Here is a 71,134-nt window from a genome sequence, read left to right on the forward strand (position 1 = left end):
GTCACTTGGTTCATTGATGCTTGCTGGAAATGCACTTTCCATGAGTTCTTCTGACTCATGAAAGGGCTCTGATTTCCTGATGTGTGTTGTGCACATTAAACTTCACAAGCAGATCCTGCTTTGGGCAGCATCTGCTTTTCCCAGTCCCAGCCCTGCTGCAGCCCTGGTATTGTTTTACATGAATCTGAAGGCCATGTGTGTTTGTCCCCTCCACGGATAATGTCATTTCTGTTAAGAACCATCATGTGCTTTTTGTTTTGATCCTTTTCCCATGTGCTTGGGATGTACTTGGGGTCATCTTCACTGCAGGCTGAAGATCACTTACAAGGCATTGAATATTTATTTGCTGGATTTACAAGAAAGGTATTGACTGCAGTTACAATGATTAGTTATTAGTCTGTGTCACAAGATTTGATGATAAACTCTTTTCTTTTCTGGCTCTTATTGCTGTGAATTTCCTTTGTCCAGAGCAATACGATGTTCCGAGATAAATATAGGGCTTTTGTTTCTGTTTCACTTAGCAAGTCTGAAAATTTTATTTCCACATGTTCATAGACTGGCCTTTGATTTTCTTTTAGATTGCGTTTTTTGTTGGTTTTGGTTGTTTTGGTTTTTTTTTTTTCTCCTTGAGTTTCAGTCTGAAGGTTTCCCTTTACTCATGTTTCAAATACCCACATGGATTCAATACCTTGCATGGAACTGCCAATAGTGCTCTTTTCCCACAGATATTTACTCAAAAAATAAGGATTTGGTGAATACTCTTTTTCACTGTGTGTGAGGATGTGCAGACTGTGATGGGGAGGCACAGACTAAACCTACTGAGAATACTGAAGTGGGCTGGTTATGGGGAGATGCTTTTAGGGTAATGATGCTTCCCATACCCCACCCACACACATGATGTCTGTCAGTAAGGCTGCATGAAAAATATTCCCAGTGACAGGTCACACCAGAGATGTAACTGGTGTCAGCTGAGCTCTCTCAAGAGAAGTCAGAAATGCTGTGGTTTATCAGAAGTAGAGATACAAAATAAAAATCTTTATCTGAGTGTCTAATTGGAATTGCTGGGGTAATCACTGAACAAACTGCTGCATGGGCTGTGGAGGCAAACCCAGGGTGACACTTTCAATATGTCTTTCTGAAAATCTCCTTAGACCCCATCTGTTGCTATCAGTGCTTTTAAAAACCTTAAAAATCAAATTCTATAAAAACAGTTCTTACTGTTGTCTGAACTTTTCCATGCTCTTGAAAACCTTCCTGTGTATCATGGAGCCAAATGCTCTGTTGAAGTGCAAGTCTGTTCAGAATTCAGTTCAAAAGGGGCTGGGAGGAATTCCTGATATTGCAAACCAGGCAGTTCTGGAGGCCAATCACAGCCCCTCCATTGCTGCACGAGCCTGGGCAGAGCCCAGGGGTGGCAAATTGGTGACACAAAGCATTGGGTTAGCCACAGCCTGATGGGGAATCCAGTGAGATGTCCTGGAGGATTGCACTAGATAGGATGTTCTCCAAACATGGCAAGGAAAGAACAGCTAAAACAACAGAGAATTCAATGCATGCCTTAATTTAACCATGCCTTAGCAACCCTAGCTATGTATTTTCATGACAACTCCATCCATATTTTGAGAACAATCACTCCCAGCCATTAAACTATCAACTATGTACTCAGTGTAACAAAATAATTCATAAACTGATGGACTAAGTGCCAGGAAGGGATGTGATCAAGCAGTCTCATGATACTCCAGAGAAATACTGTCTTGTTCCAATGTGCATTTGAGTTTATTTTTTGTTAAAAATAGATGGAGATGAACATAAACTGAACACTGTGAATGTCTGAGATAACTTACAATGAAATGCTGGGGGGGGCTGAGATTGCAGCACCAAAGGAAAAACATTGTGAGATCTTACACTTAGATACTAAGGTACAACCTGTGGGCTCAGCATTATTCTAGGCTTTGCTCTCCATATTTCAGTGACTTTGGGCAAATGAGAGCTGACCTTAGGAGTTCTCCATCCCACTGCCCCCTCAGGAGCCCTCTGCAGGGGTTGGATACTCTCAGGTGCAGCACTCTGACAATGTTTCTTCCTCACAGGACCAGAATGAAGCAGCAATGCCTGGGGCTCCTTAAGGGAAGGGTTTGTCACTGGCTTCTGTGCCCAGAAAGCTTGGGACCACCCAGTGAGGGCACACAGGTCTCTGTGATCCTGTGGCTTGGGCATTTTCATGGTTAACAAGGATAAATATGACTTGATTTCTGAGGGATTTCCTAAATATTTCTTTGGTAGTCTTTACTCCAACTGAATCTCCTAAATTTTTCCAGGGCATTAATTTCTCCTTGTTGATAATTCCCTGGGAGTTTGGCTATGCAGAATGAGATCACTGTGTGCTTTGCACCCCAAAACAAAAGAGGTCTGGTGCAAACGGGGGCCACACTGGGGCACCCCAATGTCTCATCAGCCACAAGCCTGTGCCACGGTGGCCAGCCCAGCCCCACCTCCACGGCCAAGCATTCCTGCCTGTAATCCAGGGTGAGACTAACCACCAGATGTCTGACCTCCTCACCCTCCTGGCAACACTAAATGTCCTTTCCTGTAAAGTTCTGCAGGGTTTTATTTTCCTTTCTTTCCCCAGTCTCCAACTGCTGGTTATTATCATTATTAAGCATAAATGGCCTCTTTCACACTCTGCAAGGCGAGTGCTCCTGTGAATGAAGGCTAACTAGCGTGAAAGGGTTTGCATGGTGATCCTGCACAGGACTCAGAGAGCGCCTTGTAACTAAATTAATAAGAGAAAGGAACATTATGAACACATCCCCTTTCATAAGGGAGGGGATTTTCCCATAGGCTTGGATCAAGAATGTATCCCATACTTTTGCAAATGAAAAAAAAGTCCAAAGTGAAGCCTTTTCCTTGGAATAAGGAAGTTATCTGAAGGGCAGCTAGGAAGAAGGTTTCAAAAACGGATTAGTGGGAAAGTATTAAGATAATACTCCAGCTCCCAGCCCAAATGAACAGTTGTTTTTCAGTGGTAAGTGCTATTGCCTAAAAAAAATATGGCAAAAGGCATCCATCTACAGAACCTGGCAAGGAAAAAAAAAAGTATCTCTTTGCCATGAAACAGATGAGTATTGTCCTTGCACTGCACATTTAATTTATCATCCATCACATCTATGCACCAAGGGCAATCTGAATGCAAATGTTGCTTTTATTTGCATGAAGGGCTGAAAATAGCTGGATGCAGGTTACAGTTACGGGCATGTAGATATCAAACCTCCCCTACCCTCATCCTGTTACAATTAATGGGCTGTGTTCCTACCCTATGCCCTCAAATATCACAAACTAAGCAGAGTCAAGCAGGATCATTACAAGGAAAGAAGAGCTCTGAAGATTCCTCCTGCATTGGCAGCACAGGTCACTCTGAGCTGGCGTTGTCCTGATTCCCAGCACTGCCCTGTGACAGGCTGCTGCACAGGAAAAACAGAAAATACACAACCTGAGACTGGAATTCAGCAGTCTTACATATTATAGATTGAGATTTTTGTCTGTTCCCTTAATTATGATTTGGTGCACAGCTCCTGCATCATGGTATTACCTTGGTAAGGCCAGGCTGATCCATTTCTACACCAAAATGCTGCAGAGTTCATCCCTGAAAGAGCTGATTAGCTCCTCTCTAGAGGGAGCCCCCTCTAGGATTACACACAACCATCCCTTCCCCCCTGAACACAGGGGTGAGCTGTGACCCTCACAGGTGAAGAGGAAGGAGCACATATTTTTCCAAGAGGAATTGAGAATATAAGGGGAAATGCATTCCATGGAACTATCAAATACAGCATTCCATGGTCACAGGTAGGTTCAAACCAACCTCACAGGTCTGTAAGATGCACAAAATTGAGGCCCAGAAAGCCCCCAGCCTGAGCTGCTGCACACTGCAGAGTGCAGGGATTTCCCAGGGCTGCCAAAAGTCCCAGTTCCTGGGTGTGCCTCATCCACCGTTTCAAAACCATTTTGCAGAGGTATCAGGACACATCTAAGAAAAGAAAAGTGGACATCATGGTAATTTAGCAAGATTCCCTCCCTTTCACTTTCCTTTGTTAGAGTAGAATGAGATTGGATGGACTGTTGTTTACAGTCCCTTACATTGGACTTTTTCACTGCCAGTGCCACAAATGATGTCATTTGTTTAGCGGGAGACTGACTATTAGAAATGCCAAATGTAATTAGGATCTTTCCTTTCAGCTGGGTCTCACAAACACTGATAGTGAGAAATGGCTCCTACCTTTTGAACTTCCAGACTAGTGGTAGGATCCTTGCCCTGACAGGGCTCTTGGCAAAGGTTTCAACCTCGGGTGAGAAAAGATTTCACACGGGATTTGCAATTCTCCTCTGAATTTGGAAAGTTCATAAGCTTTCAGCTGGGAGTGACATCACTGGAAATAACTCCTCTCCTGGGTGAAGAAAAAAAGCCCTCATTAACCCCTGGAGATTGCAGAGCTGAGGCTCTGCCTGCTTCAGGTCCTCTAAGTCTGGGAGAATGGGGCTGAGCCTGGCCAGATGCTGCCAGCTGGTTTGGAGCCAGCGTACTGGGATCCTACTCCACCCATGACACTTAGAGAGAAACAAAGGGTGCAAAGGGTGTGTTAGGGACAGGAAGAGGCGTGATGCTTGTGACTGTACTCCAGCTATTCTCTACTGTCAGAAGCCCCCTGAGGGAGGAGGTGGGAGGAGGCCAGGGGAGGAAGGCCAGGAGCAGATGGCATTAATTTAGCACGGCCCAAGGCTGCTGCACAATATGCAGAAGCTTGGTCCTTGTTTAGAAACAGCCTAAAAACCTGCAGCCCTGTCCTTGCAGGCTGGCCATTTATCCATCATAGTAGGAGAGGAAACTGGGCATCTGAGCCAGTCCTGAAATTCACCCAGCAAAGCTCCAGCTGACATCAGTTATCATGCTGTGAGCATGCAGTGAAGCTCCAGGGGCCCATCCAGTGCTTGCTGACATCAATGGAAACCTTTCAATGGACTTCAGCAGATTGTGGATCAGGCCCCTGGTTTGTAATTGTAGGGGTACATGGTTCCTTCTCACCAGAGATGGCAAAAGTGTGTACAAGACATCTCTTCACTGGCTCTGGCTGTCCAAGCACCACTCTTGCCCTGATGAGAGGAGTGTGTGACCAGAGTGACACCGCACAGACACTTCTACACTTATGGCACCTGCTTCATTGTGATTTAGTTTCAGCACACTCAGTATGAAGAATGCCACTCGCTGTGGCAGCTGGCACTGCTGAGCTCTGGGTGTCCAGCCCTGCCCTCTCCACTCCCCTTCTTCAGCAAGAGTTTGCTTCTCAACCTGATGTTGACTTAACTGTAAAATTTACAACCAAGAAAACTTTAAAGGTCCATTTCTATATTAGGTCCTATCTGTTCTGGTCACCCAGCAGAGAGCCCAGCCTGTGACTGGGCAGCTTTGTATTGATGTGAAGAAGTTTAACCCAAAAAGTTTTTGCTGCCTATGATCCTTCAGTGCCAGCTCCATGCTCTCCTCAGACTTTTTCCTTCATTTTGCAGAGTCTTCCCACCACCTCTTCCAGGGATTTTTGTGCAGGTTATTTAAGGATAGGGGTACTTGAGTGAAATATGGTGATGAAGCACCTGTGCTTTGACTATACACTATCTTCTGCTCCTGGTTTTAATGTTCTGTACATTCCTGTGTGATTACTTTTTCTGCATTCCCTCTCTTTTATTGAGCTTGCAAATGCAAATCAGTTCTGGGTTTTTTATTAATTTACTTCTAACTGATAAAACATCTGTGAGGCAGGAGGGAGCCTGGAGTCTGGTCTGTGTCCTTTAAGCAGGCACTGCATGCAGCCAGTAATTTTTCCTGCTCTTTACAGTTCCATCCATAACAAATGGATCAGAAAAGAAAAACTGATTTTATTTTGAAAAAATGGGAAAATTGAAAAAATTGAATTTTTCTCAAAATTCTCAGAAAACTGTAAAAAAGAAAAGGGATTTGTTATCAACATTGTGGAACGAAAAAAAAACCAAGTTACTCTTACCTTCATGCTGCTAAATTTACAAAATAGCTTCTGCAAACCCCAGGCACTATATGGACTTCTTAAAAGAGCAGCCTGGTTACATGGTGAAGAACTTCCCCAGAATTTCTCCTTATTTTATGTAAATCTGCCATTATATTTTAGGGACCTCGTTATTGCTTCCTTTGTGTTTTGAGGCTAAAGTTCCCTTCACCTCTTCCATTATAGCAAATCAATGGCAATGCAGCATGAGGATAGATCCAAAATGTTTTACTGCTTTTCTAAAGCTTTCTGGTATTATTTTGGTGCTTCCCTTTAGTTTGGACATCTGTGCCACTGAATCCACATAGCCATTTATTTTAATCTGTTCTGAACCTTTTTCTACTGTGTCAATAGGATAATATCATGTTACCATGCTTAGGTTATATTAGATAATATTGTGTTATTTATTCTTAGGTTATATTCCTAGCCAAAGGTGAAAAAGAATTTTCCCAGTTCAGGTCGTAAGAGGAATAGTGTTAATAAACTTTGTCTTTAGGACTTGTAAATCAGCACAGAACTAGAGAGATTTAGGAAGAGGGTTCTCAGTCTCCTGTTTCTGTGCAGGATGCATAAGTCCAGTTCACTGCCATCTTTTCCAAAGAGTAACGGACTGATTTAAAAACTGTGCCATGCCCCTCTTCCCCCTAGATTCTTGCTTTAGGAGCTGAAGATGAGATGGAAGCTTGTCATTGCATGTAGGTACCTTGGGGGCCACTGTCCCAGCCAGACTGCTGTGCACCAGCTGGGAAGCAGAGCTCTGGTTTCAGTGTGGGGGTTGATCAGACACCACTGATTTCTGGATGTCCATCACAATGTCCCTGTGACTTTGGGCAAGGCACAGCCAGCACAGTCTAATGCACAGTCTCTGCATGCCATGACCCTGCTTTTCACAGCTGCTGGCTACCAGCACCCTGGACCTGTGGCTGCTGAGTGAAATGAAGGAACTCGCACAGAGTTCTTAAACCTGGCCAGGTCTGGATTCGCTACCCACATCCCTGGACAAGCTCCATGCTCCTGATGCTCCTGATACCAACACCGGGGTAGCACCAACGTGAGCAGTCTCATCAGGGCAGCTCTGTCCCTCCCCTGGATGTCACAGGAACTGATGGGGCTGTGTGTGCAGCGAGCTCCTCTCCTTTGCCAGAGGTTAGCTCGAGATGCAGCCGTCGCTTTGTTCCAGGTAGAAAGCTGGTGTAGGACCCACTTCCTGGACACAGGGAGGAAGGAAAGGCTAAGGAAGGAAGATGAACAGCACTCTGAGTCATGATCTAAGTCTCAGCCTGCCTCTGGGAAGCATGTGTCATGCTTAATATGAGTGGGGCTTAGGGCTCAGTGACAACAGATGTTCCAGATTCAAGTATTGTGAAGATATTGCTCTTAGGTTTTCAACTTAGCATTCAATAATTTATATCTAGACTTTTTAAAGGTGAACAACTGGAGGAATATATAATGTTGTGGCTTCTTTAAACAATGTTAACAGTAAGCACAGGTCATGCATAAGGCAAGATAATGAAGGCTGTAGTGCTAATCATGTGTCCTCCTGGTTTGATGCACTGTCAGAGTTGGTTGCTTTGGCCAGCCCCTGAGAACTTCCAAAAGCAAATGCAAAAGGGAGCTGGGTAAGCCAGAAAGAAACTTCTCAGATGGAGAAGACTGCAACCTTTCTGTGACTTGACCTCAACTTGTCTATATACAAAACCCTTTCATTGTCGATGTACTTGTTTTAAAGTGATGAGGAAGAGTCAGAAATACTCTGTACCTTCAGGCTTGAACTGCACTGTGAAAAGCTTTGAGGGGAGGAAAATGCCCCTTCCTCTTCTCCCTGATGATCCATTCTTGAATGTGTCACAGTCCCTTCCAGGCAGGGCCACCTGCTAAGGTGAAATGAACTTCATAAATTTGATATCCTAAAAGGAGATTTGGGTATTTGACTCATCAGAGGTGTTCATTAATAAAAGGCTTGGTGCAGTTATTTAGCTGGATGTGATAATGAGATGAATTCTTACAACAGAGTAAATATGTCAAAGCTGACATTTTCTTGTGTTGGAAACAGAACTTTTGGACAAAAATTTGAAGATTTTTAGTAAAAAGGGTGCTCAGTGGAGTTTTGACACTTATTTGCCCATTGCTCTCTCCACCTATATTCTGACACATTCAGCCTTCAAAGGAAATAAAAGAGATAAAATTGTCACAGTTTGGGAATCAATCAATACCCAGGTGAAAGCAATGAAAATTTTTGAAAACAAGGGTAGCAAAACATTGAACAAAGGTAAAAATTCTTGGCTAACATTTGGCTCTCCAGCCTCAGATGCCTGCAAAAAGTCTGATAACTTTACACAGAGATGTTCTTGTTTATTTCTTCTCTCCAATCTTTCATGGTCATTTAAAAGTTAAAACAGATCCTCCTCCTCCTCTGGACAGTCTAGTACAGTGAAAGCAGCTTGTTACAAAACATGGCTAGGAATGTTTAAATAAAAATATGTAGAATAAAGGAAGGGACTATTCATGATGCATCACTCCTCTGACAGGCTGTGAAGTTATTTCACCCTTCAACACAAGTGCTAAAACATAATGGAATCCCTACTGAGTGTTTTCATGCTTACCAGAACATAAAAAAAATAGCACAACAAAATGCCCAGTGTGCCCCTAACCATTAGCTTGGATGAGTAAGGAGGCCAGGGGAAAACAGTGGCACTGTGGGAAATATTTGTGGCCAGGGAAGGAAACAATAAGTGAAAGTGATAAAAATGGATGATTCCTGCAGAACCACGCACCAGCCAGGCAGCTCTTTGTGCCCTGGGCAAGGGGCACAATCTGGAAGCACAACATCAATGTAGATTATGGGGTTTTCCTCTCTGCTACAATAAAGAATTTTAAAAAGCCAGATTCAGATTTAGAAAAGGCCTTCAGTCAGGAAAGGAGGCCATTTTTTTGGTTACAAAAAAAGCCATTCAGCTTATAAGCAAGACTATGTGTGAGCTACTTGTAATGCACCATTTTGATCTATTCTTTTTGGCTTTTAACTTAGCTGAGAACATGAAATGGGCACAGATGCAGCACTGCAGTGTGCAAAAGTGGGGCACTAAATGGTGCATTAACATAGAGCTGAACTCTGTTGTTGTTAATCAGGCTCTATTCAGAATGAAACAGTGAAGCTTTTGCCTGCATAAAAACATATATGACTTAGCCTTTAATATACAATAATTCATTTAAATTTACTGAATCCACTGAACTTTATGAACTCAGAGTGGTTGCTCAGGTACACATTAATGGTGAACCAGCTGTAAATTATGATTTGCTCCAAAGAAGTTATTAACTCTTACTGCTTTCTTTTTCTCTGATTTGCAGCACAGATTGTGAGTGCTTCTGAAGCCTTGCATGTCATTTGATGTTTAAATGCAAAGAACCTATGAAAAATTGTCCTGAGTTATTATCATTTACAACAAGGAAGTGAAGTTTTATGGAGGTTCCAAAGCCCTTCTGTACTCAGAAGATGGGATGGTTTAACTTTGTTCTCCCTTCACATTGATGTAGCTTCAAAACCACCCAACGGGAAGTGATGGTTATAGTGTTGTAAAACTGGTGGAAATAACAGGATTACTTTTGACTAACCACAGGGTTTTCCATGTCAGGAATTTGAACTGTCTGAAATCATTCTGTCCTCAGACTTTTCTACCTTTTAAAAGAAAGGACTAAACAATATCTTTAGGGCTTATACGCAGATTATACAAAGCCTGTGAAAGTAAGTGGAAAGGACAAAAGGGAGGCAATGGGGAGCAGTCAGCCAGAGGGACCTCTTCAAACCAAATCCAGTATTCCTTCAGCTTAGAAAAGGGTGTTTGTCAGTCAGATAAAGGGCAGGACGTGGGGAAGCCATCCTACTCAGCATTACGCTGTCTGTAAATTTTTGAGCCACCAGCAGCACCAATATGTTGTAATTTGAGAGAAAACCCCTAAGTGCTCATGCCAACTTCTCAAAGTCTCACTTCATTCTCATGCATATGAACTTTCTGCAGCAATGCTGGCCTGGAGGAGGGAAAGCCCACTCTACTTCCACCTCTCTGGGCTGGACCATCTCCCTGGGGTACATGAGGGATATGCTCAAGTGTTTGTGGCAGCACAAGTGCTGGTTGTACCCACAGCCACCTGCCAGCTCTTGTAGAGGTGAGCTGCTCTAACCTGGTTGTGAACCACTCAAAACTCTTGGTTCTGAAGGTAACAAGTTTCCTGTCTGACATTCTCTCAATACCTGCTCAGTATTGTTGCCCTTCAGCCAGAAATACATTTTCCTGTATGTGAAAATAATTGCAGTAATGTTCACAATATAAAAATGGAAGTGTGCTTCATGTGCTCAAGGTATTTTTTCATACTGAGACTTTGCTAATATTATTCATATAAGTAATTGTATGAAAACCAGAAATTCCAATTTTGTTGGGCTTGTTTTTGGTCTGGTTCCATAAACACTAACAGCATTAGAAAATACTGAAAGTCTTTTATTTCACATTAATTCAAGTAACTATGACAACACAACACAATTTATTTCCTTTAACATTGAATGGTGGTAAAATTGGCATTGTTTTAGGCCAGTTCACAATTTGCATCAGAAATAGCCTTGCCAGTTCTGTGAGCTGGTTTATGCTCAAATTTTTCAATTATTCTTTTACTTCTTTTTAAAATGGTTTCTTCTCTGGTGAACAGATCAAGTGTTAATGACATTTGAAAGGGCTTTTTTTGAGCCACATAAGACTTAATAAAACCATAATTTTTCATTTTATTGCTTCAGTGGGGAAAAGCTGTTAATTAGGAGTGCCATGGTAAAGAAAACTGCTTTTTGGCTCTGCCTACCAACTGGTTTATTCTGCTTATAAACAATTGGTCCCACTTAATGACTAGACCATACTGTATTTACTAGCTACCGTCAAGCATTCCCAGACCTCATAGTTTTATGTCTGTGAAACACTTGCATATTATGATCTCACCTCATGATACAGAATCTCTCTATTCAAGTTCATACATGACGTGGAAAGTCTCTGAGATGTACTCTGAGGTGTAAAATTAGTGTAATTCTCCTGGAATGAAAGAGACGTGCCAATTTCCATCAAGTGGAGCTATGGCCCACAATGTCTCAAAGACATTTGCTTTTGTCTAGAAAACAAGCAAACAAACGTCCTTCATTTCAATGGAAAACAACATTTATGTGTCTCTTTGCTCAAGTACAGAAGGAGATCAAAGATGGCACAAAGGCTCCTTGCAAGGCAGTGTTTCACTTCCAGACAATTAATATGATAGTATCAGGGAAATGAAAATCTATTCCTTGCCTAGGTGTTTCCCCTCATGGACTGGAAAACTACTTGGTTTATCATTTTCTGTCTTTAGGCAAAAAGGTAACTCTTATTTGCATGTTTGTCAGTTTGTGCTTGAGAGTACAAAATTTACTTAAAAACAAGCTCAGCCAGCTAAATGAAATGCCAATGGTCTTATTATCCTGAGAGAGCAGAGCACTTAAGTCCATTATTAAAATGAAGTTAATTGAATTTAAACGTGGGCTTAAAGTAAAGCACAGCCATAAATACTTCACTGGATAAATGGGAGATTATTCTTATGCTTAAATGTAAGCACTAATCAGTATTTTCCTAAAACCAAAGTTTATAGCCTTCTATCAGCAGTTCCAACTATCCCACTAATAATACCTAGCACTAAAACCAGAATTTTTCCAAGAAATTTGTTCAACATCATGAAAATCAAGACGTTGCTCACGCAATAAATTAGAAGAGTAGGTTTGAAACAAGAACACAAATATTAAAATCTGGGTGTGATGAGTTATGTATAAGAAAGGCAGGAAAGAGCTTATTTCAAGTTGAATTGTGTGGCTTTCTCAGAAACAGCTCTTTGGCAATCTAGAATGGAAAAACCTTGCTCTACAAAACCCCAAAATGTAGAGAACTGTAGAGAAATGGGAACTGCAGAGCAACCATAGCTGCTCTGTGTTTATACACCCAGATCCTCTGCATCAGAGCAGTCTTTGGAATCAAAATTGGGGGCTGAATTAAAAGCTTGAGCCCTGACATTGCCACTGAGACATCTGACTGATTCTGGACATGTGGCATTTTATAGCTGAACCTAATTATTTTCGTATTTCTAATAGCAATGCAAATGTTTTCCTCTTAGTGTAATAATCAAATATTCCTCAAGTATGCTGCCATCCTTTTGATTGGACAAAAGAATCTCTGGCCTACATCTCTTCCTCTAGTCTATATAAATTTGTTAAAGTACCTCATGAAATACATTGTATTTTCCTGCTAGTTTAGAGAAGGAGGAGAATGGACAAAAGGAGAAGTTCAGCTGCAATCCCACCTCATCATTGTCAAAATTCAAGTTTTGGAAGTTGCTTTTCCATTCAATGTTCTTCACTGGCACTACTGTTTCAAAAGGACTTTTCTTCCATCAAACAAAACTTTTCAAATGCCAAACGATTGTTCTGCCTGCTACCATTTTCTCTTGAGAGAAAATGCAAAAAAACCCCATTTTTTTTTCCTTGTTTGGCATGAAGGGAAATATCTCATTGTTACACAGCCTGTTTCAAAACATAGCTGTCATTTTTGTACATAGTGATACAAAAATGTGGATGAAAAGATGCAACAGGGTTCACTCACTCAGTATCTGCACTGGGCTATAAGCTCTCATAGTCATGCTCTACCATACTGAAGCTTCACTAATTTGAGGTTTCTATTTAAATTACCTTTAATGTGGAATTCTTAATAATAGTTTCTTAATGTAGAATAGAATAATTGATGCATTTTTGAGTTGTAAACTCAAAACTCGGAGTGTAAACTCATTACTGACTTTTTGGAATCTTTGCTTCTTAGTCTATTGAGAAAGACAGAGTAGTACATAAATGAAAACAATTTCACAGTTTTTGAATAGAAGACTTTTATTTCTATTAACAGGTGTCTTTATATGTGTAATTTATGTAGATGTAAAATATTTGTAAAATGGTGGAGAGGTAGAACTGGGGTAGCACATAATATTTGAAAAATGCTGACCAGAATTGGTGATATTATAAAGAATAAAATGTGACTGCAGTGAGAGATGAGCTCCAGAATGAAAAACAGTTCTCCTGACATGTGAAGAACAGGAGTATGACCCTCACAGGTGGGATCAAAGCCTGTCCAGCTCAGTGTCCTGTCCAGCAGCCACAACAGGGAAGCCCAGAACAACAATACAAGTGCTGGGAAAACAGTGATGGCCTGGAATCCTCACCCACCAATTTGCAACCACGGCACTTCCAGAGCCAGAGACCAGTGCCTTGTATTTAATGACTTTTAATGGGCTTTTCTTGCATGAATTTGCTCTGTCACCAGTTTCGATTTTTGAATTCAAGTAAACCTTTAATATCCACAATGTTTGGTGGCAGAAATTTGAACTTGTCATTACACTTTGAGTGAAGAATGACCTTTTTCTTCTCAAAAGCCTGCAGCTAAGCTTTCTTCTTCCAGAACTTGAAGACAAAGGCTTTTCTTTCACCTTTTCAATTTGGGCTTTGTGCAGATGTCTTTAATATCCCCTTTTAGCTGCTTCTTTTACAGATAGAAGAGAATATTTAGGCATGCTCTGCATGGGACCCATCTGATATTCAGACCACTCCTTTTGGCTTGTCTGTACCAGATGTAGCATTCCTTCCCTGAGATGGAGAACTGGCCCTCTGTCTGGAACCTGTGATGCAGAGGTTCAGACAGAGGGCCAGGAACTCCCAGCATGGAATCAATCTTTTCTTTGTTCACCATTGCTTTTGTAGCAATTCCTGATGTTCAGTGCATTCCTTGGTGATCAAAAATTCATCCTATACATGCACTGAACTATTACAAAACATAGCCAGTGGGTGATAATATGTTAGATCATGTAATCTTGGCTTTTACTTCACCCCCACATGTGCTACTTTGCATTTATATCTAGACTGGATTTCATCTACCTTTTATTTCCAACTCAGTATGGGAAACTTGTCCTTCAGTTCTTCACACCAAGTCCTCATCTTCACTTTTGTACATGACTTTGTTATCCACAGCTCATCTAAGTGCCTTCTCCAGCTCACCCAGTGACACACTGAGCAGCACCAATGGGCACTCTTCCCTACCAAATTCCACTTCCTTTGCTGTGAAAAGGAACCAGAAACCACCATCTTTGCTGCCTTCCTTTTGAGCAGATATACCTTTTAGGAGAGCATTACCTTCTCTTCCCTGCCAGATAATCTTCTCAAAGACAAGTGGGAGACGTTGCCAAGAGCCTTTTAGAAATCCAGGTGGAATACATCAAGAAAAATATTATCTTCCTCACTCTGGCTGAATTCTTCAAAGAAAACCAGCAGTAATCTGCAAAGTCTGACTTTCCTTTGACAAGCCAACACCTCACAGGGGGTTATAACCTTCCTTTCCACTGCTGGCTCAAATCTTGTTAGAACATTGATGTTCTGGTAAGGGAACTCAAGTTTGCAGTGAGAGGGAGACACAAAGTTTCTCCCAAACTGGGATATGAGAGGGTTGAGCTAGTCGTTCATGCACAGCTCTAGTCATCTTCATGAAGAGCAAGGGCTAATGATTAGCCATAGTCATAATAATTTCGTTATTTTAATAATAAATGTTTTGATTCTGCAAGCATCTAATTTTATAAATTTGATGTCCTGTATTAAGTTGTTCTTCTAGGGGGTGCAGTTGTTGAACTGTTCCTGTTAATTGGACTTTGGAATCTCTGTGAGCTCTGTTGTCAACAAGACTAACCCGTTTTTATGGTGTTTAGCTCAGTAGATACACAGAGAACAATCTGTCTTTTGCAGACCTGTATTCTCATTTAGAAATGTTACTCTCCATTTCTGCCATCTTGTTTATATATACAAAGTAGTAAAATGCAAGCATAGGCCTGGTATAAAGATCATTCATACTTTATATTATTACATGAAAAGCACCATTATCCTAATTAAACTTCCCAATTTTGAGGTGTGTGTGTTGATATGAGCATAGTCATAGCATGTGAATACCTTAAATATGTGTATACATATGTATTTATACATATTATACATACATATACACATTTATATCCATTAAAAACTCAGATTGTGCTTATTCTTTTTCTGCAGAGAGACTTAATGCAAAGAATCAATACACCGTGATTGCAGTTTTGCAAAGCAGATAAATTAATCACCAAAAGGGATCAGCGTGCTCTGGGGCAAAGCCAGCATTTACACCGGCAAAATCCAGGGATTGTAAGAAAGGCATAGCACAAAAAAGATGGCTGCGTTGCATCGGAGCGAAGGGCGGAATTACAGGATGAAAGAAGGAAGGGAAAAAAGACCTGACACACGAGTTTTGCAGAAAGTTTCTAAAGCGGGGACGAGGTTTCTCCGCCGGCAGCTCGGGGGTGTCACCGCCCCGTCCCTGCCCCGCCGCGCCGGGACCGTCCGAAGGGCTCTGCCCCGGCACGGGGAGAGGGGACCGGGGGTCCCTGCAAGGGAGAGAGTGACAAAGTACAGGGTGAGGAAATGGAGCTGCAGTAATTGCTGGAAGGTAATGCTGTGTTCATTCCTTACTGCATTTTTGTTTTGCTTTGGTTTTTTTGTTTGTTTGGTTGGTTTTTTTTTTACGCGAGCCTGCCGGCCACTGCATTTGCTCCGCTTTGAAGTGCGTTGTGCAGCAGGGAAGGCGATCCGCGGAGATGGCGTCACTTTATAAAAGTTTCCAGATTTTACCGAGCTTCTTGGTGGTTTTTTTCTCGTTTTTCCTTTTTTTTTTTTTTTTTTTTTTAGGAGAGGGGGTTGTACTATTCGTAATGCAAGTGGGCGATGTGGCCGAGATCTAAATATACCCCTGTGAAAGCAGAACCCCTGAGATAGCGACACCGATAGCTCAGGCTATTGTTAACTTTTGGGATTCCAACTGAATCTCGCAATGTTAAATATTTATTTAATTACTGGAGAGAGAGCAGGAATTCTCGTTGACTCCACTAATGGAGTCAGAGCAGTGCAGTAGGGGAAAGTTTTTCTCCTGCTCCCCCCCATCGCCCCCACTTCCAAGTCTAAATAGCTGTGGACAAGCACAGGCTGGAATATGAACATTAAGGGGAAAAAAAGTTTCAGCTTTGTTTTAGGAGTTATATTTCAGTCGGGTAAGCAAACTATATTGCATGTATTTTTCCGTATCTTCAGCTGACTCCAAACATAACATTCCAAAGGATAAAATCTGTTACAAAATAAAACTGACTTTGTGACAGCTGAACTTCAACGTGGAGTCTAAAAATTATCTAAAAGCGCCTCGAGAATCCTAAATGTCATTCCCAAGATGTGGCGAATTGTAATTACAGTTGTGAACTATTTTAGTGGCAGTGCCTTACACGGGGCCAGCTAAGCAGCTGGAGCATTTATAAATTTATTTTTTGCCCTTTACAGTGTTACATATGAAGGTATTTAGACAACACAATACTCATTTGTATCAGATTAGAAAAAAGGCAGCTAAATTGAAAATGTGTTGTTTGCCTTTTGATTTTCCTTCCTGTATTTCCTTTGAAAACATATGTCATAGGGCAGTGCTTAAAGAGTGCAAAGAAGAGTCATCAACAATAAGATAAAGAGTGAGAAATAAGATTATCATTACTATATTACTGTTTTATGATTTTTTCATCTTACTAACTTTTCCAAAAACTTTTGGGTTTACAAGATGATCCAGTTCCCTCTTCTCCTAACAAAAAACAAACAAACAAACAAAAAATTTGGTGGAAATTTTGGTAAGAGAAAGCAAATAGCTTGGAACATACTGTCCAAAACCTGTACTACACTATGCCCAAAAGCACTTTAATTTACAATAGACATTATTATGCTTGTATATGCAGATCTTGATATGGTAGAGGAAATTATTAAACCCAACTATTTGGTCATGAGGCTGGAAAGCAAAATTGTGTCCCTAAGTGTGCCACAAAATTTAAATGCAAGTTATAAAGGCTCAGCACCCTGTAACTTGGTGACTCCGTTGGAATTACACCCAGAAGGAGAAAGTCAGGTTCTGTCAGTTCCTACATGAGAAAGCCTGAGTGCTCTGCACTGCCATCACTAATTGTTTTGTGTTGGGAAATCCTGAGGTGATAAAACGGCTGTTAGAAAGTTGGCTTGTGAGTAATTAAGTGTAGGTCTAGCTATTAAAACCTGATTTGTTACTCAGAGGTTACACTCATCTGTGTTGCCTTCTCTCAAGATACAGATAAACTCAGTGTTCTTTTCACTGGTCTAGGCCAAAAGTGCCTGTAATGAATGGAGAGATGTCAGCTCTGGGTATGGTTCACACATATACAGGTGAGAAGAATTACCTTTATCACAACAGATACAGTTACTGTAATAGAGAGCTTCTGTTTCAAACAGTTCCTTTCTCCTTTCATTTATTTCCAGAGGAAATGCTGGAGGATGCACATCCTTCTTCATTTAAAGTTTAAAATACTTATTTTGCTCATAAGCAAAACTTTGCTTAAAAAAAAAATAATTTCTGTTTCAGAGTGTCTCTGTTTACTACACTCAAGCTTCTCCATAGAGTGGGTGTTACCAGGAGAAGAATTTGGCCCATGATGTGAGCTAAATTTTCAGTGCTTCCACTATTTAGAGCTCCGTTGTGCTAAAAATAGTTTTCCTGTGGTTTTGGCCATGGAGCCACAAATGCAAGTTTTCAGTGCACAGTTCTTGTGGATGTTGGGTCCTTCTGTTGCTGGATGACACAGCTCATGACTGTGTTAGCAGATGATTATGTTGAGTGAGATGATTATGTGAGGCTGCATGTCAGATCTCCTCACTGTCCTGGAGTGAGCACGTGTCCCACCCAAATGCCAGGGACCACCAAAAGGGACCAGCCTGGAAGGCAGTGCTTGGGCTGGGGACTGAAAAACCCTAGGAAAAACTGGGACCATGCAGGAGATAATATTGAGGAATTCACCCAGAAATCTCCATATCTGACTAATGGTATGGGATATAAAACAAATGGAGGGAAGGGAATAAACCTTTAGGAAAGGAAGACACAATTTTCTTCATGGCTCATTTGAAGCCAGTTTTCATCTCAAAGAAAAAAGCTCATGGTGATCACAGGGTTATGGTACATGTAAGGAGTTCACTGTGATGTCAGATTCATCCTATTTCTGCACTACAAATTCTATCTCAATTCCATGGTCCATCTTTGCTGTTGTCCATAGGAAATTGGTCTGGTTGTTGCAGACAGCTTTGAGGATGCAAGGCCCAACTTTTTTCTGAGCTTAGTAGCAGGTGTCAGACTCCAGAAAGTGTTCTTGTAATGTGAGGTCATATTCTGGAAATAGTTGAAAATCACTGATTTAGAAGAATGAGAGCACTGCATGTTTCTGTACTGCTGATGATGGTGAGGGCAAGCTGGGGATGGTCCAGAAAAAATAACACCAGAGCAATATTCAAAGGAATCGAGCTGCTTAAAACTATCTTCTTTATCATGTCCTCTCTGAGAGCACTATAATACTTTGTGTTCATCAGCTGGGACATTTTTCCCATTTCTCTGGGAAGGTTTTCCTCCCATTCCAAGAAGAAGATCTGATTTAGGAGTACTCTGCCCTGACTGGACTGTACCCACAGGTGTCAACGAATGGTGGTTCCCACTCTGATGTGGACTTTGTGACAGTTCTCAAGCAAATGCTCTTATTCATACCTTCAGACACATCTTACTCTTCCTGCAGTGTCCTTTTTCCTTTCTTAGGATGTTGCCTTTTTAATATGTTTTTCAGAATTTTTTTTCTTGAATTGTGTGTTCAGTTTTGCATCCTAAGTGACTCTCAGGTCTGTTGGACTGGACATACCATACCCAGTATATTCACAATTTTATTCTGTGCAGTGGAGCTGAACTTACAAAACTTTTACATAATTATGTCTTTGTTTCTAACATCTCCATAGATGTCCCATAGCATTATTCAGCTACATGTCTCAGCCCATTTCTTCTTCCAGTCTAGGAACAAAAGTTTGCAGCTTTAAACTTGCTCAGAATACTTTTGGCTTGCCTTCCCTCCCCTGGTCTACAATTTCATGTTAATATCTTCTATCTGTAGCTTCAGGAAACAAGACTAATTCTTCTCTCCCTTTCTCTGTGTGAGCTGTCATGCAAGGTACCCAGAAGTGTGGCTGTGACAATAACAGGGTACTTAATTTGAGAATTAGCTCTGGGGATTCAAAGGCTGTGAGCCAGTGAGTGTAATTTCACAGGAGCCTACACCTCTGAGGGCCTTGTAGATAAACACTTTAATATCTTTCCTCCAGACACTAAAGGTTATTTCCATTTTCTTACATATGTGATGCAAGGTACACAGCATTTGTATTGTCTTCTTGGGAGGCAGCCTCTCACCACCTCCTGTGCCTGTTCTCAGACTGCTGTCAATTGTGGGCTTATTTAAGAGAACCAAATGGCCAGAGTGAATGTCACCTCCCTCTCCACTTGCTGAACTCTGATTAAACACAACACTGTTTTTCTGCCTCAAAAATATACATAAAGGTATGTATAGTATGTTAGCCCCTCCTTAGCCTTTCCCACCCTGAAACTTTTCAAACAGGGATGGCATGTTCCTCTCTTCACTGCCAAAAAAAAAAAAAAATAAATTCCTTTCTCTGCATTTACCCCTTCCCCCATTTCTTCTCAGCTGACAGCTGTGAGTGTGGAACTTTCTGGAGCTATCCTATCCATTTCCCCCAATTCTGTTTTTAAGCTAGATAATGGTTTAAATATCCAAGCCATCTTTCACACTACAGGATTTTTTTAACATTAAGTGGCTTTGCAAATGCTTAATGTGGGTAGAGACATGGCAACTGTTTATTTATATTTATTTTTCTTTTTTAAACAACATTCCACCTTCTTCCCCCAGCAATTTAGAAAGTTGGTAGAAATGAAATTGAACAATACAGCCATTTAAGAAAGTACAGGAAGGCCGAAGTTTTGTAATAATGCAGCTTTTTTCAGGACTCTTTCCTTATAATTCAAACAATCTATTTTATTTTCATACTAATTCACTTCTAACCAAATAAAAATTTCATTAAGAAATATAGGAATAATATTAAAAAACTGGAGAGTGAAATGAAAATAATGGAATTTAAGATAATTCTTGAACTTCACACTTCTCAACCACGGAAGGCCTGATAGCTGTAGGTAGTTCTTCTGTTGGTTGTTTTGTACTTTGATCAGACTTTGAAGTTATCTCTCACTCTGACATAAACACCTCAGCTTTATGGTAAGGTGTTTTTCTGCCCTCATTGCCATTAGCCCGTGCACAAAGGAATCAGACAGGTACTTGTACTTCAGCTGACTTTACAAGGCAGGACCCAAAGTATAAACATGTGCAGTTGCCTCTACAGAATCTTAATAATTTAATTAAAACATTCAGGTAAGAGAGAGGTTAGGTAGTCATTTTTCCTTGGATTAACTCAGCTGCATGTCTGTGTGCTGGAAAACCTGGGTTTGACAGTGATGAAATAGGCTCAATGGCTCCATGAGTTGTGAAATTCAGGAATTTTTGTGAAATCACACGATTTCTGGAAAATATGTTCAGGGTGCTTGGAGTTTCCTTGTTGTCTTTTCATTGAACTTGATATGTAATTAGAGTGGACCCACTGGAATGTGGCACTAGAGATCCAAATGATGGAGACCATGTATGAATAGGTGAATGTGATGTTAATTTTCCTGTGGCCTTAAGGGCACACAGACCTGAATCATCAGACAGCCAATGTCACTTGGTTTGTATTTTATCGGTCTCATTGACTACAAAGACATAATTTGACTTCCGACATTTGGGGTTTGCCCATTCAACATTAGTCTATGACAAAATGGCATGGAAAAAAAAAAAGGAAACATACTTTTCAGACCAATTATCATATTCCTTACTACCACACTCCAAAATAGCCTCTGCATTGTGCTTAAAAATCACTGTTTTCTGAGGAGGGTGTGCCACAAGCAGACATGTCTCAATTGACTGTAGTTTTAAATCAAGACTTTTTAGGAAAACTTAATTTTGGAAATCTTAGAGCTTTCCTTGTCTTCCCCATACTCCTGCATGCACACCTTCAGCTTTCCTCATCACCGGAGCCCTGAAACCCCCATAGCAGAAAGTGCATTGGAGCTCTGTGATGTAGATTGACCCAGCAGTATACAAGTGTTTTGTAACTCCTCAAGAGAGGAGAACATATTGTTTTCTAGAGACATGATGGTTGGCACATGAACAACACCTAAAATGCCTGCTGCCAATTTGTTGTTTGTTACTTGGTTTATTAATTAAGTTACACAAAAGATTTGGAAAAAGGCCAACAGTTATTGTTTTATTTTTTGTCCCATATTTTGGACTGCCTGGCCAAAGCAGAACAATTGCTGGTGCAGAGATACAGAGGAGTCCCCAAAGGTTAGCTCTGTTCTGGGACTAAATCACTCAAAGCCTTGCTCCTTCAGTGCTGCTGTGAACTTTAGTAGAGATATCCTGTTGGGCTATTAATTGACTTCTTAAGAACTTCTGTTTACATCCAAGAGCCATGTAGTTTTGAACCAGAAGAAAATTTCTTTAAAGCTCAAATATACTTGAAATTGAAATTTCAGCTTGGCTCATTTGATATTTTTCCCTATTTCTATGAACTTTACATTGCTTTTTCTTGATTTCTTTTTGGTAAATGTTTTACCTTTAAGTTACATAAATAAAACAGGGTTTCACAGTGGCTTCTTTGTAACTTAATTATGTATGTATTTTTATATGTATATAGAATCACTTTCAATTACACTTGCATGCTATTTTTTTTTCCAAAAGGAATCTGATAGCAAGATTCAGTTGGCATGCCAGATACACTTGGCATGCCAGATTTCAAACTGTAGTTCTACAACAGACAGACAAATTTATGAACAAATTATGGGTTTGCCACATATATCTATTCCTACACATTTTTTTTGACCATAGGAAGAAACACTTCTGTAGGAATTTCTGTAGTTATCAGACTAAGATTTAGCTTAGTTCAGTAGTATGTCTGAAGCTGGCCATGATCAGTCTCTGAGGAAAGCAGCCTTTGTGTTGTGAAGTGAGTGAAGTGTGAAATACTTTCCTCTAATTGTGGACATTCCTGTTGCCCATATAAAGTTAAATTTTTCAAAGCCATCGGAGTTCAGACCTCAACAATAGTTTGTGGTGAATGGTTCCACCTGGTCCTGAAGAGCAGAGTTGAGCCTAGGTCAGCCTTGCACTCATTGCTCATTCTTCTTTAAAATACCCTCATATCTAATAATTCACTCAGTTAAAAATGACAAGAAACATTTGTGCCTGCAGTATTCTTAACCAAGGTCAGACATTGCTGTGCCACACTGTGTTTTTGGCCCAGTACCTCTCTGAAATTTTCTTCTGTCCAGTCCAAAAGCAGCTTTGAGGCAACAGTGCTCACTTCCACATCACACAATGACGACAGCAAGAGTGTCTCATAGTGGCATTATACACAGTAGGAAAATCTTCATCTGTGCAATCCTTTCTAGAGCCATCCTTAACACCGCTGACAAATTTTCTCAAAGCCTCACTGGGTATTTTAGTAATTTACTTAGAGACACAGCCCCTTGAAGGACCTCAACTGCTCCAAGACATTGTGGATAATGCCCGGAGATGAGGCTGGGGGACCATCCCGTTCTTTACAACACCTTGGAAGGAGGTTGTAGCCAGGGAGGAGTCGGGCTCTGCTCCTGGGCAGTGACAAGTCAAGAGGACACAGTCTTAAGCTGCACCAGGAGAGGCTGAGGTTGGGCTTCAGGAGGAATTTCTTTGCAGAAACGATGCTCAGAAATTGCAAGGGGCTGCCTAGGGGAGGTGGCAGTCACTGCTCCTGGAAGAGTTTCGGAGAAAACTGAGCGTGTCCTTCAGTGCCATGGTCTGGTTGACACGGTGGTGTTGGTCAGAGGTTGGGCTCAGTGATCCCCAGCTCTTTTCCAGCCCAAGTGAGCCTGTGGCTCTGTGAGAACAGCCCCGATGCCCAGGGCGGTGTCAGCCGCTGCCGGGCCGCCGCACACGGTTCTGCGGGAGAGCGCCGGGAGAGCGCCGGGAGAGCGCCGGCCCTCGGCCCCAGCAGCGCCCGCCATCGCAGCGGGACCTTCGGGGCCTTTTGTACTGCTCCGTTATGTGGCACGTTATTTTCTGACACCGAACACCGCACACCTATTCACTAATTCATTATTTGCACTTATTCCGCTCCTTTCACAGCGCGGGGCCAATTCCCCACAGGGCCCCTTCCCACACGGCACCCAGGCCCGGCCCGGCCCTTTTCCCGCTTCCTCCCGCCGCCGCCGTGGCGCGCGCGCGGCCCCGCCCCTCGCGCACATCCGGGTCCCGGCGCTGGCCCCGCCGGCCCCGCCGCCGCCGCTCCCGTCCCGCCGCCTCCCCCGGCAAAGTTTCGCTGCAGCAGCAGCGGCGGCCGCGGCCCAGCCGGAGCCTCACGGACACCCGCCCCGGGGAGGCCGCCTGCTCCGCGCCGGGTGGGTCGGGGCGGCGGGATGGTTGGGGTGGGAGGTTGCGGGCCGCACGGTCGCGGCTCTGCGAGTCGGGTTCCGGGCGGCCGTGGGGGTGCGGGGGGAGACGGGGCCGAGGCCTCGGGCGGGTCCGCGGTGACACGGGGGTCCCGGCGGGGCGGGAGGGAACGGGGAGCGGCCTGCGGGGGAAGAAGCAGCCCCGGGAGCGAGAAGAGAGCGCGGGGCCGCCCGCGGGGCTGCTCGGACACGCGTGGTGCCGGTACAGCAGCGGACATCGCAGTGCTCTCCAGAGGCTCGAGGGGGTTGTCTCTTGTTTTCTCTTATTTGGGTTTTTTCGGGTTTTTTGTTTTCCTTGGGATGTTTTTTTTTTAAGACGAGGACTCTCTTAACTGGAGTCAGGCCTGAGCGAGCGAGGGGAGAGCAACAAACACGTTTGCAGGCGCTGCTAAAGAGGCGGGAGGCGATGTGCGGGCTCGCACACACACAGCGATCACAAACACACACTTGTCCACCTTGGCCTTCCTCGCGTGCGCCCAGCCCTGACAGCTGCCTGACAACAGATGCACAGCTTCGGTGATTTAGAATGGCAATTTTTGTCTTCTGCGGGTTTTAAATTTAATAGAGGAAATATGCTCTTGCGGTTAAAAGCACAAGACTGGAAATCAAATGATCTGTGCTTTGTTCCAGTTGTGGGGTTTCTAATGTGACCTTAAGGTAATTGAGTGATATTTCACAGGAAAGTGAGATAGGGAAGAACTGATTCAGCAGTAGTGTTGAATGTATTACTGAATAGGTTCAGTAATAGTTGAATCTCTTGGTAGAATAGGTAGAGATTTAGAAATTCCAAGCAGTGAATCACTTGGGCTCGCTGCTTTAACAAAACCTCCAAGGAATAACTGTCAGAATTTGCATCAGCAAAGTTTTGTCTGTCATAGGAAATTAGATTGTCAGTATATGATAGGTTTAGATGAAATCTCATGCTGTTTTCATTCCTTCGTTAATTTCAGATAATTAGCCTTCCATGGGTGGCTTTAAAAAGAATGAAAACTGAAATGAGCATAGTTCATTGCGTGTGTCAGTTACAGAAGTTCTGCACACACTGTCTTCCTGGTATTCTGAGGAATCACAGTTTGGCTGGAGTAAAGAAAAAGGTGCAAACACTTGCAGGCATGTGCCTGTGCTCATCAAACAAAACCTGTAATGCTTTATAAAGTTGGCAGCTAGTGGTAGTGGAAGTTAATAGAAGCAGCAAATAACTTAATTGAAGATGTTTCATAATTAGTATGTTGTAACTTTTGAGAGTGCCCTGTCTGTGTTGGATTTAATGTCTTAATCCCTACCGTTTGATAGTGGTTTACCTCTGATATTAAAATTTTGTTCACTTGGCCTTGAAATTGCTGCTAAGTCACTAATGCCTCTTATTTCTGAAAACAAAACCAAAAAACAGCCCAACAAACCACGTGCTTACTGGGATCCCTACCTTTTTCAAACCTTTTTTTTTCTTTCAAATATGGAGGACACACATTTGAGATAGGAATTTTCTCTTCCTGAAGAGGACTTTCCTGGTGGGAGCCCAGATGGACAATCATGATGCAGCTTACAAATCGAAAAGAAGGAAGAGAGGTTTCCTCTGCATTTCTTTCTATTGATGACCAAAGATCACAACAGGGTGTGCTGCTGTGTACAGCTGTGGTGGGTGGCGTTTTTGGGTTTTTTTGAGGTTTGTAGTTTTAACCTCTAATGGAACTTGAAGTAACAACTGTAGTTCTTGACCCTGTACTATTTTGTACTTGTACTTGGAAATCAGATTTTTAATCTTGCACCTGGAGTGGGTGATCTGTGCAGAATTTTTTATGATCACAGAATATCACTTGAGCTGGAAAAAAAAATCTCCCAAGATGGAGTGCTCATGCTCAATAAAGGAACTTTTTGGGCTTATTTGAATGTTCTTTGCAAATTATGGTGTGATCTTTAATGCTTTGGAGGACATATTTAATTGCAGAAAACTGTCCTATATTTTCTTTATAGATGTCTAAGGAAAGTGCTAGGAACTCTTCTATTGCACTTGGCTGAATTACATAGCTGCAGAAATACTCCTGTGGCAATTCTGTGCAAGTCCCTGTGTCTTCCCTTCCTTCCAGTAAGGCCTTGCTGGTTATATTCATGTTTGTTTGGGTTTTTTTTTAATAAAAGTACAAGTTTCTTCAAATGTCTCTCTTAGATTTGGTGGAATTAATTTTATTTTAATCTGTTAATGTTTCTTTAAAGATCTTTACTGATTTATTATTTTTTTTAATAACAGGTAAGGAGCTCATGTTCAAAATGATAAGATTTATTCTTGTGTGAGCTGAGTGCACTTGAGATATCTTCATGGCTAACGATAAACAGCTCATTAAAAGCAAGCTGAGCAGTAATTTAACACTTTTGCCGTTATCATTAGTCACAGTGCAAGTTCCTGCCCTGTTTTCTGGAAGCCTTTTTAGCTGTGTTCCTGTGACCACGTAGAAAAGTTTGGCTGGCACTGGAGTGCGCTTGACCAGCGTGGGTTGGCGCGGTGCAGGACGCTGCCTGCCAAGTCCCTATCCCCACTGACCTACCACCAAGGTTGAGCCTGCCAGCACTGTCATCCTTGACAGAGGATCTTTGTCAGAGTCCCTGCTACTGATACACCAACTATGAAGTAGTGTCTCTAAATTCTGGGTCAGTGGATGTCACAAACTGACAAATTTAGAATACTTTGCCATTCATTCATTCTGTGCAAGGGGGAAAAAAAAAAAACTTGCTGAATTACTATTGTCGGTGTTCCTTCCAATCCTGTAGCTTTTGTAAACTTGTCACAGGCTTAATGCAATTCAGTTGGAATGAAGTGTATACACACACACACACATACACATCTTTATTTTTTGTCTTCTTTTAAAGCTTTTTGGCTGTCCCGTTTTCCAGGTTATACTTTCTTTTGCCAACTCATAGTATTTAGAATCTTGGTCTTTAATGAAAGACTTGCACGTAAGCGTTTACATTTTTAGAAGGCTTTGTCCAGCTTGTTAATTTTTTTGCATACTTTAGGGTTTGTGAAAAGCACAAGATGCCCTTTATTTTCCCATTTTTGTCTCCAAGTGTAGTACTGAGGTCATTCCTAATCACCCACTTGCTTGTCCATGTCCAACCTACAAATGGAGGCATAGGCCTTTGTTTTCATGTTTAGTGAAATGTAGCAGTTCTTTTCTCTGGAATTTTAATTAAGAAATGGATTCTAAGTTGTAGTTATATGCTTTGGTTAGAGTAGATCTTAAATAACCTTAAAAACAGGAGGCAGTTTCAGGGCTGTCTACTGTTGATGGTGGCATTTTCCAGCATAATGCTTTTGCTGGAAAGTGCCACTTAGCTGAAACAGAAAAGTGAGAAAATGTACAGTTCTGATAAAACACTTAAGGAAGACAGGTTTTTGTTCTAAGATGGAAATTATAGTATTAGAATTTCTGCAAAAGCTAATTGCTCAGTAATTAGAGCAGCTGCAGAGACCAGGGCCATGGGTGCAGTGGATTTTTTTGTTGTAAATGAGGATGCTTTAAGAAATAGAACATTTTAGGCACTGCAAGTTTTGGTGTTTTCTCCCTTCCTCTCCCTTTCCCTGTATCACAGTTAAACTCAAATTTTGCCACGATGCAGTACAAATTCAAAACTGTTATTTGATTAGAATTTTTCTGAGCTTTTTATTGACATCAGATGGAAGTGAGGATGCTTTGGAAATGCAGTGGAGGTCTCTTAGTGATCTCTTTGCCTGGACCTCTTTTGTGGTATAAATCATAAACACTGCTATTATTTTTTGACAATAGGTTTTGAGAAAACTTTAAGAAGAAGCAGAAGTATTGCTTTGCTATCTGAGTTATATCTTCCATGTACATTGTATTACTTGCCGCTTGTGCTTGGCCTCAGAGTTTGTTAGGTTTTTTATAAGAGAGTGCTGCTTAAATACTTCTCAGCTGACAGAGCTAAATGCTTCAGCTTTTTTTTTAATGCTGTGTTAGATGGTGTACAGATGTGGAAATTAAAAGCAAAAGTATTGTGTGAGAAAGCCCTGTCAGCAATTGTCAGTAGATTTTTCTGTTTGCAGGGCAGTCACGGTTAGTAAAAGTTTTGAAGATACCAGACAGTTCTTTTCTCTTCTTGTTTACATATATTATCAGTTAGATTATATTGCCTTACAAGGCATGTTTGAAGCAAGAAATCTAGTGCTAGGGTAAAAGCACTTACCATGGTTTTTGGTCAGCTGGATGCCAGTTCTTTATCTAATAAAGTTCCAGTTTTATATCTAAAAGTTCCTTTTAGATATAATTGTAAAATCTCTTTCATCTTTTACTTAACTTCTTTTGCCTCTTGTCCCCATAAGTTTTCTTCATTGGTGGTATTCCTTGTGGCTGAGATGTTGCACAGGGTAATTGAAGAGAAATCTTTTCTGTGGAGAGACTGTGGCAATGGTTTGAAGGATGAAGGCCCTTCAAGTTCATTGAATAAGTTTTTTAACCACAGTGTCATCTTAGGATTTGTTCTATGCTTGATGTGTATGGAGAAACTGTGGATCTAACATTTCTCCTGTGTTGGTTTTCAAGAAAAGGCTCTAATATGTGCCATTGCATGGGACTGTGTGCTGGGCTACAGTGTAAGCTTGGGAAAATGATAATAAAACTCAAGCACAATCCTGCACAGTTCCTGTCAGGAAATTTATAAGGAAAGAAGGATTTTAATAAAACCAAGTGAAATGATGTGTGAGGTTGTAGTTTTAAAGAAAGTATTGATGTATGTATATAGCATAACACACTATGATATACTGCAGTTGAGTTTCTGAGCTTTCTCTATGAATATATATGTTAATGTGTGTATGGAGTCAAAATAGGTTCTGAGTTTGAAGGGCAATAAAGTTGAGCACAAGAGCTGACTGCAGAACAGCTTTAACTGCAGATCTGCAGCAGCTCTAATGAACTCCCAGTTGTGCTGCTGCTGCTTATAAGTGGTGCTTTGTTTATTGTATGAAGTTGAGTCTCAAAACAGCTTCTAATCATCAGCAGTGAAGTTCCTTGTTTCACATTGGGTATGATGCTACAGGAGGCTTCCTGAATTTGCAAACAAGTAAATTAGTGGGAAGAGAATAGTCCTTGTACATTTGAACACAGCCTTAATACTGGCAGTAGGAAGGGATGAGGGTCACTGGTTTTACCCATTTGAAAATGGTTTTACCCATTTTACTCTTGTGCTTGTGACAGCATCATTCACTGCTTTGCTGCTTGGGATGATGGTTTGCTTGGTTAATGGTATTTCAAACCTAGATTTTGCAGGTGGGAAATTAGTTTGGAATCAATTGGAGAACACATCACATACAAAATGCATCTCATGAAAATAGGTACACCATATTTAATGTTACATTTTCTGTTCTGCAGTGACTCTTGCTCAGGTCCTTTTAGCCCTAAGGAGATTCCTTGATATGACATCAAATGAACCTACTGAACTTGCCAGTTTAATGGAGTAGGCTAAGAAAATTTCACAAGAACTGCTAAAGAGAAGTCAAGTTGCTCGGTACTTGTGATGGCAGATGAAGGTGGTAGAGTTCTTCCATTTGCATAAATGAAATATAAGTTCTGTTGTTGGCCAACTTTGTTTATATCTGGCTGGCTGAAGTATTAAGGAGGGGGTTCAAACAAGGGACCTCTTCACCCAACTAGTTTCCTTCCATTTGCTGTAGTCATTAACAAGAACTTTTAAAGTATAAATAATGCATGCCCCAAAGTCTGATTTTGATACAGAGATTACTTCCTTTTATACTTGCCCTTTAAAAGCCCCCTCATGCTGCTCCATGTAATTGATTACACTCGCTCCTAAAAGTGTTTGTAACTTTTTTAATGTAATAGTGTGGTTTTTAGTTGATGTTCTCTTGTAGCTCAGGTGAAAAGTTATTTAATAAAAAAAGGTAATGCATAATAGACCCTCTGCCTCCTAAGGAAATTTAAGCAAGCTTTTTTCCCTGTGAAAGTTGTTACCAGCTGTGTCTAGAGGTGCAGCAATAAGAGTAATTTGTGTACCACTGAATGAAAATGTGACTCTTTAAAGCATTTGTTTCTGTATTCAAAGCTCAGTGATGCTCTGTAGTACTGCAATCACAGCTCATAACTTGGGCTTTTAAGCCTCAGAAGAAATTGATTGTAAGTACAGATGATCTGGGGAAGCTGTTCCTGGCAGATGTCAGGATTACTTAGAAACCTTTCACAAATTAGGTGCTGAAATTACAGCAAATGCAAGTAAATGTTCTAAATGTGGTTTATACCACACATTCAGAAATCTAAAAACCCTGCATGAATTGCAATTTCTACATGGAAATGTTTGGTTCCTACATAAATATCTGAACCTACAGCTTTGTGGCCTTAAATAGCTCATGAAGCCAGCTCATGATTCATGAACCTTTTTAACTTTGCCTTGTTTTCTTAAGAAAGGCAAAAGCTGTAAACCTTCAGTGTTTTGCCATCCAAAATGAACTTTGGGCAGGTGTGCAATGGGGTAAATTCAGTGTCATTTTTTACTTCTCAAAGCCTATTAGTATTTTGTTGCATTTTCTTTCTTGCCCTTGATTTTCTTGAACAGGTTCAAATACACTTCTACTGAAGAGTCTTCAAAGTCTCATAAGTAGCCAGAATGGAGTTACAGTGAATGGTATTAAGGACTTCAACAGTCTCATTTTTCAGTGGTTAGAGTTACAAGCATGTATATGGAAACTTTTTTTGAAGAAGTTGAAGCAGTTTTGATCAAATCTGTTCTGATGCTTCTGAAATACTTGTTTTACCAGGCATTGTTTTGTTGATGGACCCTCAAATGTAAAGTTTTTAGAGTTAATTATGTTACTTACTGCAAGCAGATTATTTCTAAAATGATAGTTTGTAGGACAGTCATTTATCATTATTCCCTTGCCACTTGCCCTATAAATACTAATTATTGCAAAATATCATCCTAGTAGAACTGTTCCAACTTCCTTTCCTTTTAGTGAACTTGTTTATTCCATGAGCGTACTTGTGGGTAAATGATGTTGGAATTGTATGAAACAAAAAAGTGTCTTCCCTAGTTGATCCATTATGTTCAAAATAATAAAAAACAAAATTTTACATGATCGTAGCATAGAATTGTAGATCTTTAAATTTGGTTTCTTAATACAAATGGGGCTCCAGTAATGGGAGAGATCAGGGGACGTTTGTTAAGATCTCCTTTGAGTTCAACTTCAGTAGAGGAATTTCCAGTGCTTCTTCTGCCTTGATGATGCCTAAGATTCTTTGAAAGCATAGCTGAAAGCAAAAATAGAACATTTTAATTGTCTCTGGTCTGAGATTCTAGGTGGGTTCATTTCCTTTTCTAGGGGTGTGAGCAGTTGCTGATCTTGCAGCTATTGAATGTATGCAAGGCTTGAAAGTAAGTTAGTTGCAACTATAAACAGCTTTTACTTTTTAAAACAGTAAACTTTTATCCTCAGTAAAAGAAAAAATTCAGTCTGAGTTCCTGGCCAAGTTTATTTCCCTTTATGTATTTCCTGTTACTTTGAAGGGTGCAAAGTTTCTCATGTGTAATAGTCCAAGGGAACTAAATTAGTCTGAAAATGCAGATATGGTGATATTTCTGAAGAAAACAGGTGATATGTAATTATTTGAGTTTTTTCCTTTAGTTTTTTTCTCAACACCTTCTTCCAGGGAGTTACTGAAGCAGTGGAAGACTTCTATTCTCTTTTTTTTTTTCATTTTGTTTTTTTAATGAGAGCTCTAGGAAGAAAGACCTTCAAACAGTTTTTCTGTTTGTTTTGCTTTTCCGATTTTTTTTTCCATATTACTGTAACAAAGTTGAATAATCAAAAAAGTACCAATGGGATTAAGCTACTACATGAAATAAACGGATTTTTTTTCCTGTAAAGGAACACTCAAGTGTCCTTGGGTTTATTGCCTGCTTTCCTCACCCTCTAACTCCATAATAGAAAATATAGAATGCTTACACTTGGGACATAAATGCCTTGCCTAGGGATGTTTGCTGTAGCTTTGGCTGCTGGTGCTTAGCACACGGTTTTGTTACATAGAAGGATCTGTCCAAGTGTCTTGAGTGTGCCTGTAGATGTGCCCAGACACTTAAAAAGCCTTATCGGATGACTTGTAGTTTATCAAAGATGGGAGGAGAAAAGATCTTCTTTATTAAAAGTAGTCACCTAAGAGAACCAGCACAGAGATATGTAACATTTTGCTCCCCCCCACCCCCTTTTTCTCTTATGTGCAGATTTGGTGTCTTGGGCTGGGGTAGGTGTTCTAATTCACCGTGGTTTATCAAAAGTGGAGAGACAATGTTGTTTGGCAGTCTCTGTAGCAAGAGAGGAAGCATCTTTTGTTATTGACATCCTTTCTCTTAGCTCTGCTCTTGCTTTTTGCCAGCTGCTCATTGTCTATACTTGCTTATTTAGTATTCACAAGGGATTTTACAAGTTCTTATCAGTTCGTTGCCACAGCACATCATTTCCTCTTGTCATCGGTACTCCTTAAATTGCTGGGGGGAGGATTTGCATTAGGGCTGGTGAGTGGTAAAACACCATTCATGAGCCAGTTGTTCTGCTCTTCTCCTTTCCGAGGCACTTTGTAGTAAAGGTCACATTTCTAATGCTTACTCCACCATGTCTTTTCCCCCCTTCTTTTTTCTGGGGAGAAGAAAACAATTTTTTTTTGCCAAGGCTAAAAATATCCAGCTCTTCAAATATTCTTCTTAAAAGATATAAGGAAGTGCAGCGTAAAATTAGCTACAGCTAAAAAAAGGTTGACCACCTCTCTGGGTGGCTGGAGAATGTTTGGTTTGTGCTTTTTATTGGGTTTTTCTTTTAACTGTGCTTTGTTTTCTTCGTCTGCAGTTTCTTCCTAATTTCTTTTAATACTCTTAAAAACATGGGATAACTAATTAGAGCTGAAGAAAAAGCAGATGCTTTAGGATTTCTTTTCCTTTTTGGAAATAAAGATCCATTTGGGAAGCTGAGTATTTCCATTGGCCTTGAAACTGGTGGTTCCAGCCTGCCTCTTCCCTGTTTCTTCATAGCAAATTTAGTCTTCTAATGCAGCACTGTGACAGGGACATATTGCTAGTTTGAAAGCATATTCCTCAAGCCTATCTTCTGAGAGAAAGTAATCAATTTAAGGAGTGTTAATTGGAACTGTGCTGTCCCTACTGACCATCATCCCTTGATAGTCCCTTTTCCCACTAGTCAGTAGTGCAAGCTTTGGGGACTGATCACTCTTTTGGAGTGGGGTCATAGTACTACTGGGATTTTGTTTTGAAACAAAATCAGGTGCAATGCTAGGGTTGAAACAGGAGGTCTTCTCATATATGCCTTTTGTTTTACCACAGCCTTTACTTGTTTACTAATTCCTTGTTCATTTGTCTTTTTACTAGAACTAAATTGGAGGAATTCATCATCATTTTTGATGCGAAGGCTTCATCACTGACATCTCTATGTTCATTTGTCATCCTCCAGGAAATAATACGGCTCATCAGTTGCAATAAGTGCTTTGGGTGTACACTGACATTTATTTGGAAATAAACAAATTAATTAACAAAAAAACCCAACAGACAAAACCCGACAAACTTTTTGAAGACTTGTGTCAAATGACGTCAATGGCCAGTTTGTTCTCCTTTACTAGCCCAGCTGTAAAGCGTCTGTTGGGCTGGAAACAAGGAGATGAAGAGGAGAAATGGGCAGAAAAAGCTGTTGATGCTTTGGTAAAAAAGCTGAAAAAGAAAAAAGGTGCTATGGAAGAACTGGAGAAAGCCTTGAGCAGCCCAGGGCAGCCCAGCAAGTGCGTTACTATCCCCCGCTCTCTGGATGGACGGCTGCAGGTTTCTCACAGGAAGGGCCTTCCCCACGTGATCTACTGCCGTGTGTGGCGCTGGCCGGATCTACAGAGCCATCACGAGCTGAAGCCCTTGGATATTTGTGAATTTCCTTTTGGATCCAAACAAAAGGAAGTCTGCATCAATCCATACCACTACAAGAGGGTGGAGAGCCCAGGTATGTTTGGAAGTTGTTGTCCTAAAAACTGAACTGAATCTTCAGTAACCACTTAACTATTCACTCCATCGTCCTCCTCTGGTACTGTACAACCAATTGAAAGTGGAGTGTGAGACAGTTTGGGAGAGGAATGTTCAAAGTGCACTTTACTGGTGGGGTTTTGGGGAGGTGTGTGGTCCGTACTGTGCTAATGGTCTGAGCTGTTTTCTTTGGGATTAATCACCTTTTTCCCACAGACTTCTTAAGCCTGCTTCCCTTAAAGTTAGTAGCAAAGTTCTCCTGTGTCGTGAAATAGAAAGCAGTGATGTGTTCTTTCAGGTTCAGTTTCTTTGAGAAACTTGTTTCAAAATCTCAGTGCTTGCAAGGAGGTTGCTGGCTGCCTTTCAGGGGCTTGCTGTTTAATCAAGGCGTGACATGAACTGAGGAGATGAAAAGTAAAATTAATAAAATTCTAGGGTGGTAGAGTTCCCCACATGACTTCCAGTTAGGAGACAGCAGAGATGAACAGAACCAGGAGATCAGATCAGTTAGAGGAAGATGTGTGTCAGGTAAGGAGCCTGCTCTTAAACTGTGCTGTGGGAAAGGTGAGGAGGATTGGGATTGCAGTGGGGGAGATGAAGAATGTTGCTCTGGATAGTGTGGTGAGAAGTTGCTTCTCTTGCTCCCCAAAGTGGTTATAATTCTACTGCATTGACTGTAGTGCTCAAGTGCACTGCTGCAGCACTGGAATTCCAGACTCCAGGAGTCCTGAAGTTAAAATATATGGCAGTACACATTTTGTTTCTCTTCAGTGGAAAGGACAATATGTAACTATATAGTTTGACTGTAGTTATAGAGACTGTATTCCCATTTTCTCTGATTTACTAATGTGTGCAGATGTATGTTTTCCATTTCTGCATCAGTATTTCAGTATGTGCCACATGTAGCCTGGTTTGGATTATTATTTTTTAAAAAAAGGTCATCTTTGAGTTGTGTGAAATGTGTGAGTGTTTTTGTGATTCTTGCAAGAGAAAAGTTTGAATCTTCCATTAAGAATGATGTAAAAAATGAAGAATGATGGGGTAGAGGCATGCCAGATTCATTCCCTCCTCCTCTTTCCACTGCAGCTAGAGTTAAAATTATCACGATGAGCAGAATAGCCTGTTATTTGTATCTCTTACCTTATATCTCAGGTTTTAACCTAAATGCATTTGGCATTTGTTTGTTTTTTGCAGTTCTACCTCCAGTGTTAGTGCCTAGACATAGTGAATTCAACCCCCAGCACAGTCTGCTAGTTCAGTTCAGGAACCTGAGCCACAACGAGCCGCACATGCCTCACAACGCGACGTTTCCGGACTCCTTCCAGCAGCCCAACAGCACTCCGTTCTCCATCTCACCAAACAGCCCCTACCCCCCTTCTCCAGCCAGCAGCACTTACCCGAGCTCCCCAGCCAGCTCTGGGCCATCCAGTCCCTTTCAGCTGCCAGGTGAGTACAGCCTCAATGGCAGTTCAGTAAAAGTCATTGAAATGTCACGTGTTGTTGTGACCCATGACCTCAGGAATTTGTGGTGTTTGCCATAAATGGCTTTTTCTTTTGCATTTTTGGGATTTTTTCCCTCGTTTTGCCAATGGTTGGAGTTAATTGTTACGGTTTTATTTTTCCAACTGTTTTTTGTCATGGATGTAATACTGGTGAGGTTTTTTTGCACAGCTTCCCTACAGATTAACTAATTCATATTTAGAAAAAGAAAGCAATTCAGGGTGCTGAACAGGAAGTTTACTGATGTCTTTCACTGAATTAAAACATTTAAAATATGGTGTTTAACTGGAAAAAAATGCCATTTTTATTGGGAACAAGTTGGATTGAACTGATTCTGTTTAACTGAGTTGGAAAATACAGAAAAAAACAATTGATAGGGATAAAGGAAAGAAATTTTACTGAATCTGTCTGATTATTGGTGTGGTTTATAAAGCTAGGAATTTAATAGAGTAAAGATTTTATTCTGTCACTAGCTCAGTGGCCTAATCTTTGTAGTCTGGTTGCTCAGTTCCTCAGAAGTGTCCCAGTCAGAGGGTATCTGTTGGCCAAGTACTGCAATCAGTGGGGTGGGTGCATTTATGGGGCATAGTGGGGTGTTACCACACTGAGTGCTGTGCTGATGGAAGAAAACAGATCCACACTTCTGTAATGAACTCAGCCTGCCAGGAGCAGCAAATCCCCCAAACTCTTCTAGGCCTTTGTTATACTAAGCAAATAGTTATTTCTTCTACTGCTTTGTTTTTGAACACTGAGAAGAGGGTAGGCAAGAAAGCTCATGTTTGTGTGACAAAAAGGGGGAAGCAGAGTCATCAAGCCCAAATGCAGGAGTGCATTTGTAAAAAAATTAAAGGAAAAAAAATGCATCTTTTATTTTTTTTCAAGTTTCTAATCTTGTTATTGGTTCCATAGGTAAAATTTCAGCTATTGAAGGAGTTTACTGTAAAGACAGCTGGCTGTGTTCAGATTTCTTTGAAAATGAGGCCAAATTTTTTAACATCTTGTTTGGGAATATTTTTTTATGTTTACAGCTGTAGAATGTAAAAATAAATACTCTAAATTGTTGAAGTTTATTCTTATTTTTTTCATGTTTGTAGCTGATACTCCACCTCCTGCATATATGCCCCCTGATGAACAAATGGGGCAGGATAATTCACAGTCTATGGACACAAGCAATACGATGATCCCTCAGATCATGCCAAATATATCTACCAGAGGTAAGTTGTATAGTCTGCTGTAAAATTACATAGTTTGGTGTCTTGCAACTCATGACCAAATTGAATGAATAACTTCAGATGAGCCAGTAAATCTTGCTGGTAGGTGGAAGCAGTCCTCCTAGGCAAACTGGGCCTGTAAGAGACATAACTGAGAAATAAAACTTACCTTGCTTTTATTTATTTTCATCTTTCCCTTTCAAAGTTTCAGGTGCATAATGTTGCTTACAGTGAATTGGATTTTTTTTCATTTTTTTTCTGCTACCTTTGCTTGTGGCTGGAATAACATTTGCACAAAGGCTCTGAAAATTGAGTCCCAAAATACCAGTTATAACAGATTTTTTTTAAAAATGAGCAGAAGGGTTATATTTTACCTGCTAGCACATAGTCTTTTCTGTGTGTATATGTGTAAGGTTGTTTTTATTTAATATCAGGCTTAAAATTGGAAAAAAATCATAAAATCAGCTGGCCAACTAAAATGCACAAGGTCAAAATCAAGGTTATAATCAGGACACTTCTTGCCCATCATAATTGTTTACTCAGATTTTACTTAGCTGTTGGTGTTTTGGAAGATCTGCTTGACAGTTGTAGCTTTAGTGTTTTAACTCTTTCCTGAACTGTTGCTTCCATTTGTTTTTCAGATGTTCAGCCCGTTGCCTATGAAGAACCGAAGCACTGGTGTTCCATTGTGTATTATGAGTTAAATAACCGTGTTGGGGAGGCTTTCCATGCATCTTCCACAAGTGTCTTAGTAGATGGCTTTACAGATCCCTCCAATAACAAGAACAGGTTCTGCTTAGGTTTGCTCTCCAACGTTAATCGCAACTCAACGATCGAGAACACTCGGCGGCACATTGGCAAAGGTAAAGCTGAGTTTGTCTTATGGCAGAGGTGAAGCTGAGTTTGTCTTATGAACCAAGTCCTTGGTTTTATTTCTCTATACTGGAGCAGTGATAAATGAGAGTGCTAGAGGTAATCTGAGATGTGATACATTATCTACCTCTCCAGTATCAGAAAACAACTTAGGCATGGTTTGATTCTAATTAGTCAGGAATTGCATGCATTTTTCTTTGTCATTAATTAAAAAGACAAAATATTACCCCTTCCTTAGCAAACTAGATTGCCATTGGGGCTTGCCCAAAGTTAGGGTAAATGTACTGTGTTTCAGCACCAAGAAACATTTCAGGAAATGCTATGATACTCCACATTATATCTGCTTCTTAAATTCTGCATACACCTTTGCAGTATGTCAGAGATTTTTTTGGTTTTGTTGTTGTAAGGTATTACCTTCTGTCTACAGTATGTTCAAATATCTTGGTGAGTTGGCAGCAGGACTTTGAAGTGCTAATGCAAAACTGCAAGGGCTCATTTGTCTGAGTGAATCCATGGGGTGTGGATGTGTGTGGGAGGGATTCCTGGAGACAGCAGGTTTTGCAAGATCTTCTAGTTTTCCTGTACTGTTTTGGCTGATAGTACATAGAGATGCACAGTTTTCATCTTTGATGGAATGTGCCTGGATTATCTTAAATTGTAGAACGCTTTTTCTGATTTTTTTTTTTTTTGTGATTAACTCAATCCTGAGAGGAGACCCCTGTTTCTCTTGCACATGCTTAGAAGCCTTTTTACCACCTAAGAGCATTTTGTAAAGTTGGTCTTGAGTTTTGATTGATAAAGTTCACCCTTTCCCATAACATTCTTTTAATTAGAAATAACTATAAATATGACAAAATTTTGCAGATAATTTGGAGACCAGAAGTTCTGTTTGTGTCTGTTAGAAACTTGGCTCTGCAATACAGTTGTCCAAAAAAATTTGTAAATAAAACAGTAATATAAAGGGGAACAAGTGATTTGTGGGGCATGAGGCTCTTTTGTTTGGCTCACTCCTTTTAGTGGCATTGAGAGAGAAATCTTGTGCATCTGCCTAAAGTCAGAAGTGTAACCAGGACCCATCATCATATTGTAGACTAGTAATGAGCTTTAAAATGGCTGCATCTCTAATAGTAATTATTGAACCTAAACTTTGCTTAATTGCTGTCAGAACAATCACCATTAAGTTTGTTTAGAGATAAAATACTGTTTGTTTATGGCTTTTGCTTGAAAGGTCTTGAGGTTTTGCCTCCTTAGAACCACCCAATCCTATGTTCTAAGGTTTTTTTACTGTAGCTGGCAAGTGGTGGTCACTGCCTTTTTAAATAAATAGGGTTGTGTTGTGAAAATGCACCCCAGATTTTCTGACAGCTACTTGTAGTTGTTGAAGCCAACAGTTCCTCTGTAAGCTCCATCCTACCTTAGTCCCAAGTAGGTCTAGCACTGTTCTCAACAGTGGCTGCTGTCTGAAAGATTACCTTGCATCTGTTGACTTGCTGCAGCCTCCTCTGGCACATCACAGGATGGTCCTTAGTGGATTCTCAGGGTATTGCAGGGAAGACTTAGAGCTGTATCCCAAGCATGTAAAACTGGGACAGGGGAGGGAAGGCAGGTGTCTCAGTGAAGCAGCAGGGAGCCCCCGAGTTTGGGTGCTGAAGGGATGGGCAGCTTTTATATATTAATTCTCAGTCAATAATAATGTTGTATAGACTTCAAAACATGTGCGTAGCTGAGTGTAGTCAGATGTGATTAATCTGGGGGCTTTGTTGATGTTAAGGTTTGTAAACCCTGATGGTAATTAGGTGGAGCAGCTAGTTGGACTTACCTGTCCTTCAGCTTGATAAAATGTACTGAAAATCAGAACAGACTGTGGATATTCTTTCTCATTCATGTCCCATCACCGACCCTTCTCCCAGGACATCTCTATTTCTGTTCTATTTGGCATAGGCAGAAGCTGCCAGGTGTATAAAACTGGGGTTTTAATAATAAATTCACATAAATTCTCTAGAAAAATAGCTTGAAATAACAATTGAAATGTGGCAGTAATTTTTTCATTCTATTCTGTAATTGATCAGAGAAGGACACCTAGTGGCTGGTGTCTCATGAGCCTTCTGTGTTGAAATGAGGTAGTGTGTTATAATGCAAGCAAAAGCTTTCCTGAAAACCTCCTCAGGCAGAAATTTACTCTTTTTTTCCCCCAGTAAAATAGAATTTAAGATAACTACCTCGAAATCAGAGACAACAAAGTAATTTGAAATGTTCTTTTCTTTGTTTTCAAGGAGTTCATCTCTACTATGTTGGTGGAGAAGTCTATGCTGAGTGTTTAAGTGATAGCAGCATATTTGTACAGAGCAGGAACTGCAACTACCACCATGGCTTTCATCCAACAACTGTATGCAAGATTCCCAGTGGATGCAGCCTGAAGATTTTTAACAATCAGGAGTTTGCTCAGCTTTTAGCTCAGTCTGTCAATCATGGATTTGAAGCAGTATATGAGCTCACCAAAATGTGCACCATTCGAATGAGTTTTGTAAAGGTAAATTATTCTGAGAGTATTTCAAGTTTATTGTGGGTTTGGGTATTTAGCAGTAATTCCATTAGCACTGTAGCAAAGCTGTTCTGGACTGATGTGGTTCTTTTCAATTATAAGTATATTTAAAGTGATTAACTGAGGGAGAAGGAAATCAATGCAAGAAAGGAAAAGCACAGATTCTATATTGAATCTGTGTTGGCTGTGTATTCAGTTCAGTATTCAGGACAGGAATTTATTCATTATGGTTGCTGTAATTTTGTTAAAGGAGATTTAAGTTCATGGTCTTTAGACCATGAGTTTCAAGGAGTAGGGTGAATAACAAAAAAGAATGTGAGTAGAAGAATTCTCCACTAAAAGAATGTGAGTAGAAAGGAGCATAATTACTGAAGAAAATTTTCAGCTTTTTCAAATTGATGATTAGTTTAAAAAAAATCCCTGGTAATGGAAAAAAGACATGGTTTGAGTTCCTGAAGTCAGGGTGTGCTGTTATTCTCACAGGAGGGTTTCCTGAGCATTATTTAATCAAGATGTTGTCTGTCTCAGGTTTAGTGTGGAGTCCAAACTTGGGTTTTCCAAGTGTTCTGTTTGCATCTTGTCCAAAAGATGTCTCATGGGTTTTGTCAGTTATGACAAATGCCTCTCAGTTTGAGAGTGTGGAGGAGAGGGAGCAGGAGGTTGAAAGAGAAGAGAGATGTGGCCATGGCCAGGAGTCATCCTCAAGGCAGCTGTGAGCTCCACAGGAGGCTGTAGCACGCAAGACTTGATTGAGGCTTCCAGGTGCAGCTTCCCTCCTGCTCCTTCACGGCCACGGGTTTGTTCATTTAGATCAGTGTGACTAGATAAGTATCTTGAGAGTTTCTGTTTCTTGTTGGTAGTTATTTTAAAAGACAAGCATGTCCTCAAATTGCTCAGTACCCTTTTGTTCATTTTCTAGGGCTGGGGAGCTGAATACCACCGGCAGGATGTCACGAGCACCCCATGCTGGATAGAAATTCATCTTCATGGGCCCCTCCAGTGGCTGGATAAAGTACTTACACAAATGGGTTCCCCTCTTAATCCCATCTCATCTGTTTCATAGTGCTGCAATTCCATCTTCAGCCTTATTTTTAGTGAACTTACTCTAATTCTAGAGAAACTTCCAGTGGATACTGTGAGCTATATGGAGAATGGATCTTATGATTTAACTTTTTTTTCTTTTTTTAAAGATCCCTTTGTGACCAATTCCATTGTGTATAGCTAATCAGTTTTACATTTCAAATTGTTCTTGTGATGCCTAAGTGACAGTTGAGCCCTAAGGGAAAAAATAGTCTATTGAAAAATTCAGAACACTTTTCCCCTTCTTCCCCTTAAAACTTAAACAGACAAATGTCTTAACTGGAAAACCTTTTTGTCCTGTAGGGACAAGAATTAATGAAGACTGACTTCAGAAAATAAATACATATCATAATTTGGGATTTTTTAATGTGTTTTAATGAAACTGTTTGAACATGTGCAGCTCCAGCTTGCAAGCTGTATTTTTAGCTTAGTGTTTTAACATCTTAAGGTTGACATCTGTCATAAGCAAAATTAGACTTTATTATGGCTAATTTGCCTCAGATTGAACAATGTGATTTTTTTTTTTAATGTACACATGAAATATACTTTTTACAAATATTGGAGTGGTGTAAAAACACTTGTATTTTCTATTGGAAAATGCTGTCATAAACACATTGTATATTAATGCAGAATAGCAGTTCTTAGCCTTTTCCCACTTTGGTTTTGTAATATCTCTTTTAACCACCATTTAAAGTAGTAATTGATCCAAGGTAAACATCCTGCACGGTTCTGGAGTAGTGATTCTTGTTTTGCTTTGATTTACACTCATGCCGTTTGGATTTGGTTGCCAAGGCTATTTCTTTTTAGGTACCTTTCTCTATTTTAACATAAGCACTACTATTTATAAATGGCAGTGCTTACTACTTTTTGGAAGGAATAAGTTTTTTGTTTTCTTTTTGGTGTTCTAGCTGTTTATTTTACCTGTCTGGAATTGATCTGTGTTAGGCCTTTTTAGTCTCTCAGTAGACATTATGCAGTATTAGTGATTACACTGTATTTAATTCACTTTCAAGTATGAGTTTGAGTCTCTTTGAAGACTGTGAGTGGCTTAGCAAATGAGTAACTGAATGCAGAAGCTTTTACTTCCAGATCATGTAATTTAATTCAGACCTCTTGGTAATGACCAAAAGTAATCACTTCTTTGTAGCTTGCATAAAACTGTGCTCTTGATCCTGTCCCTGATGGCAGGGCTTCAATCAGAAGACTTGTAGCTGTGGTTGGCATCTTTATGGAATTGAAGGACTGTGTTAATATGACAATGGAATTTCTCTCTAACATCCAAAGAATCACAGAATGTTAAGGGTTGGAAGGGACCTTAAAGATCTCCCAGTCCCAACCTCCCTTTCCATGGGCAGGGACACCTCCCACCAGACCAGGTTGCTCCAGCCCTTCTCCAGCCTGGCTTTGAACACTGCCAGGGTTGGGGGCATTCACAGCCTCTCTGGGCAACCTGTGCCAGTGCCTTACCAGCCTCCCAGTAAAGGATTTCTTCTGTATGTCTTAAGCTAAATTCGCCCTCTTTCAGTTTGGACCTGTTACTCCTTGTCCTGTCACTACAGTTCTAGATAGAGTCCCTCTCCAGCTTCCCTGTAGCCCCTTCAGATGCTGGAAGATTGCCATGAGGTCTCCACTCAACCTTCCTTCTCCAGGCTGAACAGCCTCAACTTTTTCAGCCTCTCTTTGCAGGGGAGGTGCTCCAGTCCTCTTACCAGAACTGTGACCTCAGGATTTGCTCCAGCAGTTCCATGTCCTTCTCACACTGGGACCCCAGAGCTGTGCTCAGCACTGCAGGTGGGGTCTCACAAGGGCAGAGCAGAGGGGGCAGTGCCCTCCCTCCCCCTCTGCCCACGTTCCTTGGGGTACAGCCCAGGATTCTGTTGGTTTTCTGGGCTGGGAGTGCTCAGTGCCAGTTCATGGTGAGCTTTTCATCAGCCATCACCCGCAAGTCATTCTCTACAGGGCTGCTCTCAGTCACTCCTCAGCCCTACCTGTGGCTGTGTCTGGGATTGCTGGGACCCAGGTGTAGGACCTTGCACTTGGCTTTGTTGAACTTAATGATGTTTGCATTTGGCAAAGTAGAGAATTTAAACACTGTACTGAACACTAAAATCAATTACATAACATATGCATATTTCTGTCCTTTATATCATAAAAAAGAGGCTGAGAGAAACATGTTAAGAGAGTTAGAAGTGAATTATATACAAAATTTTGCATGCAGAAAGACCCTATTATATTTTTTAGACTCGCCTTGCTTTTTCCTCTTTCCTGAACACCTTTTTAGAAAAGGGTTCAGTGTTTGGGGGAGAGGCTGAAAACTTTTATGCAAATACTTATTAAAAGATGTGTTGCAGTTAATTACTGCAATGCTGAGAAAATTTATTTTTTAAACAAGTTCTTGTGTCTTCTGTTGAATGACAGTTTCTTCTCAAATGTGGAAATCGTGCATCGTATGGTACCTAAGTAACAAATGATCTTAGAGGATAAAAATTGTTTACGTGTCATTAAAATGTTTTTTATGAATTGCCTTAAAGGAATAAACTGTAACACTTCTGCAGAACCCTAATGTTTCTTGTACAGGAATTTCTGTATTACTGTTTTGGTTTTTTTGTGTTTTGTTTTGTTTTTTAAACAGTTTCTCAAGTATGTTTGAAAACAGATGAGTGCATCTTCAGGAGAAGGGGAGTTAACATTATTTGCCACTTAGCTTTGGTTTCTTCCCTTTCATTCTTTGGAGCTGCAACCCACAGACAGTTCTTTTGATTGAATAAGATGCCAAGTCAGTTGGCCACAGGATCCTGCTTCTATTTTCTTCTTGGGGCCTGACGTTTGTCAAGTTGCTGAATATGTATATTTAACACTACAGAATATTATATCTCTTGACTAGCTTATGTAATAAATGACATGGCACATTGAATTAAGGAAAAGTTGCAGTTGTAGGTACAAGATTTTACTTTATCCAAAATGTTTTTCACCTGGCTTCTCTCTGTTCACTTGTACGCTTATATGTGGCCAACTGAATGACTCAAGAATGGGTGCTGCAGTGGGTGCTGTGAGCCAGAGCTGGTGTTTAGTGCTAGTATTGTGGTTAGATTGGCTACCCATGCACTGAACCATAATTTCTGCAATAATATCCAGTTAACCCACTTCTGCTGCTGTCATTAAGTACTAAAGTGCTCTGGCATTTTTCTGCTCGTGTACATATTCTGGAACTGCAATAGCTGCAGTGCTGGGATATCCTTGTGACTGCTGGTTTTGGCAGGGCAGGCTTGCATGAGCAAACCCAGCCACATTTGTCTGCATCCTGCATCTCTGTCCTTCCTAGTAGGGCTTTTTGGGAGCTTTCTGGTTAGCAGATTCTGTGTACTGCTGGTTCATGGTGTTGCTAATCCTGTTTTGTTCCTCTGTGCTGCTGATACAATATTCAGATCTGGGCACATGGATAGATTGGATAGAAAGTTGTTTGGTGCCAGCAGTGTGTAAAGTGTCACAAGAGCAGGGAGTGTTGCTCCTAGTACAGCACACTGTGCAGAAATCACCCCTTGGTCTGGAGAGAGGGATGGGGAGATTGACTCAGCCAGTGGTGTGGTAGTGGCAGATGGAGCCTTTCCAGTGCAGCCCAGCTTAGACTGAATGTTACTCCTCAGTAAAAACTCATTTGGCTCTTGTAGTGTATTTTCTTTCTGGGCCTCTTTCTGCTTTGCACCAGCCCCAGCACTGGTTGACAGCTTTGGCAATACCAGCAGAGAGCCTGGAGCAGGCTTATCCTTTCACAGTCCCTGAGATAAGACAGCAGCTTGGCTGTTGCTCCTTGCACACCTGGGCCTTGCTGGCAGTCATGCAGTGCCTTGTGTGTCACACTCATTAACTGCATTAGGCATGAAGGGCTGACACTGGGTTATAGACTCTACAGGACCAAAATAAAACCTTCTAACATGACTGACCAGTGAGAGACAAATCTGACAGAACAGCCCAACAGGCAAAAGAATGATGAAACAGCCCAGGTGTTACAGTTCAGGATAGAATTGTTTAAAATGTTGGAATTCTTTTAGTTTTGCTTGAAGCAATGATTCCCCCCCCCCCCACAGTATTACAGTGTGAAAGTTGTCAATTCTTGGGTGTAAGATTAACTTGGATTCTTGCAGTATAACTCTAGAGGACATTGAAATGTGTCAGGCTTCCTCACTAGTCTGAAATAGTAACTTTTTCAGGATATTGTTTTACTTGCTCAAAGTGTTGCTGGTGATGGTTTCTGGAAAGGCAAAGAAACAAAAACCAAAACCAAACCATTTTCTAAATGTTTTGCTTCAAATGACAAACATGTGACTAACTTTCTTCTGGAGTTGTGAAGTTTCTGTTGAGGAGGTTTTCCCATTCTGAATTCAATCAATAGACCAAACCATCAGATTACAATATAATGTTGCTTTCTTGTGCTGCTCCATAAACCTGCTTCTGTGTTTGTTGCAAGCATAACCTTTATGCTTTTGTTTACATTGTAGAAAACACAGTTCTAGCAATGAGGTTTTTTCATTTAACTCTAAACATCTTTTTATTTTGTTAATTTTAAAATTACTAGGTTTTGCTATGTTATGTTTTTAAAGATATTTTTTGCATACTGCTGCTCATATTTCAATAAACAAAACAAAAACCCCACAGATTCTTCTGATTTCCTTTTTCTGTAACTCTGTGTCTCAAGTATTTGTTTACAGGGGTTAATTTATCACGTGCTGATCCCTCTCCATGTCCATATTCCTCACACAAAGGTGACCCTGTCATTTTAAAAATACTTTTCTGTAGCTTTTTGGTAATGTGAAAGCTGCTGTGCTCTCAGAAGCAGAGACTTAAATTATTTTCTAACTTCACTTTAAAGAGTTCTTTTTTCTTGTAGAATGCAGCCAGCCAAAATGGTATCATTTTGATAGTACTTATGTAACTGTTTTTTGTACTACCAACTGAAGTATTTCTGTGAGACCTCAGCAATCTGCTGACTGTTGGGGGTGGTTGGAGTTTTTTTTTCCCCACTGTGGCCAACCATAACATTTTGAAACAACTCATCGTGCCTGAATGTGTTGAGCTTTGAACTGCTGACCAAGAGCCTTTCAGTGAATTGAAGGCTGCTCAGATATCTCTTGTAACTCAGTACTGCTGCAATAAAATGTGCATTTAGAACTTTAGTGAACTGTATATTAGCTTATTTTTAAAGACTGAGGGGAAGAAAACTTTTCCCTTGTTTACCAAGATACTGCAGAAGTAGAGGGTGAAAAGTGTTGTGCATATATTAAATCTTTTTTTGGCAGGATGTGTACAAAAACATTGAATCCCAATTCCTCAATGACTAATGATTTCTTTAGTATAAAACTGAAATGAAAATGTTGATACAACTTTATCTTGTCTGGGCTTCCTGCTTTGGGATTTAATTTTACCAGCAGACTGCCACCTGCAGTAATGCTCTGAAATTCAGACATTTTCTCAATAATAAGAACCTTTTTCCTCTGAGTGAGAATCCAGTCACTCAGGTAAAAATGTATTTTTTTTAAATTAAACTCTTGATACTGTACTGTTTTCATGAGTTTGCTTCCAAAACAATGATTGCCATGAAAATCCCCAGAAGATTTTCTGGGGATAATAATAATCCCCAGAAATAAAATAAAATCCTAATAAAATTAGGCTGTATAATCTGTGAAATACTACTGTGGTAGTATTTCACAGATTATACAGCCTAATTTTTGAGCAAGATCTCAGATGAAGTTTCAGTGGCTTATTGGCTTTCCAGAAGCTTTATGTGGATTTTTATGAATAGTTCTTTAAGTAAAAAGCAAGCAAACAAAATACTTGGATTATTAAAAGTTTTAAATAATGTAAAAATGATTTTTTTTTTTTTTAATCTTACTTGTCTTTCTGGAGAATTTGGAGGCACAGTAACAACCCTGGGAGTAGGTAGCCAAAGTAACCTCTGAAATTCTTTATTCATGGGATTTTTACAGATGGAAAAAAAGTTTTGGGTGAAACCACCCCCTCTCCAACCTACACTGTGTGTTAAATAAGTCAGAGGCTGCTTCTGTTCACTGCTATGTGAAAAGCAAATTGGGTGTCCCATAGCCTGTGACAGGAGAGATCTTTCTTGTCCTGGAGTACAGAGCAGCTTTCTGCCAGCTCAGTCAGTTTCATATTTAATTGCTGAACTCTCTGTTGCTGTTTGATTTGCCCCTGCTCTGCTTGAGGAAGGAGCAGCAGGACAGAAGCACACCCGAGGTGTCACGGCAGCTCTGTCACTGTCACCTCCTGCAGCCCCCTGCCTCAGGCAGGAGTTGGTTTGATTGTCACCAGAGGGATGCTCTGAGTTAGCAGAGACTGAGCTGCTGCACTGCAAGTGGGGATTGCACAGACAGGGACCATGGCACAGAAATGTTCCTCCTACAGGTGATGTGGGACAGCAGGGGCAAGGTAAAAGTCTCATAATGACAGTGGGATTTATTCACGCAGATTAATGTGAAATCAATTTGTTTTCAGACTTAGGTCTGGAAAATAAGCTTCCAAGTTGTGTTCAGAAATAAGTGTACTTAGATAACATTTTCCCTCCCAAAGACAAATTCTGTAAAACTACACTCCCATGGAGGTGTGAGATGAGGGGGTTGAACGGTGACTTTCTGGGGGATAGAAGCTGTTGGGTCATCTCCAGCCATTCTGTGTTCCAACTTCTTGCAGGGCTCCTTTTTTTCATAAGGCATTGGAAGAAAAGCCCCACACCTTTTAAATTAGCAGCTTTTCTGTTCTAAGGCCAGTTTTGTTTTGTTGTTTATAAATATTTTTTTCCATTCTCTTTTTGAGAAATAACTTTGTTGTTTGCAATAACAGAATTTATTTCCAGGACTAAATAATAAGTGCTGTGTAACCCAGTCACTCCTGCAAATCCTGATTTTTTGAAGTCTCTTTGAGGAACTGCTGATGGCAAACTGAGGAGCCACTTGAGACAGCTTTGAGCAGTGTGTGTGACTTTGACTTGAGACACAAAACAGACAGAACGGGCTCTTTTCTGTAAGAGCCAAATAGAGACTATTTTTTCTAAGATTTCAGGTCTCTGGTGAGCAGTGTCACTAAAAGATTTTAATAGAAGTAATTCTTAGGTTTCCTCTAAGAAATTGAGGTAAATGCAGTATATTAAACTTAAAAGTGCAAACTTAGGAGTGACCCATGAATAGAATTCACCAGTGGTGCTCTATGGAGATGCTCAGCCCTGCAGGGAAGAATTTTATGATACCAGGAGGGGAAGAAGAGGAAAAAAACTTGAAAAGATGTGACTGTGTTCCTTGTTGCCCTGGAGACTTTCTGTAAGGATTAATGGATTTAGAGTAAACTTCTCTACTTATACATGTAGTTTCTGGAAGAAAGAACTTCCCAAACACAAACATGCCATGAGCACAATCCAGGTCTTCCTTTCACCATCTCAGTCTGATCCATCTTCCATTGGTTTAAATGTTTCAAATATCAGGTAGGTAAAGCTCCTGGCTCTCAAAATGTGTAGGAGAGCAAGGACCATGGGTAAAGCCAGTGTTCAGTGGGGACACTGCCCTGGCAGAGCTGAACTGGACTTTTTGATCTGCTGGTGTCAGCTCTGGCCACACTCTGCTGTGTGTGACTGGGGCAGCTGCTTGTCACCAGGAAATCAGGACTTGAACCTGCTAGAAGAATGTCCTTAAAGCAAATTATGGTGGTGCCCCATCCCTGGAAATGCTCAAAGCCAGACTGGAAAGGGCTTGGAGCAACCTGGCATTGGAAAATGACCCTGCCCATGGCAGGGGTGTGGTACTGGATGAGCTCTAAGGTCCTTTCCAACCCAAGCTGTTCTGGGATTCTATGATCCTGAATATCATTAATGAAACTTTCTGCTGCAATAGAAATGATCCTGGATATTGATGAGAGCAACACAGGGCATGGATAAAAGCATTCCCAGAAAATCAGTTAATGCTTTCAGCATGACAGGTTCTTCTGCAGTGTTACTCCAACCAGGCTGTGGAGAAATATAAGATTATTCTGGAGCTATTCTTGAATGTTTAAATAAAGAGTGCAAAGCAACCTGTGCTCTGTCAGGTTCTGAGGCTTTTGCCAGCAGAAATTCTTAGACCAAACTCATTATGGCTGGTAGCTGAAAACAAGCTGTCATTACTTAAAAATAAATAAGAAATGCCTGATTTGATGAAACTTGATTTATTCAAAAAGGGCTGAGAGAAATACATTTTGCAATTATTGTTGCTTTCTGCATTAATTGGAATTACACCAGTTAAATTTGGTTCAGAGGAAATATTGGCCACGTATCAAGGAATAAAATATTGAAATCTGTTATGTAGTAGTTTAGCTTATTGGAGCAAAATAAAACATGGTAACAAAGACAATTACATGGAAGAGTTATCAACTGTGCAATTTTTGGGTTAAAAAAGAAGAAGCTTGCAAACACTTCCATATATATACATTTTGTCTGTGTTCTTGAGTGCAAGCCTGTATGTGTGTGTAATTGCATTGTAAAATCTCCTCCTTTGGATGAAATCAGTTATGTACACATATATACAGGCAGCTCCTCTGGAGTACTCTGCAGGTCAAGAACAGGGTTAGGAGCAGCATCTGACGCCACTCTGAACCCATTTCAGATGATCCAATACCCAAAACTGCAGCTAAAATAGGATTTAGTACTGTTTTTTTAGCTAAACAGGATTTGGGATTTTGTATCCAGGTGATTCTGGATAGCTGCAATTCTCCTGTATGTTGAGCCATTTGATTTTAAAAAAACCCAAAGCCTGCTGTTTGTGGGAATTATGGACACTCTTCCCACATTCATGCAGCTTCATCTGGAATTGTGCTGTAACTGCAAGTTTACAAGAAATCAGCATCTACAAAACAGCTTGTTGCCTACCAGTGTTAAGCAGAAGCTTTTCTTGTTCTGATTTCAGAACAAAATCAGAGAGTAATTTGAAATGGTAGGGGTTGCCAGTGACCAGTGTTGAATCAAGCTGGTGTCATATTGATAATTCATGCTTCTAATTGGGCTAGATTTAGATGAAGAGCAAGGAGTGGTAAAGTAAAGCTACTATTCCTATAAAGCTGTGTTTTATGGCTTTCAGAACTTACCCACTTTGTGTATCAAAATTGGAGCACTCTGCTCACACTTTTCATTTGTTTGCATAATATTAAATATATTAATTTTCTTTTCCCACTTCTCCCCATCTCGATTATTTTGGTTTCATGCTGTGGCAAATAATTTCCTTTGCAGCTTATGAAAGATGAAAATAAATTCCTTAGGTAGTAAGTGTTTCATATAAGTAGTACCTTAAGACTTGATCAATGATGCATTCAAACATCAAAAACACCCTTAAAATAATGACAATCAAAAGCCTAAATAAACATTTTTCATTTTCTCGTCCTGCCTGGCAGGACTCCCACAGCATCAATCACCTTGCAGTTTCAGCAGCAGTTGGGAGAAATGGGTCTGGAAAGTAAACTCATCTCTGTGGAGCTGTTAGGTAAATACACTGTTTTTTTACATTTGATGCTTGGGTTCATAAACATGGGGGAACAAGCTCCAGCAGATGCCCAAATCAGAGATTGTTGTTAATACAATTATCCTTGTATGGACACTGAATGGGTGGATGATGACATTTGCATACACACACAGCTTAATCTGGAATCACGGGGCAATTTTTTGCAAAAACTGGATCAATTTGCTAAAGCATTCTCTTCAGTTTTGACAGAGCTTTTTATTTACAGCTACTCAGATTGGCACACAGCAGAATTTTGAGCAATCTCCTCCTGCCCACTACTCTAAAGGGGCTCCCATCCATGCATTGGCACATGGCACTCACTCCTTATTGCACAGGGTTTGTGGTGCCTGCTCCTGCTGGAATGAGAAGTGTCAGACAGCTTGTGTCCTCCACGGGTTCCTCGCCTCCCTGAGCGATCTGTCGTAAGGAAGAGTAGCAAAAAAAGAATTTTTCAGCTGGCAGTTTATGAAGAACACAATGAATGTCACGGTCAAGAACAGAAAGAAAAATAGAATGATGTAAGTCACCAGGTCTGGCTTATTTATTTCCCCTTCTTTTAACACCCTGGCTGTCGACATGTAAAGAGCAGAGGAGCTCACGGGTCTCGGAGTGCTGCTCAGGTAGGGCGTGTTGGTCTGGATCATTAGGTGAGCTTCAGTGGCACTGGTAGAATTGAGCAATTCACTATACATATTCTTGCTTCAATTTCTTCCACAGCAGAAGTAAAACAGGAGAGCAAACGCAGTCAGTCTTTGGCATGGGAAAGAAAGAATGTTCCTGCTTGTAAAAGGATGCAACCCAGCCGCATGTTGTCTGAAACAAATTAATTCACTTGCACGGCTCAGCGACTTTCTTTTAAATCTTCTTGGCTCATATCTACAGCATTTACCCACAAATATTAATTAATCAAAAATGATACAGGTACCTCGTGTCCTGGCCCTGGTTCCCCCGGCTCTCCTCCTTTGGGGGAAATGCGCTGGCTCATCTGCCGGTCAGCCGGGATGTGCGGGCAGCTCTGGGAGCGCGCTGCGAGCCCGCTGCCACCGCTCCGGCATGGGCTGGGGGACAGGGAGCCTCTTCAGCACCGGGCACGGAGCAGGGATGTGCAGACAGCTCTGGGAGCACACTGCGAGCCCGCTGCCACCGCTCCGGCATGGGCTGGGGGACAGGGAGCCTCTTCAGCCCGGCTGGCACCGGGCACGGAGCAGCCCCGGCTCGCTCACTGTCCGCCAAGGGGAGGCACGGTGGCTTTCCAGCTGCTCTGCAGAAGTGGGATGCACATAAATCCGGGGTTAAACGGCATCTGCACGGAGAGGCAGCTGCTGCCTGCCTGGAGATCCGGCCGGATTTGCCGTCGCGGTTCTCTGCCTCGGGAGGCTCCGTGCTGCTGGAATCCCGGTGCTGGGAAGCTTTAGTTGACTTTCTTAATCCCGGTTAACGGCGCTCTGTGGAGCCAGCGTGAAGAGGCTGAGCTTTCTACTTGAGCTTTCCAGGCGCTCCTTTCATTGCCTTGAGAGAAATAAATTTAAAAAAAATAATAATTAAAAAAAAAAAAAAAAGAGCGATGTCCCTTTGTTCGAGAAAGAAACCCCAAAAAAATCTTGCCTGGGAATGGGCGAAGGTCAGTTCTTTGGCAGCCTTCCCCAGCGCTGGGCTCAGCCCAGGCGCGGGCTGGGGCAGTGCGGCTCTGTTAGACCCGGCTTTGCCCCTCGCTCGGTGGGCAGGGCAGGCAGGGCTCTCTTAGACCCGGCTTTGCCCCGGGCTCGCTCCGTGCGCAGGGCAGGGCACAGGGCAGGGCTGGTGAGCTGCGGACCAGCTCCGCAGCCCGCGGTGCAGCTGGCACTGACACGATGCTAAAAAGGAAGAGATCTTCGGATAAATTCCCGTGAGTGCCTGAGACTCTGGCTGGAGGTTTTGAGCTGGGGGAGGGTAGCAGAGAACGGGACAAAAAAAGAAGAAAATTCCCTCAAAACCTTTCTTTCTTCTTCAGCCTTTTATTGTTTAAATCTAGAGTAATCAATGTCCCTTTTTTTTTTTTTTTTTTTTTTTTTACTCCTCTGTGATCCCCAGCACCCTTTCCAGCCTGACAATTAGCATGTTAATTCTTTTTTTCAGCAAATTGCTTTATGCTGCTATTAGCTCCTGGCTGCTCGCCAGGTTGCTCTCACAATCTCCCATGCATCAGATAAGCGCCGTTAATACTTTTATTTTAACGCAGTGGAACTTGAAAAATGGGCAGGGGAGACGAGAAGAGTAACTGGGCAGAGGAAAACACCACCTCCAGCCCCAGGGTGCTGATCCCAGCAAATGCTAAAGCTGCTTATGATGAGCTGTTGCAGCCAACAGTGCCCGTGGTTAAACATTTCACTTAGCATAATAAATATTTCTGCTGAGAGAGGGAGGAATGAAGAGAAATCTTCTGGTCAGTTAGATTTGAATAAAATCAAATCAAATCACCACCCTCTGAGGCCCTGGTCAGCATGTTCCTCATCTCCTGCCGAGCTCCAGGTGCTCCAGTTAAACCCCTGGGGTGGCAGAAAGCTGACACATTGCTGTTCACATCCTCCTGCATCCATCCTCAGAAGAGCCATTACCTGTGTGTTTACTCACAAGTCCTGGGGACTCTGTCATCCACGAGGAGTTCTTCCTCTCTGGAAGGTTTTCTTGACTTTTGTTCCTCTCTCTTTGTCTCTCTTCCTCCCGTTTTTCAGCCCCCGTGCTCTGAGTGCCTCATGCTGCTCTCCAGGATGGCAGCAGGGGCTTTTCCTGTCTGCCCCCAGTGCTCCTCCCGGGAGCACATCTCCTGCCCACAGAGCCACGGGAGTTACACCTATTTACTCTGCGGGTTCAAAGAACAGGATGCCGAGGCAGGCAGCCGTGGGGGCTGGAAAAATCAACAGAGCCACAGAGTTTGAACTCTCATGTTGCAAGGTCTCCTTTCATGCCTCCTTCAAAGAGAGGACTCTGTGAGCAGCAGCACGGCAAGGCTGAATGTCTCCCCAGCACCATCCCATCTTCAGCTCTCTCCTCTCTGAACTGTTTTTGAGTTTAACAAAGCTTTACATATTTTTTTATTTATTTCCTTTATTGTTTTCATTAATATGTAGGAAAACCAAGAAGGCATCTGAGGCTGAATCCTACAAATAGTGTGCACAGTCTTAATGTTTAACATACAGGCTCTCTGCAGGTGTTTCCAACTCTGTAATAGGGGGAAAATGCAACAAAAGATGCATAGGGGTGTCGTGGTCATTGGTGTGTTTCCTCCCTGCAGAAAAAAGGGCTGTGCCAGGGGCTCCTTGGCATCTTTCACCTCCATCCATCCCTCCCTCCCTCCCTTGAGCCCCTGGGGAGCATTCCCCTGGGTGTGTCCCTGGGGAGGAGGGCACAGTCCTGGGATGGGATGGGATGGGATGGGATGGGATGGGATGGGATGGGATGGGATGGGATGGGATGGGATGGGATGGGATGGGATGGGATGGGATGGGATGGGATGGGATGGGATGGGATGGGATGGGATGGGATGGGATGGGATGGTTCTCTGTGTTCCCCTGGGTGTGTCCCTGGGGAGGAGGGCACAGTCCCAGGATGGGGTGGTTCCCTCATTGCTGGGACAGGGCAGAGGCACTGTTTGCTCTGCCCTGTAAGTGCCACTAAATGCCTCATAGGGCTGCCTCCCTGCCCTGCACACACAGGGTGCCCCCCTGAGCCCCCTTTTTCCACCCCTCTTCACTGCAGGTACATAGACACAGAACCAGAATCTTTATTTTTTCCCTTTTTGCTCCTCTCTCATTCCTGGAAGATCCCTGCCCTGAGGGTTCCAGAGCTGTGATTGTGTCCAGGGGTCACAGTGCAGCTGTCCAGCATGTGGGTCAATCCTTGGGGTGTTTTACAGGAGCTTTGTGTGCACACAGGGAGTTCAGAACTCCTCTTGCTTTTTGGCTGGCTGGCTGGAGCTCATACACAAACTGATGGGAAGCCTTGGGAGTAGATCAGATGTATTTTCTGTGGCACTGTATCCAGGCTTAATCTTAAAACAGCTAAATTGCCATAAATAACACCTTAATTGCAAACATAAGAGCTGATCCTTTCTCTTTGTTCTCCTTAATTTGGAAGAGTTTTTAAAGTCTTCAGTTCCTTTTAATTTTTCCTCATTAACTTATTCCTTATTTAGTAGTTTCACTGGGTTTGTTTCTTGGTTTGGGGGATTTTTTTTTTAATTCTTTCCCAAAGCTGCCAGCATTTAGTGGCTGATTTTGTTAGTTTTTATGTGCACTGGCAGTGGCACTACAAGGACAAACACAGGGCCTCTGACACTGGCTAGAGTTTAATGACAATAAACTTTAGAGTGTTGCAACTTCCTGTCCTGCTTAGAAACTGGGTCAGCATCGCTGGCCCCGGTGGCATCGTGGGGACAATCTGGGGCTGGAAAGGCTTCTCCCTCCTCCAGGGTGACCCCATCTCTGGGTTTGTGTGCCCTCAGCAACATTCAAGAGCAAGACATTTTGTTCTTAGGTGTGTTGGAGCCCCAGCAGACCTTGAGGAGTTGGGTGATGGTTGAGGTGACTCGGTGGCAGTTCTGGTCCAGTCTTGCTAAGGTGTGAAATAAATGATGACATAAACTGTCCAGAGCTGAGAAGAGGGAGAACAGAGCCTGTGCCCCTCAGCCCACCCCCTGCTGCTCTCCAGGCTGGCAGGACAATCCTGTTTGCTTTAACAATCCTCCAGCCCAGCTCCCACCAAACACAAATCCTGGCGGGTGGGAATTGCTGGGCGTTGATCCACGCTCTGAGGGGCTGGAGCCTTTCCCCAGCCCCAGCCTGGTAAATAATGCATGATCTCTCTCATGTGCTTACGCAACCCCTACCACGATAAACACCAGCCCAGGGAAATGAAAGTGGAAAGAAACATTATCTTTCTCCCTAATGCAACCATTTACAATCTGCATTACGATCCTTCTGCTCTGCAGAGTGAGCAGCAGGCAGGGGGATGTTTCTATTAGCAGACCAGAATGCAACAAATCACGGGCTGTAACTTTCCAGTGCCGCATAAAAGCAGCTTAAAACCATATAAAGGAAAGAAAATAAAAATAACATACAGGGATTATTTCCTTTTCTGTTTGCTCCAAAGGCAAATACTTATTTCCAGGTGCCTGAGTTTCAGATATTTAGGAACATGTTTTCAACTGCAGGGCCATAAAACTTAGCACTAGACACCTAATGTGGGGATCTTGCCTTTGGTTCTTAAATATGGGGCAGGATGCCTGAAGAAATTGGCTCAAGTGCAGAGAAGTCATGAAAATGTTTTGTTTCAGAAGAGCTTGTGTGTGTTATTTCAAACTAACTTCTACCATTAGGTTCCTCAGGACATGTTTGCACCAGCTAAAGCAGGAGCATTTAGGAAATTTCCAGAGAAGTCTGAGGCAGTGGGGTGGAACTGGGTGACCTTAAGGTCCCTTCCAACCCAAACCATTCTGGGGTTCTATAAAAGGGACCTTGTGTCCCTTTGGTCAGTGCTGCATCCAGATCCTTTGCTCTTCTCCAGGCTGGGAGGAGTGTTGTGATTCATCCAGGCATGGGATGGGCAGTGAGCACCACACCCCTCCTGCCATCCCAGTCAGCTTTGCCACGGCTCCAGTGAGTGCAGGGCAGTGACTCTGGCTGTACTTGAATGGTGGGAGCATCCCAGCCTCCCTGCCCTGCCTTCCCTGGCCCAGCAGAGTGGGCAGCTCCACACAGCTTCTGGGGGGTTCTGCAGGGTGAAGAGCTTCACCCTCGGGGAGAGGTTGTGTGGTCATGCATGGATTCCCTGGGTCCTGACAACAATTGTCATTTCTCTGTGCAGTCACCTTCTTGGTGTGTTCAGCAGGCAAAGCCCAGCTTGACAGAGTTTCACCCAGCCAGGAGATGTGGGTGGGCATCCAGTGACACTCCTGGGGATGCAGCTTCCATACATCCACACGTGCAGAACACGAGCAGGAGGTGCTCTGGAAGAAAAAGCAAAAGGTTTAATTGCAGAGGAAGGTTGTCTTTGGTACCTCCTTTACACTCAAACAGATCCTGAGTCAAGCATTGCTGCTTTGAGCTGGGAACAAAAGGGGCCACGGAGCTGGGCTGGGCTCTGCAGCAGCAGAAAAGCTTCCCCCAGCTCAGGGCTGCCAGCTCAGCCCTCGGGTGGGCACTGTGGTGCTGCCTGCCTGTGTTGGCTCAGGACCACGTCAGTCCTGGCCCTGCAGCACCAGGCTGCTCCCTGGGGCTGTTTCTGGCACTCTCTGGGACAGGGAGGCAAGTCCAAGGACAGGGATGTGCAGTAACAAGGCTGTGTGCTGATCCCTGGGTCTGCATGGCCAGCGTTCAACCCCAGTTATTGGGGGTTGAATTTTAGTAAGAGAAGAAAGGATGAGGGGCTACAGCTCCAACGAGGTTTCTGTTTTCAATATGGTTTGCTTTGGGTGTCAGCAGTCCCTCACCAACTTTCAAGATGAATAAAAGGCAGGATCAGTCCCATCCTGAATAGATCCTCTGGGGATCAGAAGGAGATTTGGGGAGGCTGTGGAAAATTGTGCTTCTCACATGTCTCCTATTCATGTCTCTTCTCAAAGGGATTAAAGGGAGCCTTTCTCCAGGCTGCTGCACAAAAGATATCCCACCTGGGTGTATAACCCTCCTCCTGCCTGTTCCACTGGGATGCTGTAAAACTTCCTATTTAACTGTGATATTAACTTCATTGTAGGGAATTCAGACCAGGAGTGGCTGGGGGTTCTCATCATCCCTTCAAAAAGTGTTGAACTCTCAGGCAGAAATCCTCTGGCATCTCCCTCCTTCTCCCACATTAATTTTGCCAGTCTCAGGTGTTTGGGATGAGCCAAGGATTATTTGTGAGGCTTCACAGATCATCACAGGGTTCTTTTACTACCAGAATATGTCTTTATTTATGGCTTCTTGCTGGTACAACTCACCTGTCTGGTGTCAGAAGGTTTTCCTCCTCTGGTTGTGAGCCCTGGCAGGGTCTGTCAGTGGTGGGCAGCTGTGCCTGTCAGGCAGCAGGTGACAGCCTGGGGAGATGGGGTCCCTCCTTCTTCTCTGGTTATTGGTTTTGCTCTGCTTTGCTTAAGGTTGATATTGTCACTCTGAGGGGAGTCAACAGCAAGTAATAAAGTAAGATATTAAACCTGGGTGATCCTCAGACACACAGAGGGAAGTTATTTTACAGCCCATGGGTGTTCCTGCCTCTGCATGCCAAGCCTGGGTGTCTCTGGTCATTTCTGTGCAACAAGATATCTACATATCTACTTGCAATATCTCAGTTTGCAAACTCCTCCTTAGTTCGAAAAACAGACTTGGTAAAACTTCCTTACCCTGCAGGGGTCTAGAGGATTAATCAGGAAAGGTGGCCAGGTGCTCTGATGTGTGATAATTAAAAAACCCCAACAAACTAAAGAACCATCTAAAACAAAGGTGGAAGATGGAGATGAGCCCTGGGGGTGATGAAGCTGAAATCTTAATAAGCTCTTGACACTCTCTGGAAAGTTATACCATCATCCCAGGGGAGTACCAGTCCCTCAGTGTGGCTGGCTACTTTTTAAAGATGTATTTCCATCTATGACTGTGAAAAAATTAAAGTCAAATTGAACACCGTGTTCCTCAGCAGGCCAGGGATTGGGGAGTTTAATTGCTTGTGTGCTTCCTGATAAAGAAAACCAGTTTTGTGGTTTCTGATTTGTCATTCAGAACAGTCTGACTCAAGAAATCACATTGTTTGTTTTTAACTCCAGCGTCTTTTTGATGTTATGATGGAAACCCCCTCTAAAACACACAGAACCCCTCTGAAAACAGGGCCTGCCCATAGCAGGGGATGGTCTGTCCTCAGCAGAGACCAGGCTCCCTCCAGATTAAATGCTGTTTGTGTCCTAAACTGAATTATCTGTAGGATGGAAGAACAAAAACTTTGTTTCAATTTCTTTTTATGAAATCCTTAATTGAGAAAAGCAACCTCTTCCCTATTTTTCTGCTCTCTAAAAGCACCTGCAGATGTACGAGGGAAGGGAAAATTCATCATTTCCATTCCTACAGAAGAGCTGATCTGAAAGGTTTGTGTTGTCCACTGAAGATATTCACCCAAAAAGGGAGACAAAAGCCTCTCAGACCTGTCCATCAGGTTTCTGTGTCTGTTTATTCCTTGTTCTGGGGTGGAGTCTGAATCCCAGAGAAGGATTTGATATTACAAAATTTTACATATTTACATATTGTCAGCACTTTCTTCTTCAGTTACATTTTATTGCAGAAGTGACAATGCACTGTCCCTGCCTGAGCAGACCCAGCCTTGAACCAGATGAAATTTTTCTGGTGATCCACAAGCCCTGGAGCAGCCTCTCCTTGTTCTTGTGGGAGGATGCTGCCCAGAGCTTTGAGGAGAGCCAGAGGAGAAGAAAGCCCAGCTGCCAGGGAGGGATGGAGAACAAGATCAGTGGGTGGGAAGCCCAGCTGTCAGTGCCTGCAGGAGGGAACCCACCCAGGGTGGCACAGCTTGCCCTTGTGAGTCCTCTGTGTCCTCCGTGTCCCCTTCCCCAGCTGTGACAGCTCCGTGCCTTGGCTCTCCTGCCGGAGGCTGTAATTAGCAGTAATCAAGGCAAGGTGCTGCCCACGCTGCCTCAGGGGATGGCACTGCAGGGCTGGAGCAGCTGAGCTTTGGGAAGCCTTGGAGAAATCTCCAGGCAGGGCCACGAGCAGGGGCTGCCCTGGTCCCCATGGTCACCCCAGCAAAGGTGGAAAATGCCCTTGGCAAACCTGCTCTGCAACTGGGGTTTGTTGAATGTACCTGGAAATAAAATCTATCAGGGTGTGACAAGGGTTATTTTAATAATCTAAAATCTTATTGCTTCTGGAATAGCTGCTCCTTCATGGAGCAAGACAATTCGTTTTAATTTTATTGCCATATTTTCATGGAAATAAATTTGAGAAACTCAAACTCCACTATCAGTTAGAAAAACAGCATTTTCCTTTTCCCACCTGTAACAGTGCTCATGAAACTGCATGAAATGTCAAGCAATTAGAAATACTTGCAACTAATTTCCCCCATTAGTAAAGTAAAAACTTTACCTGATTTTTGACTTTGCAGAGGAAAGCAGTGCTGGCAAGAGATGGTTCTTTTGAGGTGTGGAAGATCTTGTTACTCAGTCATGTTCCTTGCCTAGACAGGAGCAGATACATTCCTGTTGTATTTTAATTAGTTCTGAACCTATGCAGGTGAGGAGTACAGTACAGTATTGTTATTAAAATTCATGCTTCATAATCAGAACAGTTAGTGCAGTCTCTGAGAACAGCAAACCAAAGAGCTTTTAACTTTGGTTCATAGTGGAATTATCTAACTCCTGCTATCATTTAACCCATTGCTGAGTTTTTAAGTAGATAGAAAGGTTGTGATCATAAAGTGAAATTGTTGCATGGAGATCATAAGGAGAAAAGCTGTGATCCTCCTCAAAGGCTACATCAGGCCAGCCATTAATTATAAATGCTCATTAATTATAATGGATTTTCTGCCACAAAATCTCTAACTGCTCTCTTGAACTGAACTTCAGTAGGGCAGCTGTGACAAATGTGGGAGGATTGCCCCTTTTAAAAGGCTGGGGGTTTCTCTCTTGTGGCATCCATGCTGCAACTGAAGCAAAATGACTAATGAAGTTAAGAACCTCATTCTTTGGAAGATCAAAGTCATAAAATTCTGTTAATTCCCTTTGAGACAAAACCATCAATTATAGCAAAGAGATTTTTTTTTCCCTGTAACTTTTTGTTGCATTTAAAAACTCCCTAATTGTTCCCCAAGCCCATCTTCCTTTGTATTTTGTTATAATCTAATTTACTGGAGTGTCAGGAATCTAAAAAGGGTATCTCAAGGACAAAACATCCTATTTTCTTCTTAAGAACAGAAGTAACACCCAATTCCTCTTCAGCAGAACCCAGCACAGCCTCTTTGGTTATCAGAGAGCTCTGCTGGCACTCAGCTACACAAGATCCCTGGTCCTGGAAAAGGGGGAGTAAATTTGATATTTTTATTTAGTGTTTATACTTCTCATCTTCTCCTCTCTGAGCTGCTTCCTTCTCCTCTTTTTGGGGTTCGGGACTTTTTGCTGAATTTTTGTAGGGTAAATGTCATCTGAACTTCTCCAAATCACCCCTCCCAAGTGTGTTTTTGTGTCCCCATTCAGTTCTGGGGGAGTCCTGGAAGGTAGGGAGGGACAGAGATGTTTAACTACATGGTTGCAACACAGCTAAATTTGGCTGCAGCTTTTAATCTCTCTTTAACTGCATTTTTTAACTCCTCCAGTGCCAGGCTGTTCCTAGAGCTGCCACCATCACTTGCCACTGTCTAGTGCTGCATTTGGCAGAAATATCCCAGATCTGTGTGGTCCCCACGCTGTAGCCTGGGGGTGCTCATCTCTTCAGTTAAAAATTTCCACTGAAGTATTTTTTTTTCCTTTGATATTTTAGAAAAAATAAACGTAGGATGAAAATGTTGCATCAATATTTTCAATGGTTATTTAGAGTATGAAGCGTTTGGACATGCTTGAAAATACTGCTGGGCACCTATTTGCATGTGTAGGTGCCTAAATATCTGAGAAAAACAACCATCTGGTGTCTCAGATCCTCAGAAAATATGTAGTCTACTCAAACAAAGAGAATTTAGGCACAGACATCTCCTTTGATGATTTGCTCAGCTCTTAATATCTCCCTCTCCAATGTGCAGAGGAAGAATACACAAAAGGCTGTGAAAGGCTCTGGTGCCTTTGCAGTGTCTGGATGTGTTTTGCAGATAACACTATGGAAAACTAGCAGGAAAACCCATATATTTTGTAAAAGTATTCTGCTCTCCATTTTCAACATCCCTTAGAACTCTTACTTTGTAAAATAAATAATTGCCTACCTGGTGCCTAGATAGCATTGCCAGTTATTTCAAAGGCAATTAATTTCTGAAATTATTTTGAGCTACCTCAAATTGCTTCTCCTCCCCAAAGACTCATTTCCCTCCATCCTGTTCAAGCAGAATTCCAGATTTCATATTTTAATTTCTGTAGAACTCCTGGGTTGTCTAAAGAGAGAATTTAGCCTCAGCATGCCAGAACACAGCAAGTACAAACCCTTCTGCTGCCAGGAACCAGCCCTGCTTTGTGCCCACCTCCCCTGGGACAGGAGACAGAAGCATTAGCACCTGAATAAAGAATATTTTCTGATCTGTGCATGGTGCCACTGCTGGAAAGCAACACAAAATCCTGAATTTCTGAGCAGGAGACCATATTGTGCCAGATTTGGGTGGAAGCTCTTGCTGACATCAAGATAATTCCCAGTGGGTGACTGCCAGCAGAGTTCTGGGGATTTTTATGTTTGGTCACTTAAGTGGACACTGAGAAACGCTGGTTATAAAAACCCCACTCCTAAACATAAGAACTATTCCAGCTTCCACAGGGCAAAGCCTGGGACAGGGAATTAGTAAAATTATATTAATTTCAATGCTGATTCTTTGAATATAGGGCAACGTCTTGATTCTGAACCTGTTACATGACTTTCTTCCCTCAGTGTTGACAGTATTTAATGCCAAAATTAATGAGATACTCATTGATGCTGGGCCAATTCCCTGACTTGCACATTGTCAATCAGGTAGAAATCCAAATGTTCACCCACTCTCTAAACCATTTTATGTCTCTGACTCCATCAGAAGCACATGACACATCTTGTGGATCATGTGGAATAAAATCAGATATTCTTTCCTTTTCACTCTGATGGAAAAGAAAGCACCCCACGATTCTCAACTGTATAATCGTTTCCTATGAAATAAATTACTTTATCTGTCTTAATACTGTCACACTTCTGTTCTCCAGTGATCTACTTCTTCCATCTGTGTGCATAACTGTAATCTTCTCTACACCTACTCTATGTATGCTCAAGTGTCAAAATCCAGCCTCAATCATTCCTGTCATCAGTCTCTTGTTCCTGATGGGATACTGGGTGAAACATCACTGCCCCTCAGACTTCTCTGGGAGATTTCTGGGCTCACCTTGCAGAGCCTGTATCAGCTATCTGCACTACAGTGTGACTGAGTTTTGCTTTGGATTTTGTCACCTGAAGTTTTCCACTTATGGAATGACAGGGTATTTTCACTGCTGTGTGTCTTGTTTCCATCATGACTGATGCTGCAGTGAAGCATAATTTCAGGAGATATCCACATCACCCAAATCCTCTGAAAGTTGACTTGCTGTTTCTTATTGAGTAATTCTGTGTGACTCATCCTTTGTTCTCTGATACAAATTTTTTTCACTCATTTGCAGAATATTGTTCAGACAATTGAGCTTACTTTCTGAAATCACCATCTTTTCTGGTGAGGCAGCACAATCACTTTCCCCTTTCACAAAGCCCTTGCTTTGAGACAATGAGGCGACCCATTTGTTACCACCATCTTGTTTGCCTTAAAATACAGATTACACTTGGCTAAACAAAACAACTGCAGGAAAAAAGAAAAAGAAACCCTCCTGGAAGCTCTGCATCTTCCTAGTTTGACATGGCAGCGTGCCTCTCCTGCTGAGCCACGACTGGCTTTGCTCACACAATGCTCTCATTGCCTTCCCCCAAACATGAGGCTGTGGGAGCCCCAGGAATTCTGTACCTCAGGATCTGAAGTGTCAGTCACTGACAGTCCTGCAATGTGGATTTCCTTGTGAATCCCTGTGCCAGGGACCGTGCTGCTTTTCATTTCTCATGGAAATAAAATAACCCCTCATCTCCTGCAGCTGTTGGTATCATTTCCTCTCTCTGCCCCAGATTCCTGGCTGCCCTCAGCATCCACTCCTCAAATTCACAGCTGGATAAATTTTGCCATCTCATGAAAGATTCTGACACTTCTTAGGACTGATTTATTCATCAGCCTAATTAAAATGTTTTGCTCTGGTAGTTCAAAACCTTTTTTCTTACCTCTTCTCTTCTCTTCTCTTCTCTTCTCTTCTCTTCTCTTCTCTTCTCTTCTCTTCTCTTCTCTTCTCTTCTCTTCTCTTCTCTTCTCTTCTCTTCTCTTCCCTTCTCTTTTCTTCCTATTTCTCCTTTTCCTTCTCCTTTTTGTTAATGGAAAGGAATCCTTTTTCTTTTACATGGTAAATACAAATTTGTAAATATTGAGTAAATAGATTTACCCAATCTATTGTGTGCATCAAAACCTGGTAGGATGCCTGCTCATGGAGAAACAGGAGGCAAGAGTTTAAGCATCAACAGCTGTGGGAATGACCTACAACATATGGGACATTTGGTAATTATCCAGTCTGTATTATGTAAGACATAATATCACACAGTTCTGCTAAAACTTGAGAGTAGAGAGAAGGAAAATGATGGCAAATGACTGATTGCAAAGATAAAGATTCTTAACTGCTTATTCATATTGTTTGGATCTTAAAAAATGCCTAAAATTTGCTTGTTGAATTCAAGTTAGTCACAGAGTAAGGCTCAGCTTTGAAGGCTGTTTATTGATAGAAGAAGAAATGTTTGAATCATAAATATCCACAGCTGAGAATGATTTACAAATGTATGACTGCAGGGACTGGCTGTGAGAGAAAGCCTGTGCTGGGTTTCTCTGCTGCAGTTGGAGCAGGGAGGATTTCTGATGCGTGTCAGGAGACAGAAGGGTGAGCTGTGGACTTTGCAAACCCTCCCACCCCCAGTGCGTGGTATTTGGTGTCCAAATGAGGCAGGCATTTCTACTTCCAGGGAGTGAAGTCATCAGAGCAGAACCAACTCAGAGCAGGGAGAGCTGTGCAGTTTTGTGCTGAATAGATGTCAGTAATGACAAATTCAGTCAGTCTGTCCTGCCAGATATGGATGTTGAGTTGGACACTACAGGCAAAGACTTTGTGTTGGAAAAGCTGCCCACTCCTGGGATTTCTACAGGAATTTCTTTCCCCAAAATTATTCAATGTTGTTGAGCCTAGTAACATATTGGAAAACCAGCTCACATGCACAGTGTTTAGGGACCCCAAATGAATTTACAAACTCTCTCTGGGAACTGCTCCAGGATGTAATTTCCTCCCTGACACTGGAACTTTGAGTAACATTAAGGAGTCTCACTGCACATTTATCAGCTTGGAATTTGGATACCACTCTAGTGTTGGGAAGCAGAACTGTTCTGTCATAATATATACCATAATTTTTGAAAACATGTGTCTTTGGAATTAAGATGTGTACAGAAGTGGCAGAGTGAGGGCCAAGTTAGGTATTTAGAGATGCTGTGTTTGACACTACAGCCCAAATGATGAGTCCTGAAGAATTCCGTTCCAGCAAGGCATAATCTTCCATATTTTAAATGCTCAGAAGTTGCCATCTGCAGTAGCTCTCAAAGTCTTTGCTTAGTACTTACAAATTAATTTTGTACTGTATTTTGCCTACTTACGGCATTGCTTTATTTGGATTTACAGAACTCACTCTTGCATATAGAAGGAAGCTGTTTGTGCTGTATCTTGCAATCTGTGTACTTGGGTTAATACTTCTTTTATTATTCACAGTTCCAGACACTCTGCTGGTGAAATGCACTTTCTGAAAGCAATGCCTGAATCAAGGGTGGAAATTGTCCTCTGAGTTATGAGAAACACAGCCCAGCCCTGCCCTTCTCAGGAAAGTCCCTGGCAGCTGTTGAAGCATTGCAGTGCTGTCCCCCTGCCCCGTGCCACACACTGTGTTGAGAGGATTTTATAAGAAATAAGTGACATATAGTGAATAACTCCTCTCTGAGCTTGCAGGAGCCTCAGGATCTCCCATGGCAGCAGAGCCAAAAGGTGATGTCCTGTGCTGTTCTTACCAGTTGGCTGAGGTAAAAATCTGCTGTGATGTGCAAAAATTAATAAAAAGGAGAAGATTCTGGGTTTATAGCTGAAACCACAGCCTGCCACTGGAGGATATTTCTTAGAAGTGGCTCAGACACTGCTGGCCCTCCTCATTTTGAGATGTCCCTTTCTCTGCAGTGATTTCATCAGGACTACTCACATTCTTAACTACAAACAGTTCTAAGTGAGGGTGAGAGAATTGTGCCTTAATCTCTGGACTTTTTCAGACCTTTTTGTCCATCCCCTAAAATTTTTATGCCACCAGAGTAAAAAAAAAAAAAATTGGCATCAAAAATCTTCATCTCAGATAAAAGATTTGAGTTGCTGTTTAAAAAAGTGACACTACCTCTCAAGTAGCTGAAGATTCACTTTTCAGATATGCAATTTTCATTCTATTGAATTTTTTGACATATGGTTATGTAAAATATCTGAAGCAAACTCCATCCATTTACACCCCCCAGAAGGCAGAGACTTCAGGAGTTAATGTGGGATTATTTTTAGCATGTATTCAAGTTTATTCATGCTGAAAGGTAGTACTTATCTTTTGTAATTTTAGAGTAGTTATTTGAATAAAAACATGAGTATAATTCTATTTTAACTGTCATGTGACATCTGGGAACTGGTTCAAACCTCTCTCTCTCTTGGAGAGGTGGAAATCTCAGCAGTTTTTCCTTCCAGCTTCTCAGTGGTACACACAATACCTGTGTATGTGTTGAGACCTATGTCTGTAAATAATATGAGTAACAAAATATGAGTAATCTTCTATATGCTGAGAGAACATTATACCAGAAACAATGAAACCATCGACCAGAGCAAGTGCAATTTTCAGTGTTCTTTGTAGGAAAAGCTTGTTGAAGTTAAATTACCCCTTTGAGTACAAATTCCATGTTAAGCTGTCACCAGAGACACTGTTAGATAAAAATCTGTGGCTGAGTATTTTCCCTCTAGCTGGGTAAATATTTCTGTTAGCCAACTCACTGAGCCCTTTTGCAAGTTCAGAGATATCTGTGCAGAGGTTGTGAGTTTCTCATGTTTTGGGGTCACTCCTTATTTAACTCTTATGCTGTTTCTACTCTCCAGTGGAATAGTAAAACACAAGGGGGCTGCAAATTTAGTGTGTCATTTTGGTGGAAGGACTTGGACTGTTTGTCCAAGAGGACACACAGGGACTTGGCTGGGGCAGGCTGATGCAGAAGCAACAGCAGGAGGTCAACAAAATTTCACAAAATTTTATTTGTTCCAAGTTTGATTTCCAGGAAGAGGAATAAAAACCTCTCACTTAGAGATGATTGTGGGTCTGACACTGGGAAAAGCTTTGCTGTAAAAATAATTATTAAGTTACAGTGATAACAAGGCTGTAGTTACACAATGCCAAGTGATCTTTTTGCCTTTGCAGGAGATGCACAATTGTACATTTTGATATTCAAGATAACCTGGGTGGCTCCAGCCTTGGGGCCTGCATTGATAGGTCTGTGCTGTATCATCCTGCAGAAGAAAACATACCTATATTCACAGAATAATGCCTTTCACAGTCTCTTTCTCAAGCAAACATGCCATAAAAGTATTTGTGATACTGGGTCTGTTGACAGTGATGTTCAAAAAGTCATTTTATGATGTATTTTGTGGTATATGGGTAAAACCTGACAAGAGAAAGGCCTTGTAAAATCCTTCTCAGGCCTTGCTGCTTTGGCTGGGTACAGCTAACAGCTAGCCTGATAAGTTCCTGTGGGAAAAGAGCTGTAACACTGAGAATCAGCTTGGATGTCAATGTATTCCTGTGGGAACCAATTTGCACCTGTGAAAAGAAATTTCTACCCATGTGAAACATCTTTTTCCCATGAGACAGGAATGTAAACATCTCTGGAGAGGAAGGTTTTTGATGGACACATACAATAGCCATTGCTGACCAATGAACTGAATTGCCATAAGTTACCAACCAACTAGAATTAAACATGCTGCCTTAGAAAACCATTAAAATATGAGCTGTGAAGAATAAAGAATGGATATTCTGGATGAAGACCCAGGTGTCTTTGTCTGTCCCTACTGTGACAGTATTTCTTCTACTGTTCCATATTTCTGTTCAGTGCATTCTGAAAGCATTTTCCAGCTCTGAGCCCCAGTGACCCAGCCCTGAATGTGCCACTGTTTGTCACACAGCTCAGTCCAGCAGTGGAGAGCAGATTCCTGGCAGTAACCAATGCCCAGGAATGAGAGACTGTGCTCAATTTTGCCCTCACAGTAGCAGAGAAATGCAGCAGAGTTCCTGTAGGATCCCCCTAGGATCCCCCTGTTTTCTTTGAGCATGAGCTGTGTGTGGGGCTGGGGTTGCTCTGACAGGGGAGGTTGGACCTCAGCTCCTTCCCAAGGGCTGTACCCCCCTCCTGCTGGGATCCCAGCCCCTACATGAGCCTTGAGGTCTTCTCAGCATCTGGTCTGACCCCCAACAGATGCTGGGCAGAGTGGGTCACTCCTTCAGCTCCCATAAAGCATGAAGCAGCCCTTAATTTCAGCTCCTTCAGCCCACTACTGCTTGCAGATTTGGTGGCAGGGTGGAGAGGAAATAATAATTTTGTTCTCATGAGCTGCTAATTTTCACACTGAGTGTGTGTATCTTCTCCTAATCCTCTGCCTGAATGGAATATTTCCATCACTTGTTATTGGAACTAATTCCAGAAGACTGTAAAGAGATCCTGAGCTGAGTGATCTATTGTAATGCACTGAGAAAAGACTCAGCAACCTACATGGATACAAAAAGAACTGAAGTAAATCCTCTTTGTCTCAGTTACAGGTCTTTTCTCTTGAGAAGTTTTTCTCTTCTCTTTGGAATTTCTTAGTGAGAAGAAGCTCCAAGAGATGTTTTGTCCCTCTTAGCATTGCTGCTGCATAAGAAATGAACTCTGGTAAAAGAGTTATTTAAATGAAGGAGCCATTTTGCATGGATTCTGTCAGCTTTGTTACCATTTCTGATCAAACTGCAGTGATCTTGCAGGATGACCTGTAAAATCCCTTCCAGCCCAAACCATTCTGTGATTCTGTGTTCTTTAACACTCCTCTGACCTACATCTCATTTGGAGAGTGGCCCCTTGGGCAGGTTGTTCCTGGGAATGTCAGGATCCAGCCCCCTCCAAGTTTTGCAGAGATGGGATTGAAAGGAAACACCTCAGTGCCAGCTGTCTCATCCCTGCTGCCAAGTCAGGACAAGCACTCCCCTGGCTAGGGAGAGAAATCAGACCAGTATTTCTCCACTTGTTTTGGGAATACCCACTGGTACCATAAGATGGTGGAGTCTCTGAACTCTTTGATGTGAGGAACAGTTCTTTTGTGTTGTGTCTGTCTTCCTTGGGGAGGTGTCAGTGCCATCCCTCCTGCCCCTCCAGTGTCCAGAAATGCCCTTTCACCCTCAGACAGAAAGCACAAACAAAAGGGTCTGTCACTGCTCCACCCTCCCCAAGAGCAGAGCAACACCCCAGTTATCTGAAGAGCTGCACTTTTCTCCTCCTTGAGAGCATCTCTCCTCCCCAGCCACCCCTCCCCATCACCCACCTGTGCCCTTGCTGGGAGCCCAGCTCCCCTGCATGACCCACTGGGGCTGCCCCTTGGTCCCAGCAGGACCAGCAGAGCTCACCACAGCCAGAACTTTATTTCTTTACCCCCAGGCCTTCCCCATTTTGTTACTCTGTTCATTGCATCAGTAACTGACAAACGGAGGCAATCTCCTTTCTCCTCTTTCCACCTGCATCCTTCGTTTCCCTCAAGGGCTGCATCACTGCTCCTGCATCACAGGAATTGCTCTGCTCCTGCTGTTGGTCTCTGCATTCAGTTTTTCTGCATTTCTCAAGCAGAGTTTTGGGTGGAATTGCCTGAATCTGAAGAAACACCCCCACGAATCAGACCCATTAGTTCCCTGATGTTTTATTCTTTTGACTGACTTCTCTTTCTGTGTACTTGGTGGGAAGTGACATGGTGAGACAGATCCAAAAGCCAGCAGTGATTTGTCCCCAGGGGAAGCCCTGCTGCAGCATGTGACTCACACTGGGCCCTGCCAACCCCTCCACTCCTTGCTGCTGACAATTTCAAGTCTGTCAGTAGTGAAAGCAAGGCAGGAGCTTGTCCCTGACCCTGTTAAAAAAGCCTTAATTCAAAAATTCATCCCTGGTGGGCTCCAAGCACGTGGCAATAGGCAGGAGCTGCTGGCAGCAGGTGGATGGCAGCTCTGGGGCTTTGGAGACCTGTGTCACACATTACTTTTGGTTTTTAGCTTCAAGAAAGCAAGAGAACAGCCCAACATCTGCTTTTGCAGTGAAAATTATAGTAAGCTCCTTGCAGTGCCAGGGTGTTTCTAAATTGATTTTTACTCCCTCTGCCTTCTTGTGTGAAATAAATTGATGTAATTTGTTTGTGAATTAACATTAGGTGGCTTTAGAGATACAAAAGGTCTTTGCCAGGCTTAATGCACTTGCAGCTCATGAGCAAATTGTTTAATTAGTGGGAAATATTTATACTAAGTGCATGTGAGAACTTCAGACAGGATCTTATTCCAAGCTATGGGCAGCCCTGAAGAGCCCAGAGTGAGCCCAGGATAAAGAGCCTTGATGGATCAGATCCTTCCTTGGACATTTTCACTCCAGATGAGATCTGGTGCTTGATGTGTCAGACTCAGCTCTTTCTTTCAAAGGTCAGGGTCCAAACTGATTTTTCTCCATCTTCCTGAGCAGGAATGACCCTGGGGCTGGGCTGAGTGTGCTGGCTTGAGGATGGGCAGAGCCCACCAAGGCCTCCCTGCCCAGAGGGAACAGGGGCTCTGTGGCTTGGGCTGGCCTCAGTGGCTCCCAGTCTGGTGTCCAGGGGCCCTCAGAGCCTGGGCCATACTGGGAGATGGAGGGGACTGGTCCCAGAGCCCTGGGACACCCCAGCTCCAGCCTCACCCCATCCCCTCCAGCCGCCTGGCTGCATCTGAGACAGGACACAGGGGATGTGCTAGGAAGGACCCCAAAGCAGCAAGGCAGGTCTGCAGTGATCTTGCAGGAAGTGTCTTTTCTCACCTCTACAAGACACCCAAACACCTGGGAAGTTTTAGGGAAAATAGAGCTGTTTTATCTATTGACTTGCCTCTTTGGTAAACTAAGAAAAACAAGGGAAAAAAGCTACCTCTTGTTTTTTTAATCTCTGTATCTGGCTTTATTTATACAATCCATCAAGAGGTATCTCATCAACAACATTATTTAGGCTAAAATTGGAGACTCACTATTAGACTTTAAAATTCATAAAATAAACAGGTTCTGACATTTAATTTGTTGTAGCCAGTGAAAGAATAAATTACCGAGCAAACATTATGCAGAAAATATTTAAGCAAAGTAGAAATCAGTGTTCTTTATATGGGAACTTAAACCAGAACCATATATTTTGTGTGTTCTGTTTATTTTTGTGTTGGGTAAGATGAAGTGTGCAGTTTGTATTGTTTGCTTAGGGAATAATTTAAGCATGGCTAAGAATGGAGCATCTGTCGAACAACTCTTTGGTCAGTAAACAGTGTAAGATATTTTTTATTAAACATAGCCCTGCCCTCCCCCTTTCCAGGGATGGATGAGAACAGCAGGCACATGAATTTTCTCCAGCAGAAGGACCAGGCTGAGCAGAGCAGGAAGAAATGGCTGCTTTGGTTCAGAGCTATGCAGGCATCACAATGATTTGTGCTGTGAGGAAAAGAAATGAGGGGTAGAGCCAATGCAGCTGGGCTCCAAAAAAAGTAATGAATGTCAAATTAGTGAGTGCCTGAGGTAGCATCCTCCAAAGGAAAGCAGAGTGGAACTGGGCAGGGGATGATAGGATTTCCATTAGTTTACCCAGGCTCATCATTTCTCTGAGTTGATTTTGGTAGAGGAAGGACAATCAAGTCTC

The 71,134-nt window shown here is 42.0% G+C and overlaps 2 protein-coding genes across 5 annotated transcripts; one reads left to right on the plus strand and one right to left on the minus strand.

The window, feature by feature from the left end:
• Positions 1–15,262: 15,262 nt before the first annotated feature.
• On the plus strand, positions 15,263–45,511 carry SMAD5 (SMAD family member 5). Of its 3 annotated transcripts, none has more exons than XM_018915399.3 (7): positions 15,263–15,622; positions 33,020–33,635; positions 34,850–35,101; positions 36,250–36,369; positions 37,008–37,229; positions 39,513–39,769; positions 40,701–45,511. In XM_018915399.3, exons 2-7 carry the CDS (start codon positions 33,233–33,235, stop codon positions 40,842–40,844), a joined length of 1,398 nt encoding a protein of 465 aa, XP_018770944.1. In that variant the 5' UTR covers positions 15,263–15,622; positions 33,020–33,232; the 3' UTR covers positions 40,845–45,511. The 3 variants fall into 3 exon arrangements, with proteins under 3 accessions (XP_018770944.1, XP_009089640.1, XP_018770945.1); XM_009091392.4 differs by lacking the exon at positions 15,263–15,622 and adding an exon at positions 23,436–23,578; XM_018915400.3 differs by lacking the exon at positions 15,263–15,622 and adding an exon at positions 23,451–23,578 and having other exon boundaries at positions 33,102–33,635.
• Positions 45,512–50,016: 4,505 nt separating this feature from the next.
• On the minus strand, positions 50,017–53,235 carry SMIM32 (small integral membrane protein 32). 2 transcript variants are annotated; one of them, XM_050979794.1, is made up of 2 exons: positions 52,999–53,235; positions 50,017–51,897 (listed from the first exon to the last, which is right to left on the minus strand). In XM_050979794.1, exon 2 carries the CDS (start codon positions 51,078–51,080, stop codon positions 50,760–50,762), a length of 321 nt encoding a protein of 106 aa, XP_050835751.1. In that variant the 5' UTR covers positions 51,081–51,897; positions 52,999–53,235; the 3' UTR covers positions 50,017–50,759. The 2 variants fall into 2 exon arrangements, with proteins under 2 accessions (XP_050835751.1, XP_050835750.1); XM_050979793.1 differs by having other exon boundaries at positions 52,983–53,233.
• Positions 53,236–71,134: the final 17,899 nt, after the last annotated feature.

The sequence above is a fragment of the Serinus canaria genome, chromosome 13 (genome assembly GCF_022539315.1).
Source record: "Serinus canaria isolate serCan28SL12 chromosome 13, serCan2020, whole genome shotgun sequence".
Classification (NCBI taxonomy): Eukaryota; Metazoa; Chordata; class Aves; order Passeriformes; family Fringillidae; genus Serinus; species Serinus canaria.

What these genes read in the sequence shown, in the direction of transcription:
- SMAD5 (XM_018915399.3), top strand. Translation starts at nt 33,233, where the DNA reads ATGACGTCAATGGCCAGTTTGTTCTCCTTTACTAGCCCAGCTGTAAAG. An exon ending in TCGGCGGCACATTGGCAAAG is followed by an intron (nt 37,230 to 39,512) that starts GTAAAGCTGAGT and finishes TTTGTTTTCAAG; the next exon opens with GAGTTCATCTCTACTATGTT. An exon ending in TTCGAATGAGTTTTGTAAAG is followed by an intron (nt 39,770 to 40,700) that starts GTAAATTATTCT and finishes TTCATTTTCTAG; the next exon opens with GGCTGGGGAGCTGAATACCA.
- SMIM32 (XM_050979794.1), bottom strand. Translation starts at nt 51,080, where the DNA reads ATGTATAGTGAATTGCTCAATTCTACCAGTGCCACTGAAGCTCACCTA.